Source organism: Sceloporus occidentalis, unplaced genomic scaffold, assembly GCF_023333645.1.
Source record: "Sceloporus occidentalis isolate IW3139 unplaced genomic scaffold, rSceOcc1.0.p SCAF_70, whole genome shotgun sequence".
NCBI lineage: Eukaryota > Metazoa > Chordata > Lepidosauria > Squamata > Phrynosomatidae > Sceloporus > Sceloporus occidentalis.
This window is the reverse complement of record NW_028317050.1, coordinates 120627-183464: the sequence shown is the minus strand read 5'-3', so window position 1 is coordinate 183464 and position 62838 is coordinate 120627. Positions and strand designations below refer to the sequence as shown.

Below are 62838 nucleotides of genomic sequence, written 5' to 3'. Positions count from 1 at the left end.
GGGTAATAGACAATTCAGGCACAGAAACAGGAAAATGATAATAACAATACAGAAAACAATAACAGATAATAAAGGAGATCTCTTGGTCCACTCTGTATACCTTGTAGCAAAGTATGCAGGTTTGCTTGGGCTTCAGTTGATTGTGGGGAACATGAAGGTGGGTATTGCAGGTTGTGAGGGCTTGTAGCAAAGTATGCAGGTTTCCAATGTAGATTGGCAAATGCTAGGCGATACATTATTTACTATATAGGACACAGTACAATGGCAGTGCCCCCTACGATCTCACTACCCCAGGCAGCCCCCCAGGTTATAAATGTATATAGTAGGGAAAGCCTGCCTCTGAGCTTGGCACATGTAAATTTGCAACTTTGTCAAACAAGAACAGAGATTCAAATGATAAAGGAATATTAATAGAAATTAAACAAATGAAAGATATTTTATTTATAGGTGCGCTCAAAGGATAAATCTTTCTTTCTTTCTTTCTACCTTTCTACAAAGGAGGGATGTCTAACATATCTTAACAGTAGCAGGTGTTTTGGCCTTTCTGAACCATTCCTAGGAATACCTGGTTTGACCCAGAGCCTCTCAGTAACGCTGTGCTTCCCCCTGGTTCTCTGGGTCATTTTCTTCTTTCATGGTAGCCTACCCTGGGAAGTATGGTCATTAGGAGTCAATGTGGCAGAGATGTAATTGGCAGGTGAAGATGTAATGTCATATCAGGCTCTACTCACACCATAAAGCAGCTCTGCAACTTGACTTCATGACCTACCCACAATCCACCCATGTACCCTGTTAGCCGTGAAAAAGGCCTGGCCTACACACAGCTGAAGGAATGTGAGTCCGTGGAACAGGCAGCCAGAAGAACATGAATACAGGTGACCACTTCTACACCCAGTCAATGCACAGATACAGTCAGATCACAATGGCAATGCTTATAATCCCTGCCCTTGTCTCTGTTCTCTGCCTCTCTCCTCATTAAGATCATGAGCTGGGAAGAGACAGAGAACAGTAAGAAACCAAGTTTCCTGGGCTCCATGACTCGGGTGTAAAAGAGAGTATGTATTTTTAATTTTGTGATGTAGTTTAAGTTTACAAAAAAGCCCTGGTCATTTAAGAGTTAATTTGTTGGCCGTGTATACGTAAATAGTAAAAATAATTCACGTTTCCTACCATTTTCTGACATTATTGCACCAATTAGAATAAAGTTAACACCTTCATTGGACTGTTCCATTAAAGGAAACTAAACTGTTCTATTCCATGTCACATCAGAGATAAAAACAAATCTATGCCCATGCCCGGGTATTCTACACCCACCTCCTGCCTATTGCCCGCCCTGTTCCCTCCCACCAAAAAACAACTATTGTGTTAGCCCCACCCCTTCGCATGGTGATCCTGCCCCTATGTGAAGCCGCTCCCCCAGAAGGAGAGCTTCAGATGGCCTACCCTGGGAAGGTCCCAGGTATGTCTGTCATTTGTATAAATGTGCTTTTGTTATAAATATTTGAATTTTACATCACAAAATCGCATTTGCCTCCACCAATGGCATCGCTACTTCAGCGTGCCCGATCCAACAGTATTGGTAAGTGTGCGGCCCTACCAGACCCACCAGGTAGGAAGCTGTATGCTCTCGAGACCCCAGCGGCAAATCCGACTGCTCATATACGTATTCTCATGAATATGTTAAAGGTAGTAATTGGAAGAATGTGGCATACAGCAGCCACAAGACAACCCCAGATCTGATACCCTCTTGAGGATTACGTTGTGCAAAGCTGCCCACTCAATAAAGATCACAAAATATATCCAAAACAATTAAACAGTCAAAAAAGTTAATAAATACATTAATCTAGCTTAATATTTGTCTTTAAAGATTTGGAAAGAATCCTTCCCCTTTACGTGAGAGTGGAGTGGAAATTGATACATTTTATTGGGCCAACATACAAAAAAAATGAACATTTCATATGCTCTCTTAACCTCAGAGGTCTTTAAGAAGAGAAAACCACATAAAAGAAACATTGCACATAGAAACATAGAACTTCCTGGCAGATAAGAACCATTCGGCCCGTCTAGTCGGCCCATTTTTCCTGCTGTAAACACTCAGACCTTAATCAGTCCTCAGTCTCATCTTAGATTCAGGAGAGCTAAACAATATACGGCCATCTAGTGTGATGGAATCCCCAATATTTATGCCCCGGGTGCTTTTTAAATAGTACTTTTTGGGGGCGTGCAGATCTTTTGCTTTGTTCGGGATAGCTTAATGCTTATCCCATGCCTGTTTCCATTCCCTTACAGTATTAAACTCTACCACCTCTGCTGGTCGGCTAGTTCACTTACCTACTACCGTCTCGGTAAAGTAAACCTCTGACCTCCCTAGTGTTATGAACTCTTCTAACACTTGTCCTCCTTTGAAAAAGTTTTCTGTACTTTGTTAAAGCATTTAAACATTTCTATCACATCTCCTCTCTCTCTTCTCTCCTCCTAACTATACATTTTATGATCATTTACCTGTCTTCACTAAAATAGGAGCAGAGAAAGACCATTCTTATCCATCTAGTCATCTGTCCTACTGCAAAAACCCCATATCTTATATTCAGGATAGCCCTGTACCTGCCCCATGCATGTTAAAATTCCCTCACTGTATTAACCTCTACCACTTCTGCTGGGAGACTGTCCCACCTATCTACCACCCGCTCAGTAAAGGACATGGTTCTAAGAATTACGATCGGCGGCATCTGGAATCTGACAGTGGCTTACGCTAAAGAGTAACCAAAGGAAAGCACGCAAGCCCAACCGAGTAACCATGTTTACCAGGACTCAAACAAACACGCATGCTGAGCGAAACTCCAACGGCTTCTCCGCAGCCCATTGCCCCCCCGCTGCCAAATTATGCTAAATTCATCAACTGCGTTATCTCAACCGGCAAGACAAATGGATTACCCAGACCATTCTTCCAAGGCTTATCGCACAAGAACCAATTGTATTGTAATGACTGATGATCGCTCGCACAGTAACAGTTTAATTTGACACATTTTTTATTTATTTTAAAAAAACAATATTCTATTTATTTAAAAAATAAAACAAGATCAATGAAAACCGTTTGTAAGCACAACAGTCTTTCTACTAATTACTTAAATGTCTTTAAATGGATGATTCCTTGGTATTTCTGCAAGGTGGGCTTCTAATACATTTTACAAATGTTTTTTTTTTTATTGTATTATTTAATAATTTTTTCTTTCATTTTAATTTGTAAAAATAATTTCTATTTATTTATTAAGCTGAACTAAAAAGCACTATCCCGGAAAGTTATAATATGAGATGTCATTTACTGGAACCTGTTTTATTGAGGTGTAGTGAGAATGCTGTCCGACTGTCTGCAAATATCTACAGTCTTATTGAGAGCGGGAAATCCAAAAACGAGCAAATGTGGACACTTTTATTTGCTGTCCATGCTGCTTCTTCGAGAAAAAAAGATCTTTTAGTCTTTTTTTCCTATTCACTAAATAAAAGAGATATAAAATAAACGATATATTTAATCAAAAGTCAAAATAGAAACTTAGAATCACCGTGGAAACCAATAGACGGTTCCTGATTATCAGTCCACTTTTTTTGCCGTTTTGCATCTGAATTGTTCTTTATAGGTAAACCTCAAAAGAAAAATTAGTTGCCACTGGGAGTTGAATCTTGTCTTGGATTCAGGATACCATAGCTTTATGGCTATCCCATGCATGTTTAAATTCCATCGCTGTATTAGCCTCTACCACGTCTACTGGGAGGCTGTTCCACTTATCTACCGTGTTTCAGCGGGAACGCCCACCGACGTCAGCGGGACTGCCGCAGACGTGAGTGGGCAGTCCTGGCCGCGTCCCGCAAGGGAAGGCTCCGGGTAGCCCTAGCCCAGAAGTTCCCAGATATGATTCTTACTCTATATAACTTACTGACCCAAATAATAATATACTGTCCGACCCATCAGCATTAGACGATCTCTGCGTACTACAATCCCTATCATGTTTAGGTAGAGTTGAGTTGGCTAAGTATGGTTGGAGTTGGAGTCTGCAGTGGGTTCTCACTGTTGGCAATGTCTATCGAGGTGCTTTAAGTGTAAAAAGAATAATAGAAGAATAATAATAAAAACTCCGGTGCCTGCTGGGAACTGTAGAAATGAAGAGATGCCATCCTCAACTAGGCTAAATCCTGCGCCACCTTTTATCTATAAAACTAATGAAAGAGCTGTTAATACCTTCTGTGCCTCTGAGGCCTGCGGCTAATTACTCTATTTAGCGGTGTTGGCTTTTCTGGCATCGAATGAATAAAACTACATTATAAATGCAGCCGCGAACAACTGAAGCCTCCCATAGTACACGCTAAGAATTACCAGTTACATAACGATGAAGTAGAGCTATCATGTTGGGGATCATCATACCTAGAAACATTTTGAATTTGCTCAATCATACCTCCCAACCCAATTTTCAGGGTACAGTCCCTCTGACCAGCCTACTGGGCTGTGAAATCTATTGGAAGTCAATGCTTTTGCAATACAGACCTCATCACCTCTGTCATGGCCACCTTATGATAATTGTCCAGCCTTTTCCTCGGTGTGACACACAGTGGTAAGTACACGGCCCTGGCCCGTCCCATCTCTTAGCATGTCCCAAACAACTTGTCCTGCGTTGGGCACCTGAAAAACTCTGGGTATCACAGCTGATTACAGGGCCTCTTGGCTGGTCCTGTTTTACTTTCAACTGAGGGCCAACCTTGGCCCTGTGAGCAGATAGCACTACCTCTTCTAAAACATATGCAGCAGGAATGGAAACCCAGTGTATTTTATAATTTGAAACATAGCCTGCTTCTAGCTGCAATATAGGGGGTGAGACACTTGTCGATGCCCATTGCAGGGCAGCCACTATGTCTTCACTATAAAGAGAGGAGAACCAGTGTGGACTCGAGCCGACCTCTGTCTCGTCAGAGGGGAAGAGGCATAAGCCCAAAAGTATAAGCAGTTAAAGCATTTCCATAATTGAGTCCTTGTTTAAATCCAGAAGTACAAGGACCTATGTATTTAAAGGGCAGTTGGTTAGGATTGTGTGCAGAACCCGGCCACCATGTGAGCAGAACCTGGCCACCATGTCAGCTCATCTACCTACACCCAGCTATATTTTTTTCTTAACCATCACTCCAATATAGCTAGGTACCTGAAGCCTGTAATATAGATTCAGAATCCACAGCGTGTTAATGATATCATGCAAACTTTTTTCCTAGAAAATCCTTGACTCATCTGATGCTCTTCACCTGCCATCTATTCTAATCTCTACCGCTCATTCTCGTACACCGGCCTTCGCAAGGGCTGCCCTCCTCCTGACTTATGTGACCCTTTCTGTTCACTCCTCGTCTCGTGCCACCTTTTGTATAATATACCTCACCTCCTTCTAGATTGTAAGCTCATTGGAGCAGGCCCCTCCTCACCTTTTGTTTCAGAAAGTCCAAATGGTTGTGTGATGTACTACTTGTTAGGTCGTGTTTACTCACCCCACAGCACTGTGTAATATGGTGCTAAATAAAACAATAAATAATCATAATTGGTGGCTGGAATGTATGAAAGCAATGGTTTGCATGAATGGCGACTTGCTTCATGGGCCACCACTTGAAATAGTTAGACTCTATTCCGATGTACAAAACATCTCATTGGCAACAGCTACACTGTCACAACAAACCATCTCTCATGCCTCTCACCACAGTTCCAGCTTTAAAGGCCAACCAACCAACCTTGACAATGCATTTTGCTGTGTAGCCCCCTTACCCTTTTCAGTAGACCTTTACCCCTCCCCAGGAACAGTACTCGAGCGTCATAAATAACCAGATCTGGTCCTTTTGTTTTGAACCAGCCAAGCCTTTTGAAACAATTAAGAAGATAAACCATCTAGCCAAACGGCTGATCCTAAATCAAACATACGTTATTTGAAGTTATTTTAGTTCTGCTTCTCCGTAGGTTTCCATATAATCAGCCATACCTACATTTAATCAATAAATTTGTTCTTTTAATTAATAAAAGAACATCTATCAACGTGCCGTCAAAGCAGAAACCCCTTCTGTTGTTGAAGCCAGATGTCACTATTTATTTACTTATTAGTCTGTTATTGATGTGATATCACATGTGCCAGGTACAGAAATCCAAGTCTTTATTTCAGCTCAGCCGTCACATGATCATTTTGGTTAATCTCGCTTTCCTGCACCAGTGATTCAATCTGCGTCACATTCCATTGTTTCCTCTGTCTTTATCATCGAGACCAGTTTAACTTTACCCTTCTGGTATCATTGACATAACACATGAATGTTATTTTTTCCTTGCTTGTTTTTTTTTTCTCTAGGAATATGCAAGTATTTGATTAACTAAGCACATAAAAATGAGCCGAGAGGTTTTCAACCATTTATTTTTAAAAGGTTATAAGAATCCTTGAACCTCTAGCGTCTTGCAAGAACATAAAAGAACTGCAGACTTCCCAAGTCATAAATCACGACTTAGTTGGAATCCTTAGATGTTCCAATAAAGCATCTTAGAGTCGGTACTCCCACTTAGCAAATATTCTGCAGAAAGCGTAAAACTGAGAATAAATGGGAAATGTTGGGATGTTTCTATTACCGCGGAAGGGTCAACCCGGAAAAAATGTGTCCAAAGCCAAGCCAGACATCCACCCTGTCCATGGAGGTGGCATGTAAGCACGACGACACCCAAGGGTTCTGGATCGTACTTCACCCCTACCAGTCATACTTATCCATTAACAGTACTCCACAAAAAGGTAGATAAAGTCTGTAAAATAAGCAAAATCTTAATATTTCATAATAAACAAATGTTTTATGAAAATACTCAAAAAAAGTTGAGGCTTCCTTTATGGATTAGACAAAGTCTCAAGGTTTAAAACCTAGGGGGTTGGATCCAAAACTGATTCAATTTCCCATCAAAGTATTACTCAACTTTTCTCCTACACGTTTCACTTGCTGATCATGCAGGTTTTGGTCATATAGTTGGGGAGCGTAGCCTAGCACTGGAGCGTACAAGCTCTTATCAAAGACTGATAATACACATTAAATTTCATCATTTGCTGTTAGAACATATTTTAAGCTAATCATTATAATAATAACCCTTTCTACCCACACAATGGCATCATGGATTTATTGCTACCTGAAATCTAATTAATCATGATTTATTACTTGAAGAACGCCCTCCATCATAGACCAAGACACCTGTATTCTCCATCTCCCACCAGTTCCGCGGCTTTGTCAAATACCCTGAGGATGTTTATCCACAAGGCACCTGTCCTTTTTTCACTACATTGCGATTTTCCATCGCTCTATCGAGAATTAGTGGTCAGAAGGACAGGAGCGACCTCACCCATAATAAGAACGCATTGGGAAAGAGCATTCTCTTGGAACAAGTCACCTCTTGGTGAATCAGAAGCTTGAGCAGAGATTGTGTCATATGAGAAAAGGTCTCCCACTTTCCCAGAAGATGCCTTAGTAAATCCTGCCCCTTTCAGAGGAACGGGATCTCGTGCCACATGGATGAGCAATGCACATTCCACAGGCACTGAATGGGTTAAAAAGCCTCGCAAGGAACAATCCACAACATCTCTCGCTGCTTTGTTAATATTGATCGTGAATCCTCGTCATAAAAACAAATGGTTCTACAACATGATGGCATGATTTGCCATCATGCTGTGAAAAGCTGGGTAGTTGGTGCATGAAACTGTCATCCAACAGAGGTGGTACAGACAAACATACTTTTATAGGATACATGGAATGAAAAGATGAAAACTAAGAGTTTTTCTAATTTTGCTTCATATGAACTTTGCAACCTGATAATCCAACTTTAGTTAATCGCTTTTGTAAACAGGACATTTTTAAATGATATTTTATTATATATATATAAATAATTTTACCCCAAACATTTCAAAGAAGCATAAAAAATGAAAAATTACATCACATCACAATTATTATTTTTTTCTGTTTATGTTTTAAATACCCAAAATATATCTGTTGTCTCAGGTTTTCGGGTAGAAGCGGAATGAGCTTACTACAAGAACTTTACTGCAGTGCTCCAATCAACTACTTTTTACCCCTGTTATTGTTTGGCGAGGCATGGGTTAAAAATGTAGCGATAATACAGATTCTCAGACATCAGTGGCAGTAGTTCCCCTATTACGCAATGCGCTTTATAAACCGTGGAATATTTTATCGGAGTAACAAAGACCTTATTTAGAGACCATCAAGAAATCAAAACGTAGAATTAAATATTGTGATTATATTTGTTTTAAAACCACACAATAAAGAAGTCAGAACACAAAGAGGAATCTAAATAAGGATTAGACATGATGTATCCGTAGTAATACCGGCCATATGGTACCCTAACACACACTTCCCATGGGCATGTATCACTTTCAGATGTTCTAGATCTTCGTCCCAAGAACGTCGACTGCCTAGAGAACCCGTAACATTGTTACAAATACTACTTACTGCCCCGCCGGTTTGTGTTCTCACCCTATGGTCTGGAAGTCGGATATCAAGGGTTTGGATGAAGAACAGACAAAAGTATCTGGAGTCCCCCCTCCCCTTCATACCTCTGAGACCAAGCCCCCAGCAAGTGGATGGAGGGAGAGCAAGAACCTCCTACACAAAGAGAGAAGGAGCTGGCTGGGAAGGGGCTGATAGGTGGAATTTTTTTTACATTCGTTTTAATAGCAGTACCTAGGCTGGCAGCCTCTCATTTAACTTTAACTGGATTACAACTCCCATAACCCTCTGCCAAGATATCCATTACACATTTCGTAAACGATCAACGCTCTAACTTGTCTGAGTCTTGTGTGCCTGATCGGTTAAATCAGTGGCTTTTTTCTCCAAGCAAAGCCAAGATCAGAGTGATGTTTGCTGTTCCCTCGCTTTTATTTTAACAGGTTCTGTCCCTTTATATATTTGTACTCTCATTTATTTATTCAGGTATCTTTATATATATGGTTTTTTAATTGTGTACCCCTCGTGACTATGGCTGTTCTGCAGCATTTGTGTTTAGCATTAATTTTGTTCTCATTTACTGAACCCACAAAAATTATATATTGTTATTTTTCAGGACAAGAAGGGCTTTTTTTAAGTATATATTTTTTTAAATTTTTATCTAATTTACTGTATAAAAAGATAACAAAATAAAGGTGAACTATAAAAAAAACACCTTTCCTGACTTTTATTTGAACCAAAAATGTGTTACTCATCTACAAAAGCTAATGAAAAAAATGCTAAATAGAGTTTAGAATTACCCAATGTTTTTATGGGGTTTTTTTTTTAAAGTTATAGGGAAATAAGTACAAGTAGCGAATTGCTATTTCCAAACATTTTTTTTCACATCATCCTACGTCCATGTCCTTCCAATATCTGTTCAGCAACATCACCTGAGCGATACCACCCATGCATAGATTTTTCGGGTTGTCTGGGGGCTAAATGGGAGGTGCACATTTCAGTTTTTCAACTTGGAATTTAGAAAAACCCTGGGGTGTCTTGTTGTCAAAAATACATGGTTCGATGGGGTAAATTGAATGGGCTTGTTTCAAAGATGTCCACAATAAGACAAGGTAGCAGGATGACCAGATGCCAAAATTCCTGGTTGGTGTTGCTGAACATATATTAGGGTGTTTGACAGTGACATATACCAAGAGCTATAAATTCATACCTGAAGTACAATGTGTGTGAAAAGACACAAACAAAGTTATTGCCTTACATTTAAAATGGACACAGGCATATATTGAATTGTTGGTGCAAAATCTGAATTTCCCCATGTGATGGTCATACCTACGCTTGCCATAGTGTATCCTGTCCTAGAGCACTTATTACTATTTGTCCTGTGTTTGACCTGGTTTGACCTTGACTATTCTGCTTTCTGGCTCCCTGATCTCTCCTCTCATATATTGATAAATCTGACAATGGCTTGTCTTGACTATCCTGCTCCTGCACTCTTAGAGTTTGTTCCAGGTTCTTGAGGATCATTAGAAACTCCTAAGGCCGCTCAAGCCCAAAAGGCTCAGTCCGAGGGGGAACTGGTTGGATAGCGAAGAACTCTACTGAGACTGGCTTTCTCTTGGGGTCTCATCTGGTACGCTGAGCATGACACTGGCTGACCGAAGCAAAGGGATAATTGATCGCTTCCTATGGTCTTTGCAGCAGCAGCGCAACGCCATATTTGAAAGACATGCCGCCTTTCAATAGGACAAATGTAATTTAATTGCTCCAGGGAGTGATTACACGGCACCCCTACATATTTTTTGTTGTTGCTGCAATGCCTCAATCATTGATCGCTTTCTAAGCTCATTTAACCCCATGATGTGCCAGACACGTCAGTTATCACTAACTGACTGTTTTTCCATGACGTGCTTGGCACGTCAATTGTCATTATGGGGTTTACACACATTTTGCTATAAAGAAAAAACGATTATGGTAATATGAGTTTATGAGTAACCTCTTTTACACCTGTATAGGCCTCCCTTCATACTATAAGAGCCCCATTATATTAATGGTATATATTTATATCAGTCTATGAGTCTGTGCACAGATACCAGGTTTCCACATAAACTACACACGTCCCATTTTTTGGAGGACAGTCTCAATTTTCTTGTAGTGTTACAAGTAGCTGCCCCACTGTGCTGCTTTTGCTGGGGATTGGGGATCCTCTGATCTCCCTTTGACTGACTTATTGACTCCCAGTGGACATCTAATGATACTCTGTAGCTGAGAAAAGCAAAGGTGGATTTTCAGGTATGGTGGGTGGACCCACCTCTGACCTTCACCACACCCCATCCCAGGTCTGGCCATGTCCCTCTTGGCTTCTCTCCCTTCTCTTGTGGATTTCATGAAACCTTGTTATATCGACCATGCATTATACAGGGCCAAGCATGCTCTAATCGCAGCAGAAACTCGCTGGGGCTGGCCTTCCATAATACATAAATTCAGAATTTTGGCTTTAGTGAATAAAACCTAGAGGGGACTTTCCTGTTCCAGATTTTTATGATAATTGACCTGTTACTTAAGATGTCCGTCTTCAACAAAGGGCATCAAAACCTACAAACGCATCTGGAATCCAACAGTGGAGAAATACATTTGTCAAACACTATGCTTTCTGTGTTCTCAGCAAGATAATGCTGTGTTTTATTTATACAACACCAACTGAGTATGCAGAACTTTACAAGATTATAGCACAATTAAGATAAAGTAGGATGATTTACAGTCACAAGTATGTACGTGATCCAGTACTGAATGCGCAAGGGATATTATACTGCATGGAGGAATGTGTCTCCCGTGCACGTGCACACGACAAGAGAGGGGCAAAAAGTATTTTTTCATTTACTTTTGTGACCTTTCAGCATTGCTATCATGATTATTATATTTTATTTAAACATATACTGAAATTGAAGGAGAAATACTCTTAGAAGCTGTTAAGAAGTTGAAAGAGCATACAAAGGTGAGCGACAAGCAAAGAACAGCGGGTTAATGGGGGGGCAAATGTCTGTTGGATTGGTTCCCAATGGAGCCACTCACCTTTATCGCCACTCGTGCTGTAGATCCAGTCCTTCAAAGGTGCGACTGATAGCTGATGGTGTGTGGCCCTTGTGGCACACATAATTACTTGGCCACTAGCCCTGGGTTTAAGCATGAAATTAGTTGGTTTGGGAATCAATCACAGGTGCAATAAGGATGTAAGTAGCAAAGAACATGGTGAAAGCATGAAACGAGGGGTTCAAGACAGGATCACAGTGACGATACCTGGGAAGAGGGAGACATGATAAGAAATCGCCAGGCGATGTGTTTATCAAACTGGCATAAAAGCATGATAACTAGGAATGGATGTCTTGATAATTAATTCTAGAAAAGTCCAGTATAATTCCATCTGTTTGCTTATGATAAGTTCACTTTGGATAAGGGAACTTTCTTGTGGAAACACAGAAGCCTACTGGAGTGAGAAAGCTCCAAACATCTGCTTGCTAATGTCACGACGCACAAGATAACTATTATTTCCTGAATCCTGGTGTTCGTCCTGATAAATATTCTATCCTGTGACTCAAAGGCCTAACTAGCCATAGAAACTCTGGGGAGAAGCACAGTTTGTTCTTGGAAAGTGACATTTTCCAGAATTTAGAATATGGGCAAACGTTTCCACCCATAGCCACAGAGGACACAACTGGAGGGATGTTACTCCTCTCTCATGTGGCCTTCATATGAGCAGAGGTTTCAGAGCCATCACATTCAAGGTTATCCATAATTATTACACCTATGTACAACAGATTGATTATGGCTATTTTTTGCATATAAGGGCTACATGAAATCCAGAGTTAGGGATTAAACTATGTTAAAGACTAGGACAATAGGACTGCAGTCACAAAGTCATCAGTCAAATAGAAGAACATTCTCATCAAAACTGTTGACTCAAAAGCATATATCATGTCTCTATATTAGAGGATCATATGCTTAGATGTAACGTAAAGAGGATTTACTTTACTAAGAGGCTGGTAGATCAGCTTCTCAGCAGAAGTGGTAGATGTTAATACACTGAGGGAACTTAAACATGCATGGAATAAGCACAAAGCTATTCGAATCTAAGATGCGACCAAGGACCGAAAGGTCTGAGTCTTTATACCAAGAAAAATTGGCCGAATAGACAGCCAAATGGGTTTTATCCGCCGTCAAATTCTGTGCCAAGATTTTGATGAAATATGCGGGGTGTGAATAGGTTATCAGACAGAGAAACCAAAATATCACCCATTTTTGTTTCTTCAAGATAGATGGTTCTGTTATCCTTTTAATTTGATTAATTGCGGTTTTCCATGAGTCAACGCAACAAACAATCAATTGATATGTAAATATTAAACAGCTTGTATAACCATTCATTACATCACTTTATTTCCCTGCCTGCTCACACCTATCTAGTTAATTAAGGCATCACCATAATTCCTGAATTCCATAACAGTCAAGACTTCAATTTGCATATAAAACATATTTTGCTGTTGTTTTCCTTTTGAACGTATTATGACTGCCAGTCATTTAAACATATGGTTTTTCACTATACAGTAGCTGCCATATGATGTCATACATATTGTTGTTTTTTTTAAATGTTGTGATCTGAGAGAATATATGATTAAAGAAATGCTGAGCAAATTCACACATACATACTGTCAACTGACACGATTTGATTAATTTAGCATCAGTTCTGTCTATAAAATTGCAACATACAACATATTGCATTTAACCCTTTCTTGTGACCACACTGGCTCTTTATTATTTCACTGTTTTTACAAATCCTACCAAGTTGTTATTCTTGATTGCTAACTCACAGAAATTAAATATAGTGTATCTAACTAAAAAAATTAATTTTTGAGCAAAAACAAAATATTTCTTTTCACGGGAATTCCAGGGGAAATATCCAAATTCTGATGGATTTTAATTGTGTAAAACAATCAGAAAAAAAAATAAGAGCTAAAAAAAGAATGCCAATCAGATAAATACTATTCTGGGGCAGCTTTTATATTTTTTATGTTGTCCTACTTTAATAAAAAACTAAACAAAAAAAGAATGCTGTCTCCAAGCAGTCAAAACAATCAACGGGGCAGAGTTTTTTTGTTTGTTTTTTTATATTTTCAGGTGGAATTTCTTTCCACAATGATTCCTAGAAATCCCTACTAACTGGGAACTGGTTGGTTATGTAGAAGGCACTGTGGGGTTTAGCTACTAAAGTCTGATTGATCAGTGGAGTTGAAGACGTAACTCTCGTAAACTTAAAAACAACTTGATCAGCTACTCATTTAATGATGAAAAGTGAGGTTCAGTCAAATGCAATCAAGGTAGACATTGCAAGCCTTCTCTAGAGTTCCCATAGAGTGGCACTGAATATCTGCGAAGCTTAGCTCAACGCCTGTTGAGTAGGTTGTAAAGTCGGCTGAGTTGGTCACGTAAGTCTTTCAATTAAGTCAGAGGTAAAGTTAGTGGTCAAGTCCTTCAGTACTATTCCGTTTAATGGAGTTTATCAGCTCACCTCCTTCTGGAGAAATAAGTTAAAAATACTTAAGTTGATCTAACATTTCTGCATGTAACCAGACTTAACTCAGCTGTACCGCAATATGATTTCCTTTGTAGCTCGACTGCCGAGTTGTCAGAATTCCAAGAAATTTACTTGGTCCCAACTTAACCGAGAAGACAGAGTTCTGTGGGAAATATTTCGAACTGTTCCAAACTGGATCTAGATCAATATAATCATGAATATCTTGGAAAGATTGACATGGATGGAGTTTTTCAAACTTACTAAGTTATTGAGTTTGTGACCATGACTCAAGAAGACCTAAAAACAACATTCAGTTTTCCTCCGAGGTTGTAAGGGAACCTTATAAACTGAACCTCTCAACCATCACCTTGGCTGAAGTAGAATCCTTGAACCATAAGAACCATTTGGCCATCTAGTCTGCCTGTTTTTTTCCTGATGTAAGCCACATCAAAGGATACAAGGTCCCCAGTCCCTGTAAATGGGTCAGGCAATGACCTTCCTTGATCTAATATACTTTTTGCAATGATAGGAGTAGATGTTTGTATTGTCTTCTTCAACAACTTTAGTTATTATTATTTATTCATTTTTCACATAATTCTGTATTTAGCATCATAAATTATGAAAAGCCTTTATTGAAACCCTCCCAGGTCCCTTGTGCCTTTCATACCCTATTCCTTTTACTGCGGTGGCACATTAGCCTTCCAAGTAGGTACAGAGGGGTAATGACTGGGTTTTGTTCTGAATCAAGGAGGGATTTCTTTGGGGGCATGTCAATATGTGCCCCGATCCCTGTAGCTGATTGAAAAGGTGCCCAACATTTCTAGGGAAGCACCGCGTTAATGATTTAGTGGAAAGACAGGAATCAGTCTTTGTTATGCCACTTATCCCTGAACTCTTACATACATTAACCTTGTTTGGTTTTTTCATTCATGCTATGATAACATTTTCGTGTGAAATGAAACCAAACTGGTAAAGGCGAGGTAAGTCACTTCTGGGGTTAACTATTTATAGATCCAGAAATGTGTGTCTGCTTTTGAATGTGTTTGAATGATGTGTTTGGTCTTTAAAAAGTAAAATAGTCCACATAGTGTTCAGCCTTAAACAAATAAGTATGAGAATATGAAAAAAATAGCCACTAATAATGTTGTTTTATATCGTAAAATTTTGCTGATTATCCAAATCCCTTCTGATGTCTTTCTAATTAACTAGTAAATCCCTTCTGAGGTCTCTCTGATTTGTAATCTCTAGTAGTCTTTACAGAGCTATTCGAATGGCCTATTTTGTTGAAAATAAAAAACTCCCCAAACCTTTTTTTGTGTAATTGCTATAACTTTGGAAAATTCCTGCAAATCTTTTCCGGTCGAGTCTCCAAGGGTTATATTTGGGGTAGGCACTCAGAGGCGCCATATGAAATTTGATGGAACATAAAAGACGAGTTAAAGCAGTAGGCAGCCAAGTGGCAGATGAGTTTTAATGTTAACAAATGCAGAGTTATGCATTTTGGGAAAAGAAATAAGTATGGGAATTATACCTTAAATGTTTTTTTGGGGGGGAAATCAATAAACGAGAAGGACTTGGGAATAATTGTAGACAATACATTTAGCAACAGTCTTCAATGTCAAGCATTGCAGAAGTCAATGATAAGAACCCACCTTTACTATACAGCGCAGACTTACGCTTTAAAATGAGATTGTACAGAGTGGGGTTACAAAACTAATACAAGGGATGGAAAACCTTAGTTATGAAGAAAGGTTAGAGAAGTTAAATTTGTTTGCATAAGAAAAAAGATATCATTATACAAATACACATGGGGACAATACCAGCTGCTCTGTAATGACTTGCTCATTAATAGGAATATACAAAGAACAAACTTTCTATATTCAGACTTGAAAAAAGGCATTTCCCTCCAAACCATTGAAAAGATGTTGATGCCTTAAAATATGGGCTATACGGACAGAATTACCTATGACTCTTTGAGGCACAACTGGAAATCACTTTAATGTTGAACTTGAACACATCAATATTGAACACATCAAAGTTGAACTTGATGGACTTGTCCCCCCCCCACCTAAATCATTATGCAACAATGTTAAATATAAAATTAAAAAGTTATACATTGCAACACTTAAATGTAATTAATCACAATAACCATAATTTTATGAAATATGGTTGATATCATATGTGCTTATGAGACAACTAATGCAATACGTTTTATTATTAAATACTACACGTGCTGCTACAGTAAGTGTGTGTATGCATAAATGTACTTTTTTGACTGTATATAAATGTATATGTATGCACCTAAGGAAAATTTACTCCATTTTTTATTACTAGTATGAGATTAAAACAATAATGAGCTATTTTCTGTTGTAGAACAGTTCTATTTTTTGCTTAATATAACATTTTCAGACAGCTTCATATTAGCCATTTATGTATGTTCTAACCCTGTTATCTTTTCCCAAGCTACTAGACCAACAACTTCACTCTTTATCATACTACATGTGGTAGAATTGCTCAGTGTTAATCACCCAATCAGACACTGACTAATGAAAGCCGATGGAACAATAGACCTCATTAGCATTGCCATAAAGAATCAGCTCAGTGTGGTGATTGAGTAGGACAAAGTCACCCGAAATGTACTCTTACTGATGAACCTTGAAGGTGACATGAAATCTGTAAATGTAAGTTCTCTTTGTTCCCATAACGTTCCCATAACATGGCAAATTGTGGGCCGCATTCGTTTAATTAGTGCAGACCGAGGAGCTGAGCGGGTTAAGTATATCCCTGGAGTTGCATTGTTCCTTCCTACGAGTCCAGTAAGCGTTTTTCTCAAGATTTACCATTTTCAAGGTGGGACATTTTGGAATAGTGAAGCATTCATCAGCATTAGCTCCCAGCACATGCCAATCCAAATAATGACAGTAATAAAAACTAAAAGATTTTTTCGGAAAAGCCCCAACCCCTATCAGTAAATGTATGATGTATATATCATTGCTCGGATGTAAGCAGGTATCGAGCCGTGGTTCCTGCATGCTGACAAGGTGATCTGGCAATGTACTGCCAGCATGCAGGGGCCGTTACAATTTCATTCTATTTTTGTTACCATGGAAACTGGCAGGTACCGTAAGCTTCCAGTCCCATGCCTTGACCCTGCTCAAAGGCTGCGATGGGATAATTTATTTTGCTATTTCAGAGAGATGTGGCCAACTTAAAAGGTGCACTTCAACCCTCTAATGCACTTTAAAGCATATGAATGAGGAGCTAATTCATGCCCTTTTATACTTCAAGCAGCTAAATCCAGCGGTGATCATGTAGGGCAGAGGTAGTGTTAGAGCTGGGCATTTTCACGACAACAAAATGTAAACCCGAGTAAAAATACATATTAAAGTACTCACTAAGTGTCTTAACATGTATGGTGACACTGCCTGGGGCAGTAGACCGTACCTTTAACCAACCATAAGTCCTATATGTGGGTTTCATGTCTAACAAAGGGATGAAGATAGGGGAGTGGGATCAGGAACTAAGGGATGGCGCTCTACCTGCAGAAGAATGACACCTGGGAGATACAAATTAGGATTTAATCACATATTCGATAATAACGGAACATGATTCCAATAACATGTTAACGCGGACATCTTTCTTAGTCCCTTAGGTGTTGTCAGAGTCTATGCTTTAAATGATGCGCGCGCCTTCCTACGTGAGAAATCGTCCGCACTGTCTACAAAAGCTATTTTAAAAATTAAACAACTGAGACTTGGCATTGACTCAAACATTTCTAGATGCATATACTCCTATTTCCTTAAGGACCTGTTACATCTTATCCAAAAGATTATCAACCTTATTTAAAAAAAAAATAGTTGCGGATCACATTGTGGCTATTAAGCTGGTCCAGAGCAAATAAAGACATGAACTTTGGGGGTATTAGTATTGGTATTAGCGAATAGTTAACTCTTAAACTGCCTTGTGAACAGATGAGTTCCAGGCTAATGGTCAACGTTTGGCGAATTCCCTATAGAAAAATAGAAGACAGGACCAATTATATAAAAACGAAATATTAAATTGTGTCACAACGATCTGTCCATATGAATCAATGTAAACTGTGTTTGTAGATAAGCCTAATATCATCAAAATGTGCTGATTTCTTTTTATCTAACTACTATGAATATCACATTTTATTCTTAAGGTTAACATAACATCCGAATAACTGCGATCTGAATATCCGCGTCTCATTAGAATTCTGCGTTTACATTAATGTTCATTTTATTCACAGTTTCTCTGTTAACCATTTGGGTGCCTGAGGCAATCAATATATGCATCAATGAATTGTCCACTCCTGCTCTCCAAAGCTTGGGGGGGATGGGGGGCATCTGATCAGCGCTTTGCACTATTCAGCTGTGTAGGGTTTCTGAATAATCCAAGGATTCTGGATCAGCGAGCGATATCGATGCTGATATTGTCTTGATTTTCTGATCACTCCCAGGTTTAGCTACGTTGGCCATCGTTAAACATTGCTGATGGGTGATAATACATGGGCATCTAAAGAGCCAGTCTCATTAAATACATATTGTTTCTTCTGGTGTAGGGACTTGGAGTGATGTGTAGGGTCTGATGAATCATCCGTGCCCCCCCAGCCCTTTCTAAAGCCATTCTCAGCCATCCCCACAATGGTGGTTAATTCAGCTCTGCCTTTCCACTAGATTAGCCTGAACCCTCGTCCTGCAGTTTCTCTGTCAGCGATGCTGCTGCTGCTGAAGCTGCTGCCACTGAGGTATCCATGACGACAGCCATTACCCTCCCCTTTACAGCATCTCTTTTTCCGAGGACCTTAAAAAGACAAGTCAATCAGCCAATCACATTTTCTAGATCTTAAAGGCAGGTGGGCGGGATGATAGGAGGGTCTTCTATCCATCACATAGAAGGGGGGGCCCTTGCAACATACAGAGAAGAAAAAAAAATATCAATCTCACCTTCATTACATTTAATGTATATTTTTGCATCATTTTCTTTTGTAACAAAAATACACATGTATGTATATGTATATGCCTATATATACACGCATATCTGGACATACATGTGTTTGCGTGGATTTTGTGTTTCATTCAGCAGCAGGCAGGAATCGTATCACTGATTTGCAGGACTCTCTCCTATTTTCTCTGTCTGCTTCCAGGAAAACCAGCAAGGCATCCGTGTGCACGTCTTTGTAAGCGTGTGCGTCTATTCTTCCATTCCACGTTTTCGTTTTGTTTTTAATTCTTTGGAGGGGAACGTGATATTTTTTTTTTTATTATTTTTTTTTTTTTTTTTTACAAAACATGAGATCCAAAGCACTGCATTCTGCAATGCCATCATATCAATGGAGATACAGGTAAGCGAGGAGGGCATAGAAAGGCCCCTATACTTGCTATATTGGTTTGCAATGATGATCTCGGGCAGTCACAATAGGACCAAATGAGATCATTTATAGAAGAGATAAATTGTTATCTCCTAGTTTTAACCTATTCATATGCCAGGAATCCCGTTAGATGTTCCTTGTGCTACTAATGCTATATATACAGTATAACATATATATATATATATATATATATATATATATATATATATTGTGATTTTAGTTGCATTATTAGGATGTTCTTGATTTCATGATCTTAATATCTGTCCGTATTCATGGTGCACACTGCCTTGTGTTTGTCCCCCCCCCCCCAACAACATCATTCCCCGGCTCGTGCCATAGCAGAGACTGATCTCTTCAGGGCCATAGAGAGATTGTCCCCCTAAGATGCCGAGACTGGACGCCCTGTTCATCCTGGTGGTTTCCATGTCGTATTTCAACCCCGAAAAGGCCTTGGCAGCCCCAGCAGAAAATGGTAAGCCATCCCTCGTCCTTTTAATGGGTTTTTTAATTCTACTCTATTTAGTTTCACCCACATTGAATAGGTTCTGGTCTTACCTGCTTTCGTAGTGAGGACCCATGAATGGGCACAATGGTTTTCTACAATTGTGATTTAATTCCATTCTAATCTCTCTGAGATATTGTCCTAGTTATCACAAATCAATTTCCATTGCCTTATTAATTGTACTCCTGTAACTAAGAAACCCTTTATCTGTTTTTTTTTAAGCTTATTAAGCTTGATGAGATCATAACTTTCATGTGTATTGGCACAAGTTGCAATCAGAGATGTGGATCAAATTGTATTCTTATTAGTGTCCATGTTTAAGTATAAATCAGTGCGATAACGTGTTATGATGTTATCTGCAATGCTCACTTAATAGAACTTCGCAGTCATGGTTTTGAATGTTTATCGCACACACAGAGCTGATTTGCCTTCCATATAACCGTACTCAGAGCACCAAAATTAGGGCACCCTTGTCCTAGCACCAGTACATGTTATTGATAGCGTAGGGGGATCACTATGAGTATCCATACCCCTTAATGTTTCAGGTGTCCAAATCAGGGTACCTTCGAGAGTCTATCCATCTACCTTACCTGTCCGGCATGCCTGGAAATTCTCGGGGTCACTTCTGCGATCATATCTCCGATTCCCAGATAGTGCTTTTGCCAGTCGTATGTTGTGGTTGAAATCCCTGCTTGAACGCAGGTGACTCTGTTAAGTGTTTTAATGACAAGTCAAGGTTAACACATTTGGGGAGTCATTACATAGAATCTCCACAATGTGCTATTAAATGGTTAATATTGTCAGCTCATTTAGAAAGTTCCTACACCTCATAGTACTAAGCTTAGGTGGCTCCCAAGGGGGCCATGTGGGAGATGTCACAGCAATAGCAGAGACCTTTATTGAATTCTCAGCTTGCTGGACCAATCAGGGGACATAAGAGGATCTATTCAACTGGCTTGTGATCCCCCCTGACCTCAAAAGCGGGACTGTAGGGCACAAGACAGTTGGGAGGTATGAGTATGTCAGGCTTGGGAGGTATGAGTACTGACACGTGAAGCCTACGCTAGTGTCCCTCATTGTCATATAGGTCATCTTCTGGTTAACCCCCATGTGCCCTGTGCCTATTTTACTTAAGACAGATAATCTTGGGTCGTAATGACAAAGAACTACATGATCAGAATATTAAGCCAAGAGGGGAAAATATCTCATTTTATCTTAGAATTGTGCTTTCTTTTTTTTTTTTTAAAAAAGGCTTTTCCGTTGCAGTATAAATTGTGTTTTGTTCTTTTCTGGGATAAATCCCATTGGAGATGCTGAATGTTTTCATCAAATGCTGTCCTTTGTAACATAAGAGTGTGATGATCAGCAGATACTAATAGTGCTTTTTTGGAACTCCTTGCTACTCCAGGCTTGTGGGACTGCAACTCCCAGTTTCCAATTCAATTACAGGAATGCCATGCATTTCTTTTGGCTGTTAGGTCACATTGTGAATGAATGAAATGTTTTGGTAGTAATGAAGTCTGCATTGTATTCACCATTGCACCTGTACCCAATGGGTAGCCACACACTACAGTGTTTGCTGGGCTGCACTTGGGAGACACAAAGCGCATTTGCCCTGATGACCAGTCTGGACCATTACTCCCAATCTGACAGTTCCAGCCATGACAGTTCCAGTCATGGTGTGAATCTTATTTTGGCCCTTGATCTTGTCTTAGATTCCGTAGCCATATGCATATCCTATACATGTTTACATTCCCTATCCGTAAAATATAACTTCATTACATCTAAGCCCCTGACCCTGTATATTTTGGTTATGACCTTTTGTTCTAGCATTTCACTTTCCTCTGTCCCTCAAGCTATACATACACACACAGAATAACTGTGGTATTTGTGATTGTCGTAAAAGTTTGTATACCGTGTATATAACCCACTCCAAAAACACCAAAAAAATAAGTTAAAAAAAGGCTAATTTACTAAAAACACAACATATGTTCTTCAAATATCCAAATATATTTGCAGTAAATATGACATTACATTTAGTTATATAGCATATGAATGAGGCAGTAAGAGAGGATCGCTTGGATAAGGATGAGTTGATTGAAGTAGGTGTCGATCCTGTTGATCTTGCAGGTGGGCATGGCAGGTGGCTTCTCTTCAGGATATTATGAGAAAAGATTGTCCATCGATACATTACAGAAGTTGCAAGTGACTTTTACCATTGATACTTTGTGTTCCCAAAATGTATTTTAGGATTAATATTTAACATACGGCAGGGTAAAACCTTTCGAATGACACAGATGTATTGCAGTGTTTTTCCTATTTCAGCATTATTATTATTTTTTTTATCAAAAACCAAAATGCTTGGTACTTTATGAAGTTTAACATGTATAATTACGTTCATCATTTAAGATGGTCTTCATAAATTGTAGTGTGTAGGGGAGCTGAACCCCCTGAAACTGTCCCCTTTGCGTATTCAGAACATTAGGTGAAACCTAACAAGGGAAACACAGCTGTCATGGATTATCATTACCCGGCACCGGAGTGAAGTTTATAAACACTGGAATGACAAATTAGGACATGGAGAAGGTTTTTCTTACAAACGTCTTGATGACCTCCTTAGTGAATTTATCTCGTTGAGCTGATATTATGTTTCCGCTGCTGCTCTACATCTGCCATTATCCTGTGATATATACATAGTTACACACCTCTGTTGGTCCTTAGGACTTTGTGATACATTATAGCGGGATAACTAATTTGTAGAACAAGCTGTAGATTCACGTCTTTGAAGACCTTGTTGATTCCTTTCCATTGGAGGAGACCATTCATTGTGTTCTGTGATAAGCAGGCTGTCTTCTTTGGGACCAATATGGCAGCATCCAATATTAGCTAGAAATCAACTATTTATAAACTTTATAAAGTTGTCCTGAAAAAATACGAAGATACTGTTTACTATGTTGCTTTCATGATATCTACTCATCTGCTCATACCTTCTTGCAGGGGAAGCTCACTGAGGTTGGCCTTTCATAGTATATGATGAAGCAGTTTAATGTTTGTAATTGAAACTTTTATCAAATACATCTCAGTGAGTTTCTTCTGCAAAGTTGACTACCTCGATATGCTGACCCAGAATGTTTGGATAGGAATATTCACTGTATATAATTATGAGGTTCCCTGAATAGAATGCATTGGCCACAGGGCTGCATTTCTTTTTAGTTATACTCATTGATAATAGCCACAATATTTGAATAAAAAAGATGGTAGCCAAATGCTAGCACAGTCTGTTAAATTAAGATTACTGCCCAATAAATATTTATAGACAGCCTATTCCATTGGGGACATTAAAATTGACAATATGCAATTCGACAATAAGATACTGTACACAAACAAAAGACCGAGAAGAGCGCAATGTTCTTGTGATTTAACAATATATTAATTATAGGGTATAATCCATTAATTCTCATATAAATACTATATATAGTATATATATCTATATATATATATATATGACAGAGGCTGGCTGGGCAGTGGAACAGCTGGTGCAAGTTGGACCGGCCCTTTGTAAACAATTTTGGACTGGCCAGAGGAGGCAGGAATGCAGCGGGTTTATATAACACCAGGTTACGTGGTAAAAGGGGGGTTGCTTGCACAGAGTGTAAGAGTCAGAATGTAAACTGCGGGTGAGGTAAGGGGATGATAGTGAGAGTGAGTATTTATTAATAACTGAAGGTATGTACTGTATGTTAAAATAAGAGTGTTTGTTATCATTAATGTGTAAGTGTTTATGTGAGCATGAATGTGTGTGTGTGAGCATGTATGTGTGAATGAGCATGAATGTGTGTGTGTGTGTGAGCATGTATGTGTGAATGAGCATGAATGTGTATGTGTGTGTGAGCATGAATGTGGATATGTAAGTTTGTGTTAGGGAATGTAAGGTTTGTTAGGTATGAGTATATGTATCCTATTGTAAGTTTGTATTAGTGTAAGTTTGTACCTTACAGTGCCAGCCTGTATCTTGAGGCAGGGGAGCAAAGGGCCGATGGACTTTACACCCCCTCCTAGGGCCTAAAGATGCCAGCTCTCCCCTGGGATATGAGTCTGAGATAAACTCTTATTGAAGTCAAACACATCTAAATTTTAGAGAAATTAGGGTATACAAAAATGGTTGGTGACAAATGAATTCACCAAGCGGTTTCAGTAGGACAGCAGGAGTCATCTACAGCATAGATGTAAGCTTTCTAAACCCAGCCTGGGTTACACTTGTTGCTTGATAAGTGCATAAACCCTTTAGTGAAAGGTGATGCCTAGTACTTTACGTATGAAACTAAATTCCATGCTCGTGTTTATCAGCCACCATAAATGTGATTTGAAGATCCTTTCATCTTAGAGCCAGCATTTTTTTTATCAAATAGGCATCTTTTGTTCTTTTTTTTTTTGCTCCACCCTGAAACCATGATATTATAATACAGCTAGAACAATGACTTGGATCGTATCATGCCTGTGATTAACACTTGCAATTGTTATTGCAAACTTGTATTTATTAGAGGGACAGTCTGATATGCCACACAGCCCCATTCACAAAAAATGCATGTTAAAGTACTTTAATATGGATTAATTCCCTGCATCCTTCCAAAAACATAGACCCGTCTGATAAAAACGCTGCTGTTTTAGAGCGACATTCCCATTCTGCGTGCACACTGCTTCGCAGGAGATGACATGAATCCATGTTTAAGTATACTGGCTGTATTTCAGCCAGCCAAACTCATTACGGTGCTCACTCCATATTGTTTTAGTTAAGCAAAGTCTGGACCCAGGCCCAAAACCTACTGTAGCTCTCACAGGTAGACAGAATATCTTCGGCTGACATAGGTGTCTGGGACAGAGTTTGTGAGAGTCATTGGTGCTTGTGAGGCATTTACAGAAATGTCCTCCATAACGGTTGCTCTGGAACCATGTAAGCACTCTTCTTCCACTTCTAGATGTGCACGAGAGTCTGTGACTGAAGGGGTAATTTAACTTGGCTCCACGCACCATGTCCTCTAGCTTGGTCTGTGTAGACCTGTTCTGTGGTATGGCCACCTGGACTACCCCGTATGTAGTGCATTCCTTCTCAATTCTGTGCCGTATCTTCTTTCTGTAATCATCTCTCTGAGGGACCTTCAGATCTGGAGCCCGTGAACCACAGCAGTAGTGTTATATGATCTGCTTCCGTGTTAGGTTTCCACATAATTTTCCTCATTGTACCAACATTTCCAATACGTTTAATAGCACGTCTAAGATGATTTTATCATTTGAATGTCCTCCAAAATCCCCAGAATAATATCATGCACTAACAGTCTCACCATCCCTCTCTATGTGGGACCTGAAAAGGAGGTGCGCAGTGGACAGAATCAGGGAAAAAGTGCTCAACGTTTAATATATCTGCCCCATCTGGAGATCACAAGAACTCTTTTGAAGACCAGTCATTCAGCTGCAGTAATAAAAGCCCCAGGTGTAAATTCCAGCTTATGTCTGTGAGTAGAAGAAAGTCACAAAAAACGTGGTATTTAACCTGATAGAACCTTCATGGCGTGTTGTCATGAAAAAAGTGGCCCAAGAACCTATCATGGAATGTCATAAAGAAAGTAGCAGTGTGTGCTTCCGTGCACAGTAGGATCCATTCATCCTCCCGCGAGGATCCATTCATGAGTAGTGAGTCAGAGACCGATCAGCAGAATCTGCGAAGTTAAAAAATGTTTTAAAAAATCCTAAAAATAAAAAGAAGAAAATATAACGCAACCCGTGACAGGCTGGATCGCTGTGAACGGCCATTAACCCTCCCAGTGCCGGAAGCCTTGCGCGATCATCCAAGACTCTCCTTATGAATGGATGCATTGCCTTCTCAATGAATGCGATGCTCCATTCATGGAAAGCGGGTGCTGCTGATCAGTCAGAGAATGATCAGGAGCCTTGAAAAAGTAAATTAATTAATAAATTAAAAAAATTAAGAAAAGTGTCCAACTGTTGATCCCTGCTGTCATGCAGAGGATCAGACACTACCCCCTACCCCACCTGCAAATAAAATTACTAATCATTTAACCCTTTATTTTTGTGTGCCCTATTCTGCATGCGGTTGCCTGTGCCATGGATATTTAAATAAATATACAAAACTCTAGAGATGCTGCTGAATACAGTTTGATCGGTTTCTCTGCAGTTGCATGTAATCGGTGCAAACAATCCCAAGCAGATATCGAAAGTTTGGTGAAAAAACGAAACTAAAATTAATGTTACGGTTCCCTTTGCCAGAGATTATGGTGACCAAATAACCATGGTACATGTCCAAATGCCTCTAGTAAAATACCCTGGCTCGTCTTCTCTCTGAGAATATGTACTTTGGTGAGGGTATTTTCGTGCTGGTGGGCTGCTAAACAGTCCCAAATGAGACATAGGCTTCACAAAATAAAATTTGAAATTTTCAGTTTTGCAAAACTGTGCCCCGTGACGTCCAAAAAAAAAACTTAAGACAACATATGCATGCTGGGTTTTTTTTCCAATTCAGGACACTTGCATTAATCTAGTTTGTGGTATTTTGGTCAAAAGTGGATTTTTTTTTCCAAAATGTTCATTATTTTAATGTGTTATTCATATTAGGTGTTAGACCATACATCAATAGAAAGCTCTATGTGTCCTTAAAGAAACAATATATAGTTTGTGCGGGTGTATGAAAAAGGAGAATCGTGGTTAAGGAAACATAGTGTACACATTCTGAAAGGGTCACAACTCCCTCAGTAAAGAAGGGGTTAATATGTTGCACGGAATGCTATGGTTTAGACCATGTTTGAATGTAGTAACTTTATAACAACCTTTCCAATGGTTTCCGTAACAAGCGACGTTACGTGAACATTAACCACGACCCACAACCTAAACAGAGATCCGGGTACATTTAACTGTTCATCTTCAGAACACCTTTAATTGGTTAATGCATTATTAATTAGATCAATCTAAGTTCCCATTTTAATTTGTTACATATACCAATTACATGATAAGAAGCATGTCTAGCATCATTTAAGCTCCTAATAAGTTGGTTCAATTAGGGGATCTGTTTTTCAGGCCTGTTTAATTTGTACTGTTTAATTTTGCATTAATAAAATATAGTTACGAGAAACATAATATGAGCGCTATATCTACATGTTAAAAAAAATAAAAAAAAAATATTACAAAATATCACTGTATAGAATAAAGGTACGTGAATATATTAGATAGGTAGATAGATAGATAATAGATGATCGCTACGTGATAGACAGATAATAGGTTATAGATAATTAAGATAGGTGATCGATATATAATATATTATATATAGATCACGATGGATAATAGGTAGACAGATAGGTAGAGCGATATATAGATGAATTAAATATAGGTAATAGATAGACAGATAACAGATAGATAGATAATGGATAATTAGATAATATACAGATGATAGATCATAGATAATATATACAATGGATAGATAGATGATTGATACGTGATAGACAAATAATAGGTAGAGAGATAATAAATAGATAGGTAATAGATAATTAATATAGATAGATGATAGATATATAATATATATAGATGATCGATGGATAATAGATGGTAGATAGATAGGTGATAGATATATGATAGATGATATATAGATGATCGATGGATAATAGGTAGAGAGATATATAGATAGATGATAGATAGCTAATAGATAGATAATAAATAGATAGATGTTAGATAACAGATAGATACAAAGATAGATAATGGATAATTAGATAATAGATAGAAAGATAGATCATATATAATACATAATGGATAGATAGATAAATGATCGATATGTGATAGACAGATAATAGAAAGGTAGAGAGATAATAAATAGGTAATGATGATTAAGATAGGTAATAGATATATGATAGATGGATAATAGATAGGTAGAGAGATATATAGATAGATGATAGATCATAGATAATACATAATGGATAGATAGATAGGACACATGTTTGTGTATTACTTGAAAGTGTTGTGTACACATTTTGCAACTTAATAGAATTATAATATCGTCTTGTGACTGTGTGATAGGCTAACCTGAGTTTATTGGCCTCTAATCTTGTTAGCTGTATTAGGAGAGGACAGTCGCTATATCATGCATGTTATTGGAAAGATGCGATCTCTTATAAAAACCAGCCACCTGTCTCAGTTCCACACTGATTACATTCTATTAAATCTCTTGTCAGACGGTTCTTCACAAGGACGGGCTCCTCTCGCCCCACCGTATGCAGTGGTCCTTATCTCCTGCTCAGGGCTATTAGCCTTCATCTTTCTGCTCCTCACCTGTCTCTGTTGCAAGAGGGGAGATGTTGGATTCAAGGTGAGAATGATAGCTACTTCTAAATTAACGGGTATAATAGGCATGAATACATTGGGAAAGCAGGTCCTTGTCCTGAAGGATTTACAGTTTAAGTAACATTGTTCACCATCAAGCGACAAAGACATCCAGCCCTGATAGATGTGTAGTAACATTTGGACCCAACTATCAGAAGCTCATTAATTACCACCAAGTAATGCATGACCCACCATTAGCTGCCAGGACAACACCATACGTTGAGATGCGTGCACGCTAATAGTGGGTGTATTCACAATTTACATTTATAAATACAATTTGCTCATGAAATTTTCTACATTTCTTATTGTCTCCTCTTTTTTATAGGAGTTTGAGAATCCTGATGGGGAAGAGTTTTCGGGGGAATACACCCCGCCTGCCGAGGAGACCTCCTCCTCTCAGTCCGTTCCTGATGTATATATTTTGCCTCTTTCAGAGGTGTCTTTACCTGTCCCCAGCACACAAGCTCCTAAAACAGGTACCCTTCATGCCACTGACCTCCTTTTACATGCTTCTGGCTCATACTCATTCCATCGATTAAAAAGTAGAATATTAGCAAAAGGAGAACCAGCTTTTTCTTTCTTTGGCATTGCCAAGGTTTCTATAGTCTGCATTAAATATGAAACCTCCTTGATAGTAGTTGGGAAAAAATGATTCCGATCATATTATATGTATTTTCATTTAGAAAATAACTTCCATGCAGTGAGTCATCACTTATAGTTATATGCAGTGTACTAAAAATAATTGATGGAGAAACAAGAACGAGCAACCGCATTAGAGGAAAGACGTCTAGGACAATCAATAAATTAGGGTGTTATTCTAAAGAGGGGTGTCCACACCGAGGCTGCTCGATGTCTGGGTTTGAAACATAAAATAGTTTGACATCTATAATTTAGATGACATAATCGATTAATCAGAGTTCTGAACAACCAGAGAGTGCAGTTCTCAATTATAATTGTTCAAATATGTCAGAATATAATTTGCATTCATTTCCAGCAGAGTCAACACAAAGTGATTTATAAGATTAAAGCAAAAGAGATATTAAGTAGCCGCAGATTCTTCCCAACAGTTTGGGCTGCATTTGGCTTGTTAACAGGCCCAGGCTGGGAATGACGAGGCACCCCTGGCACCTTAACGCCAGCAGCCACCAAATGAGATAAGTCCAGCTGACGGCTGGATATGAGAGACCGCGCGCTCCATTTTTATGCTCACGCGGCAGGTCGCCAGGTTTGGAGCTCTGTTGGCCAGCAGCCCACAGAGAATTAGTGTCAGATGGCCCGTCCGTGCCTGCTTGTTAATGCCACTAGAGTACTCACCTCATTGAATGGTAGAGGAAAGCAACCGTATTAAAATCCAGTGTTGGCCATCAATGATATTATACAAATAGCCACATTATGTACAATGCAGTGTGTGGTTTGCAACCAGGACTAATTTTGTAAAACAAAAGTTACAAGGTCAAATTATTTTTGGTAAGCGTATGTTCCCCCGTTTCTCATGGAAAGTAAGGTCTGGTACATGCCATTGAGCTTACATGAATCTCTAGCTGGGTCAGAAACATGGAATTTGAAGGCCAGTCTAGTCTTCCCGTTGTGTTCCTGCTGTAAAGAATCAGACCTTAATCAATCCTTGGCCACGTCTTAGATTCAGGAGCCATATTAACCTCACTTCTGCTGGGAGACGGGTCTACTCCTACCACCACCTCAGTAAAGTAAAGCACACCAGTGAAGGAAAGCAGAACCAATGTCCTTCAACTACGGAATACGGAGTTAGATGTATTCTGTGGTAGAATGAAACAAATGCACGTATGTGTCTTTAATGTTGAATTACAGTAAAAATGTTTATTCTTTATTTACAATCCAGTAAAGCAAACAGGCTTTAGTCGGCAGGATCTAAGCTATCTCCAGGAGATTGGGAACGGATGGTTTGGAAAGGTGAGAATGAATTTCTGGGCTAACATTTTTGCTTTCTATGGCATATTATTGTGGGAGTGGATCTGGTTCCAAACTGTTGTAGCATATTTCTCATGCAGCTTCTTGGATACTGCTTAGAATTATGGAGAAACGTCATAAAACAGTTGTTCTTTCAGGCTACTCGGGTCTTATTTGGGAAACTGTAACAGGCCTATCATGTGTATAATCATTTTTTTAAGTAAACTGATATGTTTTGGTGGCATAAAACAAAAATTAGAATGGAATATGCATTACTCGGGAGAACCTTCATTTAGTGTTCTTCATTTAATTATCAACTTTCTTCTCCATAAAGGTGATCCTGGGTGAGATTTTCTCAGACTATACTCCAGCCCAAGTGGTTGTTAAGGAGTTACGAGTCAACGCCAGCCCATTAGAACAAAGAAAGTTCCTGTCGGAAGCACAGCCTTATAGGTAGGTGTACCCGTTAATGTTATGGGTTCTTAGAGGCATAAGCTTTGGCGCTGGTTGAGTTGGTTCCAGATGACACCTCTGGCCCATCATGCAGAATCCCATCTGAGCCAAATCCAATTTGCCTCCTGAATATAGATGGACCTAAAGGTGGAAGGGGAGGAGGTGTTTTATACTCCATGCCCTCCACCTGTCATGTGAACTGGGCCAAGGTACATGTTGGATTTAAGCTCACACAGGCTATAATTCATGGCCAACTTGGTCCTTCTTGCAGAAGAAACTTTGCAGGATTAGCCATAATGCATAGTATGTGATATATTTCGCAATTTCATTAGTAACCAATACTGAACGTCGATTAAGCATACATCGAATGTTATTGGGTCCTGAACCGTGGATATCTTCATTTCCGATGGGTATTGAGAATTATTTATTGTTACGCAGGTCTTGATCTCTACTAGTTATCGATGTGTTTGTCTGCGAAATAAATGCCTGGGAATGGTGCTCTGGTATATTGGAAGTAACTACACTGAATTATTTTAATTCCAAATATTTCCGAGGCCCATTTGGCAAGTCACAGATGGCTAATAATTGACAATCAGGGCCACCTCAATGGGCTGCTCTGATTTGTAGAAATCAGAAAGGAAGCAATGTTTTTTATTTGTTTTAGAATTTATAAGACGTTAGTAAGAAACATATGACGTGGAATAATTACTTTCAACATTGGTTCCCTCTGTAGACCTTCTGTAAAGCCCAACTTCATTGAGGTACATGTTGGATAGTTCTGGCCAACATGGATTAAACCCTATATGAAGTGCAACAGATGTGGTTTACGGGAAGCTATAGTATTGGATCATTTCATGCTTCTTGTCACCAAGGTTTTGCAGGACAAGTATCGGTTTGCCAAGGAATAGATTATCTTTGCCTTTCTATATGTGTCTAGTAGAGCAGTTCCATGCTGGCATTAACAGCCATAAAGCTCCTAGTTGCCACCGTGAATTCAAATGCTGTCATATAAAATAGCCATTTCCATTTATCAACATAAACATAATAGTAGCTATAAAAACAATTCTTGGCAAATCTAGTAATAGTCTGCTATCTCCCTCATTCCTCTGTCTGTCTTGTCTGTTATTCAGGACAAGGTGTTATGGGGACAATGTTAGGGTTTTTAAACACCGCTGGAGGCATTCCTGCAGTATAATGTACTATGTTTCTTTGCGGTGGAAAGTAAATGTAACTAGAAATGGCTTATCGGCAAAACCTTCATCATGTTTATAAACTACATCTGCCCTTGTGCTTGTGCGCTTTCTACATCTGGAATCTATGCTAACTATTTAAATAGGTTTTTATACAAGATCCACGTCGGCCCTACGCAAGTCCTACATTTGGAGATGAATTCACTTTGGTGACTGAATTCTAGATCGCTGGGGATTATCTGATGTGGAATTTACACAGATCAGCCTGTTATCTGAAATTAGTTTGTAGGACCCAGTGGCGTCGGCAGGGGGGGGCCAGAGGGGGCCATGGCCCCCCCTACATCATGCTGTGCCCCCCGGTGTGCCCCCCCAATTGAAACGCCGTCTTTTTTTTTTTTTTTTTTTAATAGACCCGGAGGAGAGAGTGAGAGGCGCCGAGCGGTTGCTGAGGAATAAGTTCTCAGCAACCGTTCGGCGCCTCTCACTCTTCTCCGCGACCGCGAGGCCTCTTCCTGGTTCGCAGTGCCGGCATTTCAAGCCGAGCGCCGGTATATGTCGTCATATCCGGCGCCCAGCAGTGAAGCCGGCAGAACCAGGGATACAGAGACCTCGCGATCTCACCGCTGGACAAGCCCAAGGTAAGTGAACTTCAAAGGGGGGGTTAGAAAGTTAGGAGGGGGTTAGAGAGTCAGAAGAGGTAGATAGGAAGTGAGAAGGGGTAGATAAGGATAGATTGGGAGGGAGGAGGGGGTAGATAAGGATAGATTGGGAGGGAGGAGGGGGTAGATAAGGATAGATTGGGAGGGAGGAGGGGGTAGATAAGGATAGATTGGGAGGGAGGAGGGGGTAGATAGGATAGATTGGGAGGGAGATGGGGGTGGATGGGATACATTGGGAGGGAGAGGGGATAGTTAGGATTGATTGGGAGGGAGAGGGGGTAGATAGGATAGATTGGGAGGGAGAGGGGGGTACATAGGATAGATTGGGAGGCAGATGTGGTAGATAGAGAGGCAGATGTGGTAGATAGGGAGGGAGAGGGGGTAGATAGGATAGATTGGGAGGGAGAGGGGGTAGATAGGATAGATTGGGAGGGAGAGGTCTTTATGGGACAAAAACGGCGTACGTTCAGCTGTTTGGGGACAAAGTTGACATAATGTGTAACTTAGGTGCTGGTCAGGTTCTATGTGGGCAGTATGGACACCAGCGTTGGCTTTGGGGTGTGTGACCAGTGATCTATGCCTGTAATTTAAGGGGTTTTATCTATACCTTTAATGCAGAGTTTATATGTAATTTCCAATTGATTTATATCTGCAAAGCTGGGTTTTGTGTCATTCTGTTGATCTGTATCGGCTATATTTCCATACATTATTAATGTTTACCTGCAAATATAGGATTTGCATGTCTTATTCAGTTGATCAATACCTGGAGTGCTGTTGATTATTTGATCTAAACCTTCAGTGCTGAGTGTACATGTGATTTCCAGTTGATATATACCTGCAATGCTGGGTTTGTGTGTTCTGTTGGTTTATACCTGCAGTGCTTTGTTTCCATACATTATTTATGTATACCTGCAAATACAAGTTTTTTTTTAATCTTATTCAGTTGCATGTGCTGTTTCCATGTGTTGTTTATTTGATCTATACCTGAACTACAGGGTGTAGTAAAAGAGCGCTATGGTTTAGTGAATGAGGGGACAAAGGAACTCTGGGGATGATTACAGGGGAGAGGACTTCTCAATGTCACGGTGCAGTCAGAAGGAGGGAACACTGCACTGACTCTCACTGTCTTCCCCTGATCTGCAGTCAGTGTGGCAAATATATTGGCAGCAGGGTCTAATATTAATATATATTGGCTGCAGGGGCTAATATTAATATATATCGGAAGCTGGGACTAATGTTTATATATATCGGCAGCAGGGGCTAATATTAATATATATTGGCTGCAGGGCCTATTATCAATAAATATTGGCTGCAGGGGCTAATATTTATATATATTGGCTGCAGGGACTAATACTATATATCGGCAGTAGGGGCTAATATTAATATATGTTGGCAGCAGGGTATAATTTCTATGTATATCGGCAGCAGGGTATAATATAAGTATGTATCCGCAGCAGGGGCTAATATTAATATATATCCGCAGCAGGGGTTAATATTAATATATATCGGAAGCAGGGTGTAATATTTCTATATATCTGCAGCAGGGTCTAATATTTATATATATTGTCAGCAGGGGCTAATATTAAAGAATGAAAAATAACTGTCACTTTAGCTGTTATTTTGAAATCACAGTCTTTACTTCAAAGAGATAAGTGCATATTATGTAGTTAAAAATGCACGTCTAACGTGTGTGTATATATATATATATATATATATATATATATATATATAGTGTATATGTACCGTTTTATAATTGGCCCCCCTACTTTGGTCCCTGGCCCCCCATGTGCCCCCCCTAAATATGAAACCTGGAGACGCCACTGGTAGGACCCGACGATTGTAGGCTTAGATAGAGAAGTGTGGAATTTAAACACAAACATTTAGAAAACAAATGTAATATTAGGTACCTCAATGCCGATTCTGCTGCAGATATGATATATAAATGGGCTATAATATCTAATTTCCTCTTTGCTCTACGGTTATCGGTTACTCTCGTGTTTCAACACTTGTGTCTCGGATCAGGAGGCAGAGGCATTATTAAACACCCATCCACATCCACCATGCAAGGCAGAAGACCTGCTTATCCACAGAAACCTTGTAGTGCTGCCACCACTGCAGGGGATTCTGTGTAGGTATATGTAAATAAGGCCAACAATGACCACTTTTTTTGTCAGTTGTGGATTCCAGAATGAATCCCTTATCTACTTCCAAGCTGGGTGCCCTGTTTGAGGGCTTCCAAGCCGGGTGCCCTGTCTGAGGGCTTCCAAGCTGGGTGCCCTGTCTGAGGGCTTCCAAGCTGGGTGCCCTGTCTGAGGGCTTCCAAGCCGGGTGCTTTGCTCCTGCCGTGTGCCCTGCCAGAGGGCTTCCAAGCTGTGCTCCTGCCGTGTGCCCTGCCAGAGGGCTTCCAAGCCGTGCTCCTGCCGTGTGCCCTGCCAGAGGGCTTCCAAGCCGTGCTCCTGCCGTGTTCCCTGCCAGAGGGCTTCCAAGCCGTGCTCCTGTCATGTGCCCTGCCAGAGAGCTTCCAGCTGAGCTCCTAGCTTTGCCTTGCCGGTGCGCTTCCAGTTTCCTACCTGTACTGAGCTTGTCACCCAAAGTTATATCTTGCTTGTGCTCACAACATCTATAGATGGCGCCCAAGAGAAAGACTAAGGCTAAAGTGGAGCGCAGCCCTGAATTGGATACATCAGCCTGCCTACAACCATGCTCTGAACCCAAACCTGCCCCTGCATTGAGACTTCTGCCTGATCCGGCACGCAGTGCTTTTACAGTATTAATGTGTCATATTGGTCTACAGCCCAAAAAGCCACAGATAACACAGAGCAAATCAGAACATTAGTATAAACACTCAATAATTGTGTTATTCATTACGCTATCGAAAATGTAGAAAATGTGGGGGTTGGTACAGTATTGTGGCCTGGGGTTCCATTTGGTCTGCGACTACGACTCAGCTGAGATCAGTGCTGCTATTGGCCCAGAGACTGGGCAGACCAGCAACAGCCCACTACTTCTTTGCCTTGGCTGCTCCATTGTATGTATGGTTCCGGCCAACACAATGCATTTGTCTGTCTTTAGTGCTGCCTCTCTCCTCTATCAGTGAGTGAGTGAAAGAGCTGGAGTTTACGTGAGTTGACATGAATCTCTAGCTGGGTCAAAAACATAGAATTTGATGGCCCATCTAGTCTGCCCATTGTGTTCCTGCTGTAAAGTATCAAGCCTTAATCAATCCTTGGCCTCTTCTTAGATTCCGGAGCCATATGCCTGTCCCATGCATGATTAAATGTATTTGTCAGTTTTTAGCACTGCCTCTCTCCTCCATCAGTGAGGGAGTGAAAGAGCTAGAGTTTATAGGGTCGTGTGCTCCAGAGGTATGAACACACCTGGAAACATCCAGGCTCCAGCCACTTGGAGCCCACCCTCCTCGGCTATCTGGAGGGGGATCTATTTACATCAGTGGGCAGTCCACTGATGCCATTGGGCGGTCTTGCTAACGTTGGTGGGCTATCCTGTTGAGATGTGTGGGCAATCCATTGATGTTGGCGGTCTTGCTAACGTTGGCGGGCGATCCCACCGATATCGGTAGGCGTTCCTGCTGACATTGGTTGGGGGTCTGCTGACCTTGTGTGGTACGTGCTTCCATACCGCTCCCCAGACCTGGAGATTCTCAGCGGAGACCTGGAGAAGCGACGCTTCATCCAGAGTCCCCCGGGGACAATATATATGAGGAGATTCTGCAGATAATTTCTAGAGATCACTCAGCAATCATATGCATTAAAGTGCGTATGATCTCTGGAGTGTTCCTTTAATACAGGTGTGATGCAGGAGCAATGCAACCTCTCCGATTAGGAGAAACATGCCAGAGATGGCCCTGAATAATACACAATGTGTCATGGAAACTCTGAGCTTTGCTAATAGTATACTAAAAATCTAGACTAGAAAATGCAGATGGTTGTTCTTTTAATAGGCTGCTCAGAAGAATTCTGCGTTGCTTATGATCTCGCTAAAAGTTCTAAAGCAACATAAGCAGGTCACTTGTGAAAAGACAGGCACACATAATCATAGAACATCCTACAAGTAATTTCAGGATTATGAATCTGTGTCACCGCATATTTAACTGTAAGTGGGCTAAGAGTACACTCATAATGTTCTGTCTCAGTAAATTATTTGAAACAAGGATATAATGGCTTATCTGTTCCTGCATGGTTTTTTTTTTTAGTTGTTTTTGTCTCTTTCATTTCTTAAGTACATGCTGCCGTCTATCGTTTGGCTTAGTGAAGAGCACCCTACAGCTTACGGGTAACAGAGACTCGGAATAGCGACTTAAACACAAAGCAAACTATCCTATTGCTTAGATTAGTTGGAAACATGCAACCAATACTTTATTGTGAATATACAGTGCATTAATTATACAGGTACAAGGGTAGAGGACCTATATTGCTCATATTTTGCTATAGGCATCACGGTCTACGACATTATCACGTATTATCACGTCCAATTGTGTCCACCACTGATGCATTTAACACATGATTGATATATTGTATGTAGGTATAAGAGTTAAGGTTGAGAATAATGTGAAATGGGACAATTCCCCATTTAATTACTGGTACTGGTAACAAGTAACTACAGTAAACATGTTCTTCTCTTGTCTTGAAGGAGCCTTCAGCATCCTAACATTCTCCAATGCCTGGGTCTGTCCACAGAGACGATTCCCTTCCTGCTGATCATGGAATTCTGTCAGCTGGTGAGTTCAAAGAAAACATTACATGCATCTCCGGTAGATGAATCTCTCGCATGCCAGGGGTTCTCAGGATGAAGGCGATGCCAATTTGATTGAAATTCAAAGTATACTCTTAGCTTTAAAGAAGAGCGCTGCATTTCATCATTGCTCATCTCCACTGAATACTGAAATGCTCGTAAATTCATGCCCTACGCGTCTTGTTTCTTTCGAGAATGTCAGATCACATCACATTATCATGTTCTAATAGTTATAAAGTATAAAAGGAATAATGACTATAGCCATATTAGCCCAAGAGAAATCGGAGTCTTTAATTGAAGATGTAAAGTTACATCTCAGAGGCCTCTTTAGATGGAATATAGATCGGCCCAATAAAAGGTACCAACGTCAACTAAACACTCCAAAGTACGGAAAAAACTATTCCCAAACTACGTGAAGCAATAAAGAAGTGAAGTCGTTCTTCATTGGAATAGATAAAGTTCCCATTGCAAACAAGGGCATCCCTTCCAGGGCCTGATGCGTTCTGCCTTTCCTCAAGTTTAGTCGTAACATAAAGGCACATCCATTTGGATGTTTTCATTGTGTTTGCTACAACTAAGAGTCATTTTTATATATCTTTTTTTAGGGAGACTTGAAAAGATATCTAAGAGCCCAGCGGAAGGCGGATGGCATGACTCCCGACCTCCTTACGTGTGACCTCACAACATTGCAGAGAATGGCGTATGAGATAGCGCTGGGACTCATGCACCTGCATAAAAACAATTACATACACAGGTATAGAAAAGAGCGAGGTTTATTTGTATGGCTTGGTATTTGCATTTCCCTGGCACTGCTAAGTTAAACAGAGAAAATCCATGTTGGGGAACTAGGTATTTTTATTACTGGTCTCAGATTGAAAACAAAATTTCAGAAATATTGCTCTGCTTTATTTATTTTTTTAACAGTTTTAGTTTTTTCTTAATATAATGTTTTCAGGCAGCTGCATATTAGCCGTTTGTATTAGTTCTCTTATTCCAATCTACTAGACAAACCCCCCGACTCCTTATCATACTATGTTTAGTAAACAATAGAATGCTTAGTTTTAATCACCCGGCTGTACATTCTGACTAATGAAAACCTGCGGAGGAAAATACTTTATCAGCGTTGTCATAAAGCATCAGCTCAGTGTGGTTATTGAGCAGGAAGGCCACCCAAAATATCACATGACTGACAATGGCGGCCTCCTGGTCTGCAGAGGAAGGCAGTTTATTGGAACAAAGAGAGATCCAGGTCAAAGAGAAATATATTTTTCCCATGAGACTTCTTCTTAAACTTCATTATTTTTTTAAATACCAATGGGTAGTAATAACTACTGAGTAAAATGGTGCTAGTTTAAGCGACAGGAAGAAATGTGACATTTTTAATGCATTTTGTAATTTGTACCATCCCCCTACTGTAATAGCGCTACGTGATCTGCTTAGACTACCTAAATTCCAGCATTACTTAAAACAGGATATCAAAACTCAAACTGTGTCTTGGGGTATGCCAGTCCAGAGGGAAATTGAAGGGGATGGTTTATGATAAAAGAAGACATGGAAAGTATGAATAGAGAGGTAGGATGGTAACCAAGAAAGAGATCAAGACTTTGAAGGTTTTGAAGATGAGCAGGGTGGTCAACTGTCTCAAGAGTGACAAAAAGGTCCAGAAGGATTAGCGACGAGTTGTGGCCCTTGGATTAACCAGTGAGTGGTTAGTTTAGTTAAAGTCTTAGAGTATCGAGAGAGGAATCCAGATTAAAGTGTGTCAAGTAAAGAGTTGGAATCAAGAAAGTTTTGAGGGTAGAAGATATAAAGTAGAGAGATGAGAAGGTAGTTTGAGAGATTGGTGGGGTCCAGGGAGTTATAATGGCATGGCTCAAAGAGGACTGGAAAGACACAGTGAAGAAAGAGAGCTTAAAAATGTCATGGTAGGGGCAAGCATGGACAAGAGAGACTGTGTAAGATGAAAAGGGACAGAATCAAGGTGATGGTTGAGTGAGAGGAGAGAAAAAGGGGTAAAAAAAATAATCATAGATGAAGAAAATTAGGGAAGATTAGATCTCATGTCTTATTTTGTAAATTATTATTTTATAAAGTAATTTGCAAAGTCAGGGGCTGTAATTCTAATGTGAAAGAGAGGCCATGACTGTGTCTAGGAACAAATTGAAAGCACAGAAGAAGATCCATTAATGGTTGAGAGTCAGTGCGGAGAAAAGAAGTATGAGGTGTGTTTGCTTTGCAATGGAAAGGACCGAGTAATAGGAATGTAGTATGAAGTTATGGTACTAAGCATTTTAAAAATGTCTTTGATCACTTGAGATGATTGACCTTTTGCCTGTGTTGGAGCTACACATCTATCACATGTATCAATATTGTTCAAATCAGATCAAATATCAGTCAGGAACAGTTACTTCTGGTTGTTTAACCAAGCTGGTGGCCACTCGCACCCAGTTGACAAACAGATTCTATATATTGCTTCTGTCCTTGTAGTTGTAGGCTGTAGGCACGGTCGTAACTAGAAACCACCGGGCCCTGATGCAAAAATTCACCCTGGGCTCCCCAACTTCAACAGCTAGTCTGTGTCTTCTTTGCACCTTGCCCCCCTCCTTCCAACATAAAACATATGTAAACATACAAATTACACACACTTATACTCACTAACACACACTCTATCTCACCTCACTTATACATCCATGCTCACACACACAGGTACACACCCATGCTAACAAACACACACAAGTACACATCCACTCTCATACACACAAGTGCACATCCATGCTTACACATGCAAAAGTACACATTCATGCTCACACACATACACACAATAACACATCCATGCTCACATCCATGTTCACACACACACACTAACACAAGTACACATCCATGCTTACACACACAAGTACACATCCATGCTTACACACACAAGTACACATCCATGCTCACACACACAAGTACACATCTATGCTCACACACACAAGAGTACACACAGTGAGAGCAGCCTCGGTTTCACCGCAGGGTCATGTGACCCAGATACTCTCGTGTATTCCCGTGCCTGTTCAAAATAGTTTAGAAAGGGCCCTTCCAACCTGGAGCGGTTGCGGTCCAAGTCAGAAGGGCCCTTTTTAAAAAATGTAAACATTATGAGGCGACAGGAAGAAGGGGTCGCAGGGGTTGCACCGGGCCCCCTAGATGCACAGGCCTGGTTACAAGTGCGACCCCTGCAACCCCTGTAGTTACACCAGTGGTTGTAGATTATCATTTTTTTAGATGGTCTACATTGAAGATTATTTAGCCTGCAGCTTTGTGTATATATATATATATATATATATATATATATACACTTTATCATACTTCATAATATATTTCTATAAAAGTCTAAGAATCCATAACTGACCCACTGGAGTATTGCGAGTGTCAACAATATGTGTTGTTTTGAAAATAGCTTTGCCCTGTTGGAAGAAATCGCTTTGGTTTGCTGGTGTGAACTAAATCAGATCAGATGCTATAAATGTAAAGTGATCCAATTAGCACAGTAGATGTGACATCATTTGGACGCGCTCTTGTAGCGTTACTTAATGCCAAGCCGTTGCGGTTCTGTGCCTGGCTACGTTTGTTTAGTCAATCAGAAAGAAATGCAGATGGGTTCTTTCCGTTCGCCATGCAATGCAGGTTATTAGAGTTTGCTCCAACCGTAAAGCACGGGATCTGCTGCATTGAAAGCACCTTTTGGGCATGAGATAACGGCGGCTCTCCTCTATGTTTATGTATGTACTGGGAGCAGCGGAGGCACACAGGTGTTAATTATTTCTTTTATGACCTAATATTGCTTTTTGCTCTGAGCTGCATACTAATAATTGCGGCATTTTCTTTATGTACGCTGCCGCTGCCGCATATGCTGCAGGGAGTCGGAAGTCAAAGCTGCAGCTCTGTATGTAACAAATGCCCGGCACATACGGGGGAGGCAGAAGGTGGACAGAGCCAACTCTCTGAATGTTAATGTTAAATCTGAATGTATTTCCCAAAAAACAGAGAACATGCAAAACGGTGTACCACCTCCTCACCCATGTGATTTATTCATTCATTAATCCATTAATTTGTTCGTTCATTCATTAATCCATTCATTCATTTGTTCACTCATTCATAGAGAATTCCAGATCCTGCTATTCCTTTGCAGAAGGCACCATATGGTGGATGAAAAGAAGGTCGCCTAAGACTCTGGAGTCCACTTGATCTGAAAATTAAAGATATCTAAAAGTTAATATTGTGTATCATCTCGTTAAAACATATACTGGGAGCCAAAGTGACAATTTAGAAACATCCAATGCTATGTTGGGCATTTGGAATGCAAATGCTGATATGCGTCTTTTTAATATTAGTTGCTTTAAAAAAAAAATTGGCCAAATAGAATACATTTCAGTGTCTTTCTCCTGTCATCTCCTGTAAATATATTGCTAATCAAAGAGGTTCTGTATTGAATAAGCACTATTATTGTTATTTATTATCATTATTATTATTATTACTATCCCGCTATTTCAAAAGTTACTTATGTAATCATTTGCATTGGTCTTATAAAGTCTCTGATATCTGTGTCCTTTAATTGTCCTGTCGGTTATCACCATAGAAAGATAGAATTTAACGGCAGATAACCGTTCAGCCCCATCTAGTCTGCCTCATTTAATCAGTAGTTGGCCTTGTCTTATATTCAGGAGCCATATGCCTGTCCCGTGCATGTTTAAATTCCACTGTATTACCCTCTGTTGGGAGGCTGCTCCATTTATGTAGCACTCTCTCAGAAAAGTGAACCTGTTTACTTATTAGAGACAAACTCGTCATAATTGAATAGCACTAAAGTTAGATGCCCTATGCTGTTCAAACGTAGAACTAATAACCTTACATTATTTCATTAATATATTAAATTATAAAATATCCCTTTTGCCAATAATCACTATTATTTTTTTTATACAGTGACTTGGCGCTAAGAAATTGCCTTCTCACCTCTGATCTTACTGTTCGCATAGGAGATTATGGAATTTCTCACAACAATTACAAGGTACATGGCATGCATAAGGTCGCAATATACGGTAAAATAAAATTATAATATCCGGTAAAATAAAATTGTAATATACGGTAAAATAAAATTGTAATATGCAGTAAAATAAAATTGTGATGTATGGTAGATAGAGCTGGATTTCCTATCACGTATAGTAGAATGCTAACCCAGGGAGCTGCGTTCCTACTTTGGGAAGAACAAATTATGTTCACATTGTATCAAACTTCATTGATCAGCAAAATTATGTTCAATTGTTGTGTTAAAATAAAATTATAAATCAAAAATGTTTTTTTAAACTTTACTACTGCATTTTTGGGAGAAAACAGGTAAACGTGAATGAATGAATGATCTGAGTATATGTTCTTTATGCTTGCGTCCAGGAGGATTACTATATCACTCCTGATCGACTCTGGATCCCATTGCGCTGGGTTGCACCGGAATTACTGGATGAGGTTCACGGCAACTTAGTTGTGGTCGACCAAAGCAAAGAAAGCAATATCTGGTGGGTCACCTACTTTATTTTTGTTACATTTACTCTATATACACAATTGTGAATAAATCTGTTTAAAGGGATGTATCATTCAAACCTATCATTGTTTTACTTTTAGAATATATGCAACGAGTTTTCTTAATTTTCAGCCAAATACCAGAACCTGTGCATTTAGCAACTTTGTAACCATTTGCAGGTCCCTTGGAGTAACAATTTGGGAACTCTTTGAATTTGGGAGCCAACCATATCGCCACCTGTCAGATGAAGAGGTGTTGACCTTTGTAATCAAAGAACAGCAAATGAAATTGGCAAAGCCCCGACTTAAACTGCCCCATTCAGATTACTGGTGAGTATATTGCCAAGATCGTTGAATTTAAAAAAAACATAAACACATATGAGAACCCCCAGGGTGGGCTACTCGTAACTTCTTCCTCTTCATGCATAAGTCCGGGTCCCAGACAGTCTTGAGTAGGCATGACCAAACGGCACGTCTCTGACCAGAGAAAGAAGAAACGGATCTGGAGACCTGTGGAAGTACCCAGAGATCTCCCAGATACATTGGTAGTTACCAGGAAAATTTACGCTTAAATAGGCTTTAATGGGTATGATGGCAGAGTGTTACTTTAGAATTATCTTTTTTTTAATGAATCCCTTTATGTAATTGGGTTATTCAATGCATCTCCTGCTCAGCAGTGAGCAACCATGAGATACTCACCTCCACCCAGCTCCAGTGCTGTTTCGTGTGAGATCTCCAGGTCTAATGAGATCCCCTACACATGCATTTCTTGCTGCCATTGATCCTGACAGTAATTTATCTGTATGGAATACTTTTAACTATGCTTTAATGTGTGATGAGGCTGTTACGGGCAGTAGACTGTCCCTTCAAGTTACTCTTCCATTTTTATGGAAGCTGCTTGGTTCCTGACATCCTTTGTAAACTTTTGCCATCTTCAGTGTGATACATTTTATTTGATCTAAGAGTGACCATAAGGATGGCAATGGTTAATAAACAGCCTGTTTAATTTTAAACAATAAAACCACTCTTAGACACTGAATGTGCACAGTTTAGATTATTTTCATCCTCTCCTATGTATCATACCACTATTTAAATTTAATGATAATGTATTGATTTATGGTCATCGTAAGTCTGGACGATTCATTAAAAAGAAATCAGCATCACTTCCACCTTTCTTAATGTATTGAGACATTAGAATGAGGCGACATCACAGTTATTAGTGTAATTCTTAACAACTAATACTGGGTTGACCTAATTTATTCATACTCTGATTAGGTTCCTACATTTTCAGCTATGGAATTTAGCATTAAGTGGAATATTTTTCCTTCAATTTTCTGATTCATTTTAAATAAAAAATATATATATATTCAGATATTAAAAGGTTCAGTATCTTTAGAGTATAATAGCTAAATGGCTGATTGTTCAATACACAATCCACATGTGTTGATGCCCAAGTAAAGTAAAAAACATTTTAATACTCGTCCTTCAAAATATGTCTGTCTCCTCACTTTTTAAGGTATGAAGTTATGCAGTCCTGCTGGTTATCTGTTGAACAGAGGCCCACAGTAGAAGAACTTCACCTACAGCTCACATATCTATTAAATGAATGCTCCAACCAGACAGAAGAAAGCTTCGAGTGGCGTTGGAATGCTCTGAAACCAAGCAAATCATCAGGTGGTCCATTGCGCCACTCAGAAGAGATTTCAGCATTTCCTCTGCTTGACAATTTTAGTAGTGGAGATGGATTCCATGCTGACATGGATGACATCTTGACGGTAACAGAGAGCAGCCGTGGGCTCAATTTTGAGTATATGTGGGAGAAAGCAAGACTCGGGCGCTGGAAGGCATCTTCACAATGCCAAGACTACCCACCAAACAGTGGCGGTCTAACTGTGCCTGCTAATCCATTTTATGATTCCAGCCACCAACATTCACGCCAGAGTTTGGAAACCCCTAGTGTGGTCCCAGTTATCAGTGCTCGCAGTCCTTCAGTAAGTAGTGAATACTATATTCGCTTAGAGGAGCACACAGACAGGGGTAACACTGTTGACTGTAACGTCTGTGCACCCAGTCCAGTTTATGAAAGAAAATATGACTTACAAGATAAGAGAACACTTCACCAGCGTATGTCTCTAGGGAGCCCGTCCTCTCCTCTAGAACCTCTTTTTCCTTCAGACTGGGACCCACTAGAGAGTGGTAGAACCAGTCCTGATGAACTGGTTTTGCACGAAGTTCCTAAACTTATAGACAGGTGGACACCAAGTAACAGCAATCCTTTTATTACAATAGGGCGAGAACTTCCTCGTTATGTAAACCCTTTCTGTGGAGCAATGGACAGAGATTTATCAAGGCAAGTACAAGAGACATCGCTAATGGATCCCATGTCAGATGTCTTTTCATCAGATTCTATCTTAAATGTTTATCGAGACATTGAAGATCACAGGAGGAGCTGGGACTCTGATACACTTGAAGAAAGAGGGGCTGGAGAAACATTAGCCGGAGATCCTGAATCTCTTGCTGAGTTCTTGGATGATCGTGCCTCACCGTGGGATTGCGAGGCTTCTTTAATGGAAGACCAAAGCACAGAAAGCAGTAGCAGCAGTACAGACAATAGTAATCACCGTAACATGCCTTCATGTCCTTTGTGTAGCAGAGGGGTGTTGGGAAGCCTTCAGAGATGCTCTTGTGCTATGTTACGTGGGGATGTTGTAATTGACTGGACCACTCATGTTGCCATGCATCAGGACCATTATGGCTTGGACGATGATTCATCTTTGAAAGTTGAACAAGGTTCTTTATCAGAGTGCTCTATGCAAGCAAGAACATTTGGCGAAGGTGATCTATATTCTGGACCTTTTGGGGAGAGCCTTTGTGCATCAGAACACCAGGAATTTTATGACCCCCTCATGGGCGCAGCTGTAAAAAGTTATGATATTCAAGATTATCGTAATCGTACTCAAATGAAGGCTTATGAATCGCTTCAAAAGACTGTATCCAATCATCCACCTTCTCCTTTTATTGGAATTTCTAACTCCATGGCTAACTGCAGTGTGATTGTGCCTATTGAAATCCCACCTCTGTCCACTTTAGCGGAAACCATAGAAGAGGAAACTATAGAGATTGCTCCAGATGTGATAAAAAGGTTCCCAGTCAGTCGTAATTTGCTTGCAGAAAAAACACAGCATGGCCCTAGGGTAGCACTAGACTCTGTCGATTCTTTGGACATTCCATCAAACACTAGCTCGTCAGATGCATGTAGTCCATCTTCTCACTTTTCTTCACCTGGGCAGATGTTTGGAGACAGTGGCTATGAAACAGAAAATACATTCTCTCCTGAGTTTACCTTTAAAGAAATTACAGACGATGACGTAGGGCCTAAAGATTTAAAGTTGACTTTAACACCAATATCAGAGTCAACCAGTGACTTGACATTGACTGAGGAGTTCTCAGAAGCACCAGCTACCCCTATGGAGGAGGGGTCGCTTCGAACACTGGATCTCGGAACCCCACACAGAGATTCTGCTTATTTTTCTGATTTTGACAATGAACCAGAGAAACATTGTCGCTCTACTAGACAAAGGCTTGAAGGTGAAAATCATAATGGGTTTTGTAAGGAGGAAGACATCACATTTACAATACCAGCAGAAGAAAGTGATCATAACGAGAGCGATGAACAAGCAGCTGAAGAAATCAATGCCAGTGAAAGGGCTAACGATGAGACACCTAAAGATTTAACTGTCACAGCAATGGATAACAAACACAGCCATGCAACAGATGATGTTAATGATGTCAGGGAAGGAAATGTCAACTGCAACGGTGGGTTAAAACCAAAGGAAAATGAATTAAGTCATCTGCTTTCTGAAAAGAAAGCAACAGAGCAAGAAGGTTCTGAAAAGGTACGCTTTGGAATTGATCAGAAAAATGGAAATGAAAATGTACTAAAAAAACATTCCGAAAGTGGTTTTGTAGTTCAGGTTTGCAAGGAACAACTTCTGGTCTCATTGAGAGAAAATGTAACTAGAAATGTATTGTCCACCTTTGAATCATCCGGGACTGTGAACTCTTGTGTCTTAAAAGATACGGCCGTACTGAAGTTTTGGTCCTTGGAGCCAGAAGTTACAAAAGCTGAAGCCACATTAAACAGCGAGCTTCTGGACAGTGATTCACCTGAAAGCTCCAAACATCAAAACCCAGAATACAGTAATTCACCAACTTGTGACAATACCAGGGACACTAATTCGACTCATGATTGCTGTACAATGGAGTCGGAGGGGATCCAAGAATACAGCAAAACTAATGGGGAGGAAGCACCCGAAGAAGAAAGTTTGGTAGAGGTAGAGAAAAATGCCTGTAAGCAGGAAAGCTTTGAAGAAACTAAGGTCATATCATCTGAAAAACCCACTGACAACTGCCTAGAGAGCCGAGACGAAAATTCAGCAGATTATAGTGAGGAGGAGGAGGAGGAGGAACGATCAAACCTTTCCGTGGACATCAGGTCTCCAGCAAATCCTGGAAACGAGGCCATAAAAGGTAGGGATGAAATATTGTGTTCTGATAACAGGATAACAAACTAGTTGATTGGGTGTTCCTTGCTTATTTATTAGTTGCATCATAAAATTGTTATAGTTATTTACACTGAGCTGCAATGACATTGAGATATGTTGGGAGTTCTGCATATCTCTGACCAGCTCATCACAGTGAAAACATTTTATTTTCATTGTAACGCCCCCCCCAAATAAAAATATTTATAAAGTACTGTATTGGTCCGATTATAGGCCGCACCTGATTATAAGCAGCACTCTTAAAGTTTGGTGCATACTGTATCTTAAAGGAGCACAAGACCTTTTAATAAAACCTATGGGTCTGTGCTGAGCCTCCATAGCATAAATAGACCGAGATCGAAGGTTTCCCTTGTACCTGGCCCTTTGTGTGATCTACCCCTCAGTTTTGTACCAAGGGGACTGCCGCCCCCTTGAACCCTAGGCCTGGGTCTGGTTGACATAGGCCGGGAAATGTCGCTGTTTGGAGACCACCACTGAGAAACTTTGTTCTAACGTACACAGATCACTGGACTATGTGTTGACATTTCTGTACGTTTGTTATCTTAAATGTTTTTTGTTCTTCTCATAAGGAAAACATTAGGGGTGGAAAGAACGTAAGTAAGTGGATAGGATATGGTTGTTTAAGTAAAGAAAGGCACCAGAATGCTGTGGGAGAGTCTGGTGCCGTAAGGCAGGACAATCGATAAACTAGATGTAATTCCAGAGAGGTCTTGAATAGATATAGGATAGTAAATGGATATAGGTTGCACAGGATAGCTCCCTAAAATAGCTATAAAATTGGTATTTATTTTAAACAGTGAAGGAAATCTCCCCACCTTGATACATCCTAAAATACAGTTGAAACCAACATCAAGATTCCTTTTTTTTGTACTCTGAATTGTCCTAGTTTTGGCTTGGTTTCAAACTGGCCAAGTTATTAGGGTTTGGGTTGCAATTGTGTTTTTCCTTAACTTATTTCTAATTGATATTATTTATTGAAACTATACAATAATATATTTAAAAGGTTATTTAAAATGTCTTTCCTTTCAGCAAAAGTGGCAAGGCTCTCTTTGTCCCTTCCACCGCTAAATCTTCAGGCCTTCCAAAGTCCCACTGTGCGCAAGTCATTTTGGGACAGCGCTGAAGAAAACACAAGAGCACTACAGTACAACAAGGATGACGAGGAGGAAGATGATGGGTTTGGATTACCAGAGCCGCAGCGAACAGGCTCAGAGTTTGAAGGAGAGCTGTCAGGGGTCCCAATTGTTGTGACTGAGATGGATGATGGACGCAACCTACGTAGTCTCCTGAAATCTCCGAAGTCTGCCGATGAAGTGGATGATGATCTTGATCGAAAGAGGAAGATGGTGTCCTTTTTCGATGATGTCACTGTTTATCTGTTTGACCAGGTGAGAAAAATACTTCGAGAGAGAGGGATATATAAATATATTGTATTTCCAATTTTTTATTAGATGCACCTAGGTCCATCTTTAATGCAGGTTGTTATTTCTTGTACAAAACAAGACTTAGCTCCCTAGTGTGTGTAACTTATATCTATTGAATTCCAGACTGCAGTACAGCCAATGTTTTAGGTTCTTTTTGTTCCTTTTTTAATATTTGCATAGGAGACGCCAACAAATGAACTGAGTAATCAAAACACAACAGAAAATGATCAGATGCAAAATCCTTCGTTGGATGCAAACATTGACGGTTTCTCATCACCTGACGGCTTTGGTAAGATGGATTTTCCTTTATTGTCTGCATAATTACTAGATCTAAGTATTATGACCAGCTCAGTACCAGAGCATTTCTTCTCGCTTAAGCTGAGAAAGGTATGTAGAATGCTGCCAACTTAACAAATTAAGCAAACTAAAGCAAACTTTTAAAGGACAACTGTCATCAGTATTGTGGCTATTATTTGCGATGCCTAACTTCACATGGTATCTTGTGGTTCCATCCCAAGGCTAGTTACCAATGACTCTGTCCATCCTAAAGAATGAATGGGGTTTGTATTAATACGACAGTTTCACTGTCCAACTTTATCTGTCTCAAGTCTTATTTTCATTGAAGGAACACTTGTTTTTATTTCTACTATGGTACCTAGTTACTTTTTATCTTTGACAAAAATACTTCATCAGAGATTCTGGTTTAAGTGAATGAATAATGTAAAGTAAACACCTTACATTATTCATCTTTAATGTTAAAAAAAATAATACACACATTACTGATTGAGCCAAATATAGGATACAGGCCACTCAAATCATTGCTTTTTTCCCCCACAGGCGGTAGCTTTGAGTGGGATGACGATTTCCCACTCATGACACAAAACTCCTCGTACATTGCCATGGCATCAGAAGGAGCTGCTCTGAAATCACAGATAAGCCCCACCACACCAGCACCCCCTTCCTCACTTCAAGGGAAGCGGGTGGAAACTAACCTGATGGACACACTCAGGTTTACCCGCTTCACGGTATCTCCTGCTGTGGATCCTCATCTCCCAGTTTGTGACTCGGAAGTAGCACTGCCTGCAGGTAACTTCTCATAAGACACTATAAGCACGTGCTTTTAGGGAGTGTAGCTAGACTACCATCTAAAGACATATCTAAGTGTGAAATATACCATAATATTATTTTCTAGGAATATCCTACCTGTAAAAACTTCCATCTTCCATGGAGATGAGTTGTAGGAAACATCCAATGTATTGTTTGACTTCCCAACCCAGGCCATACATCAGTACAAAGCCATGTACAGATGTATGGCTATGTAACATCTATAGGTACCAACACATTATCCTAATATGAGCTTAAAAGAATGCAAGGCTTTACTGTCCCCATGAGGGGGTGCATGGAGATTAGCCGCAAGATCTAAAAGGTCACATGGATCACTGGACCAAATATATAAAGGTCAACAAAAGTTTGGCTCAAAGACTGTATACTGTCCAATTATATGGAACGCATTGACATTAGTGGAAAAGCAGGTTAGTTATTGAATCATAAGTCAATAGCGGTAAAGGGATAAAGACAAAATTAAATCATGGCTTATGCATTGTCGTCTAGTCTGCCCCTCCTGATGCTAGTCTCCGTCAGCGGATGATTCTGTTTCGTATTCTCATGTGAATTTGGTTGTTTCTATTTAGTGTTTCACTGTGTTGTCTGTCTTCTATCGTTTTAAAATATCAATTCCTGTTTAACCAAAATACTAAATGTTATGGAATATATTTTATACGCCCAGCACCAAGCTTGCACGATAACAGATGATTATTATTTGTATTCAGTGGCAATCTATACCGATGTTCACATATCCTTTGAATTATTTCATTGCTAAGTATCATATAAGAGGGATTGCTGCCAGACTAATAGGCATCGTACATGGGAACATTTGTAAAGGTCATGTATATATCAAGTTTCCACATTTACACAGCACTGTCCTTTACAATTTCTTATTTCATTCATTCTCATTGTGTTAAATGGTAATGTTTACTAACCATTAACAAAAGGAAAGAATGTTGCATAGACTTCCTTGAATACAAAGAAGATGCTAAAATATGAATAATTTATGTTAGTACAACTGAAATCCCCCCAAATAGTTCTCTCATTCTTGTTATCTTAAAATGATGCCAAATCCTACAGATTTATAATTCTGTTCACTAAACCTACATAACGGTGCTTACAGATCAAAATAAGAAATATGAAAATATGTAATTATTATTCCTTATTTTTCCCCATTAAGTTACCTCTTGCCTGTTGAGATGATCATTGTTGATCATTGGGTCAGACAGCCTTTGTACGGGTGGGTATCTATTATATCTATCTATTATCTATTATAAATTAACACTTTCCAATCTTTTTTCACAGATTGACAAACTAAAAATCCCAAGCTATAGGTAGTTCTGCTGGGAGGTTGTTCCACTTGTCTACAACCCTCTTAGTAAACTAAAACTTCCGTACATTGCACCTAAGACTCTGCCCCCCCCCACTTAATTCTTGTAAGGAGAAATATTTAGGTATAAGATCATGTTTCTATTTCATTTTGTGACTGTGATAGATTTCTCTAATTAGGAATGCTTCCTGGGAGTTGTATTGCTGTAGCACACTAGGTGCATCTGCCCCTAAAATGAACAATGTGTTAAAGTTTTGTGCGAAGGAATGAGAACCCAGGTTTCCCGAGTACTGTAAATGAGAAGAACGTGCCATATATTGTGATAGTGTTTTCATCTACTTCTTCCTATTTTACAAAAATACATTTTCCATATAGCTTCCCGACATGTTTTGTTAATCAAAGAGCTATCTAGAGGATGCCGATTGTACCAAGAGTCACACGTGCCAATGACTTGTGTTTGAACATCAAATATTCCATTAGATTGTTGACATAGTGCTAATATACCGCAACCACGAGCACAATATCGGGATTATTCAGAACCTTAGCTAGGTGCTAAGTAAACATTTCGTCTGTCTCACGTTACATTCATGAATTCCCCTTACAGCATCATTGCTATTTAATTTTAAGCTTAATGTGTAGATAAAACTCTAAGAACATCAGTTTATCCTAATGTCAAACCAATAAATGATGGTGTCTCACCTTTACACGCTATTAAATTATCTACATCATAAAACTCTTGAGAGTGGAACACTTTGCTAACCTACACTCGGATTACGCATTTATGCAGAAAACAAACCATCACCTTATCTGCCACCACTTTCCACACACAGATACGATGGGGCCAGCAACACCAGTGGGCATCAAAACTCCTTTAATAATTAGGTACACCTCTGCCTTCAACTGTGTTAGTCTGAATAGAAGTATACACACTTTGCATCATATGATCATACAGACTCGAGGGAGGAAATAGGGCCGAAGGTAGGCATTCCTATCCGTAAAGCCATACAGTAGGCATTCCTGGCTACTCGGAGACCTCCCTCGTTTTAGGGAATGGCTTTCGTGAGAGGCAAGAATAACCATGCACAAGGGTGGGCCTAGCCAATCAAGGGCCATGGTTAGCCATAGGAGTGGCGTGGCTAGCCATCGACAATGGCAAGGCTAACGCTTAGTGCCATTAACTGGGTTGGGAGGAGAATTGGGGGTTGGTGAGTACTGCTAATCACCGCTCCCCTGCCCTGGGGACCGAGGAGAGTGTCTGAAGAACTGGGGAAGCAGTGCTTCACCTTGAGACTCCGGGACAACCTTGGAGAGTTCCCAGTTGGGGCTGTAGGTCAAAAAACAAAAGCTATGGATGTCTGTAAACAATTACTAAAATAATTTGAAACAGTATTTAATTTTCAACAAAATCTAATAGCTGTATCTTTCATCCAGGTGCTATCGAGAACTGAAGATGTTGTCCCTCTTGTTGGACAGACCCCGTGGTGGGCATGAGCCAGCGTGAACCATCTCTTCATACTCCCCAGTGTCCCTTATTTGCCTGGTCAGTTTCAGGCTACAGCATATATCTGTGAAAAAGGTAGACTTCTACCTGGAAAAGACTTATGGAACAAGTGAGACATTTAATTGCCAAATGAATGATCAATTTAAGGATTAGTACCAGCGCAGGAACTCCTCATCAAATATCCTGGATAAACAGTCTCGCCCTACTGGTTTTCTATAGGATGTTTTTCATATTCTCCATGTGCCAAATTTATTCCATTTTATTTGATGCCCAGTTCCAGCAATGGGTCTTGATTTACATGTCGGTGTTGTTTGTTCTCATTGACTAATACTGTAGCTATCAGAACCTCAACCATCCGCAATAATAATGTTTATTTTCTAATCATGAGCCGTGAATATAACAAATATCACAAAAAAAACTGAATACATGCACTAACAAAATGTTGGTGATTGTGCCACATACAGTAGTTAATACAGTTACTTGCCATCTTTATATATACCCCCCCCCCCCTGTGTTTTGGCCCAGAGGAATAAGCGGTGGGTTTTCTGAGCCATGCGTGATAAAGTTATGCTACGTTTTAAGGATAACTTGGTCATGTCATCCTACACCATGAGATCCTTAATTTGTCTAGTAATAAATCTCTTGCTTCGGTCATTACCTTTGTTAACGAGCCCCCTAAATCAAATTACTAAACTACTAAAAATTTACTTTTTCTCCCTTGCCTGCCGAAATACTTTCTAACATTTTTTACCCGAGTTCTTTGAAATGTTCTAAAGATGAAAAGGTTAATATTTAGCAGCGGTAAAATAAAATGAATCAATAAGAATAAAGATTAAAAAAAACATGTTGGGTAATATTTCACAATGAAGTTTCTACCTCTCTCCAGACTTGGTTTTTAACTCTTTACGAGTTGCCCTATTAACATACCACGGGTTAAGGGATGGTACATACATTAAAGGCAATGCTGAATGGTCTTGTACAGTACAACTAAACAGTAATCGATGGTGAATTACAATTAAAGTAAGACCGCTACAGACTAGGACAGGTGTTTAATTTAGAATGGCTAGGTGCATAACTCTAAAGGCTTACAGCCAAGGCCACCATCAGGAATCTTGGGGCCCAGTACAGACCTAAAGCCTCTGCCCCATGTCCATCCCATTGTCATGCCTATTGTTTTACCCATGTTCCACCCTCCTTATGAACCGTCCATATGCTCATACCTGGGAACTGTCCAGCTACCGGAAGCCCCCCCCTTGCGCCCAGGACTACCTGCTGACATCTGTGAGTGGTCCCGTGAGTTAGACACCCCCTTATAAGAGGGAAAATGGGCGGGAAGTGGGGCGTGTCAGGACCCTGCTCCCACGGACCAGAGGATTCAGGTTGTCGAACCGTAGAAGCTGTGCTTCTCCCGGAGTCTGCTGGCGAAACTCGGAGAATTCCCAGATGGGCTTCTGTTGGCCATGCTCCTCCAATTATCCTGCTTTACGCTCCTCCTACTGTCCAAGCCAATTAGTTGCCCCCTGCTTGGCCATGCCCAGTATTTACCCCCTGATGGCGGCTTTGCTGACAGCATTGCCTAATGATACATATCCCCAGGGATGGATGTAATCGGGGAAGGTGATTTCATAAGCAACAGCTTTGGTATGTATTAGTAGTATACATTATATTTCCTGCGCCTTAAAATGGCTTTCTTCCTGTGAAGGGTAACTCATATCTGGCCAAATGCTGTGTAAATGATTCATATGGAAGATCACTTTGCCAGAGCTCTCCTTCCTTACAATCTATAAGTGGCTGTATATGATTGTGTGTGCGCTACCCCTATGCGGTCTCAAAGATTCATCAGATTCATGTTCCCTGCCTAATCCCTTCAGGATGTGAACCTGTTGCTGGCGGTTTGCTGGTTTAGGTATAGTGCCAAATTAACCCAATGGGAGCCTTACTGGTTGGCGCAATGACTTTGGTATTTCGAACCAATGTGAATGCAGATGTTATAACGAACTGGCGTCCATTACCGCTACCGGTGTTTGCACTGGGTATACCGGAGATATACCCACAGTAGACATACAATATCTGATTTTTTCTTTCGGAATTTTACTGTGAAAAAAGAAATCGTTTATATCAAGTATCCTGCGAGTCACTCAGAGACATCACTAAAGACTGGGTGCTAATCGGTTTTCTGCTATATATGGGATCAGTGCTTTTTCAAGATTTACAATCAGAGAGCATATATATCACATTTATAATAGGAGGTGATTACTGGACGCTGGCAGAGATCTCATGACATACCTACTTGGCCTAATGGAGATGAAAAATGAAGAGAAAAAAAGCGGAGGTCTATTTTATTTTTTATTTTTTTTGCTTGAACAGAGGACAATGACATTTTCTGCTTCAACTAAATCCCGGGGTCAGTTGCTTCGTCAAAACGTTCACGATGTGCTTGAAAACAAGAGCTAATGGAGAACTCAAAACCAGAAGACGCCATTGTTGGACTTATTATATGGCAAACACAAGCGAAGTTTGGATTCTTCTAAAATCCCGTTGAACATTGTTTAATGACTCCAATGTGTCTTTTTTTCCACTTATATCAGCTATTGATCAACATCCAGCTTTTTCTGGGTTCTACGAGCAGAATGACAAATGCTGAGCATCTCATCCTGGTGGCCCACAAAGGTTCAGAGACTTCAATGCATCATCAGAATCTTGGCTTCATGAATGTGTGTTTGTACGTTTAGTAATATTTTTTATTTATTAGCATCCTGATTTGATTTTATTTACCATTAACCAAGGGCCCGGGAAATGTAAGCAGAATGCTTTCTCTTCTATCTCTTGTGTAAAAGAAGCAGTACTAGATTGTCTAAATAAACAAGAAGCCGGGAGATTTATCAATGCGACTCTAGCTGCCAAACCAGTGGTATTATGCAAAAACAATAAACATTTTACTACAGTTTCTATTTTTCTTATAATTCTCTTAGAATCTGAAGTGCTCGGTGCTCATGCTGGAAGTTATAAAAGCGATCCACGTTTTAGACACCAATAGTGAGAAGGCGGCCCAGGAAACGATTTGTTCAGTAAATCACGATGTGCTAATAATGTCTCTACCCATAGATGAAAAATAGAAGCAAATTAAACATAAAATAAATAAATTCCAAGATATTAGCGTCTCTATTTCTATGATTTCATGACCAGCACCACATTGATCAATCACTCCCCTAAACTTCTTCTAAAGTAGAGCAACACGCAAAGCATCTACCCCCGTAGCCCTGGGAGGTTTAAAGGCACTATATGCCCTAAAATCATTTTTGGGTTGGTTTATAAATAAATAAATGTACATAGATCTTATTCCGACAAAGATGTGGAGATTACAACACTAGGTAATCTACCATCCACAGTGTAAAAGATGGAAACTCCATTGAATGAGTCCTCTCTACGTAGAGTAGGGACTTATTCAATGGTCCAGCTTATTTTATTAGACTCTAGCTTATATTTCCAACCAATTGTGTCATCGTCAGTAGTCCTCTGAAAAATATAGTGTCATTGTAAACGAAGTGATGTCACATATGACATCATGCAGCAACTACTCCCTGCTCTTTAGAATTAGCTCCATTACCTAAAAACAGCTTGATAACCGCACCAGCGTACTTTAACATGCCATGCCACAGTTGCTAAGACATATTTATTGTAAAGAATTTCCACTGCCTCTTCCCTTCATACTCCCTTCATTGGTGTTGAGAAAAGGACACAGAAGTCTCCAACCGTCAGGCTGACATTTATTATCAGAAATGTTTTTCAGAGCATGCTACATGGCACTTTAACGTCCAACACAAACGCAGTTTTTTATGCCTTTTTTTCTCTTAACAGCTATGTTTTTGTTTAGGTAAAAAACCCCATTTAACATAAAAGACATACAAATAGTCATTACAAGTAAACAAGTAAAAACTGTCGGGAAAAGAAACTAAGAAGCATTGTGAGCTTTGTGTGTTCAACTGTCTGGAATGACAATTTGGGGTGGTTGATCTACTCAGGTGGGAGAAGACACAAACGTGGTCTTCATAATTACATCTCGCTCTCACTTTTAAGCTGTATATGCTCTAATGTTTGATTGCCTTTATATATGCACCATATAGGTCTGTCTGTCTGTCTGTCTATCTATCGGTCATGTTCTCTTCCTGCTGTCATGCTTAATACCGGATCTTACCCATGCCCATGATCCTAAGCATATACGTCTAACATGAAACGGCAGTTGAAGGATTTCGCCTATGCTTAGAATTACATTTTTTTGACATCCCTGCTGATATGTCAATGTAGCAGATTTATTTCTTAATATGAAATTAATTGTTTATATGACATCTTTGAAATTATTACTATTATCTTTTATTTATATAGCACCAACAACTTATACAAATATCCTAGAGGTCTTTCAAAACTAGAATATACAGATTAATATAAGGCGATAGGTAAAGAGGGCTCTGCTCGGGAACTTTTGATAATTTGATAATTCTCATGACAAATATGCGCCTTATGAATTTCAAACAACGCCATTTGTACACTATGTATATACACTGTGTATATATGTATGGCTGTGTGTCTTTCAATACAAGCATATATAATATATATGCATATTTCAAGTTAAAATTAACACACATATGTTAATTGGATGTGCCAATTCTGTCTCAATATCTCGTACTGCTTCTTAAAGGTATTGTAATGATAAACGTCAGACTGCGCCGGAAAGCTCTTGGTTACTTGGTACAATGTAAAGAATTGTAGGAAACATATCTTGGGAACAGAAACCTTCATAAAAAATGGGAAATGTTCTAATGTACAATGGGCAGCGTTTTAAAAAGACCAACATCTATGCTAAAGTTCTTAATATGGAGGATTCCCCATCGTTATAAAGCATTATTATTCAGCATATATCACTTTGCACCAAAGTGGCTTTTTTTATAAACATGGTTTAATGTTCTGTATCACCCCGTGAAGGTGGAGTTGACAGGAGAGCGGTTCCAGCGACTCGGCTTCACTATACATTATGAAGACCCAACCCTGGTGACCTTCTGCTGCATGATGAGCTTGGCTGGCCCTGTATAATGTATAGTTAAATCGATGACATTTCTTTACCTCACCCTTAAATTATCCATCATCCAAGGCCAGCATAGCCCTTCCTGTTGGAGAAACCTGCTAGTGTTGACCCTTCATAATGAGAAGTGCAATAAGGCAGTTGGAATCACAACTCTTCTGCCAACTCACCCTTAAGTGAATAAACCCCATGGCACCTATCCCTTATGTCAAATACCCTCTTCAGGTTGTGTAGCCGGTTTTCACATTAAAAAAGAAAGCTATTGTCACTTCTATTATTTTCTCGCTGTTCTCAGTGGACAACCCAACTTGACAATGTCCCAAAACACCTCAGAAATTGGCTAGTTCTTTTCTAAATACCACAAGTCAACAAGGCCCCAAATCCCCCCCAGATCCTTCAAGGTTCGATGAACAAGAGAATGCTATTGAATTCAATCTCAACATAATTTTATTTTGAGTTTCTTTAACAATTATGGAGAAATCTTTGCTGAAGTCAATAGGATCCTGATAGTAATTGAGCTGAATGTATTTCTTACATACACTGGGAAGTGACTTTGCATAGCGGCGGGGCTAGCCCCAAAAAGCCTATAGTAGGGGGGGGACTGGGTGGGTAGTAGTGGGAGGGAACTGGGTGGGTAGCAGTGGGAGTCCATGAAATGTGGGTGGTGAGGGGGCATGCCTACGTCGCTCCCCTGCCCAGAGAACGAGAAAACTAACCCGGAGACCCAGGGAAGCAGGACTTCGTCCAGAGACTCCTGGTACACACATGGAACGTTGGCATTCCAAAGGCTGACTTTTATCACCGCATTGCTTTTTTTCCCCCATGAAACTGACGATTGAATTTTAATATATGATACCATGAAATATGAATAAAGGGGAGTTCTAAAAAAAGCATTTCTGCCGTGTAAAATATTAAGTGAAAACAAAAGCTAAACACATGATGTATGTATAAATAAATCATAAAAAAACGCAGTATTATCTCTCAGAAACTCATGTTATTTTTACATGGTTCAAATGTGATGTGCTTTGACAATTTGTATGTACATAGATGCATTTGCTGTTCTTACGTGCAAATTGAAGACAATTTTTTCATTCAAAATGGTATTTGTTCGCCAAAAACAAAAAAAATAAACATTAAAACGAGCTCTTATACTGACTAATGGGTAAGTGGTGGAATTAATTTTATGTTCTGTATAGTAACGCTATGTCAAGAGTGTACAGGAGAATTATTTGACACGTACGGGCCTTGTCATTAAGGGGTTAAATATTTATTATTTAGTAATAATATTTTTTTATTTTTTTTTTTGAATGAAGTTACTCATTAACAATAGCCTCCAAAACCTTAATTTGGATGGTGGGATCTTAAATCTCTTTTTTTAAATTATTTTTAAATTGCTTTTTGGTTTGTTTTTTTAGGTCACAATAAAATAAACACAAAAAAACCACAAGAAATTCCTTTACAATGAATGTATTACCAATATTAAAAAAAATAAAAATGAATTTGATTAAAGCAATTTCTATTTTTCGGTTAGTTACACATATCAGCAAGATAGCATAATGTATGTTACAATTATGTTACAAAAAATGACAAAATTAAATGCAGATGTTAGAAAATGTTCACCTAAAATATACACATTTTATAAAGTACTTATATAAAAACTCACAGCCACGTGAACACAAGTTTTCCACGAGAACACGGAGAACACTGCATGATCTCTGCTCTCATATTTTTCTCCAACTGGATTTTTAAGTAATCCTCATCTATTTTTATCAAAATATTATTTACTGAACTAAATGGCTTTACAAGAAATTAATGCTATTTCAACTTAATACAATGAGTGGTACAGCGTCCCAAAGGAAATGTGCGTTAAAACTTAAGATATTTTTTCAATTAGCACTTGGCATATACATACTACAATAGAACTGTCTAATATTTAAAGAAATATTCATGTTGAAAAAATAAACTGCTTTTTCTAGCTACTAGGAATTTGTGTTAGAACATCTAGAAGGACCAAAGTGAGAAGATCCAATGTTCGATTCCTCTTGTAGTGTAGAGAAGGCCTACAGTCTATAGAGTCATCTCCTTTTGGGACCATGACCATGAATCATCAACAGGAGCTACAAGTTGAAAAATCCGTTCTAGAGAAGTTGGTCATTTTCAATTATTTATCGCTTCTAGACCAAGGGGACTCAAACGTAGACTTCAATGGCCATAGAATGGGACAAATAATTGTCTCATCAAACTTTTTTAATATGAAATGTTAAAGTTGTGCCAGGAATATGAAGGGGGGATCAAGGATCACTGTCCTTCACCAAGCCAAAGGCAGCAAAAGAAACCACATAACTGGAATACAGCTTTCAATAACTCTGTCGCATACTTGGTCATCTCCAACATTTGGATTTAAGAAGCATGTTTTTAATAAACAGTTTTCATTTTCAAACATTGATATCTCTTTAGTGAAGTGATATTTCATGGATTTGCACAATCAGAGACACATACATTTTGCTCTCTCTTATCAAGGACGTGGTTATTGAGTCCCTTCACACAGAGATCGCAGCCTTAAGCATATAATGGAGTGCTTAACATCTTATAAGAAACACATATCACGTATATCACAAGAATCTAACAGCTCAATGATCAGCAGTAGGTCTGTAGGGAACGTTGGTGTTAATGATTATTTTATGACGTAGGGGTGACTGCTTTTTGGTGGGACACTGCGCCTGGTTAAGCTTCGCTGAGGGTTGTTACTGGGGGGGAATTCATGGAAGCCAAATACTAGTTTTTTGGACCGGGCCTGAAGCAAATGAATGAACAGCCAGTACCGCTTATCTAAATTCCATGCACCCATCAATAAACTTTTCTTGACATTACTTAAGCTCTCACATGGGGAACGTCCAAACCAACCATCTTTATAGAATATGTAGTACCACATCATAGAAGATGACTACTATAAAGTGAAAATTTGTAAAAATAAACCAATTGCTATTTTACAACAGCAAATCATTTCAATGCAAATGAATGCATTGTTTATAATCCGAAATCATGCAGGTGGATATGATTCTGGAGTTTTGAAGGTGTCACCGACAACCACAAGTTTTGTTTAAAAGAAGACTTGCCAGCTCCTGAGGTTATAGCGACATTAAATGCGTTTGTTTAAACTATCCATGGATTTTGTTCGATTTTCTTTTGCTTGAGAAATTTTGGGTACATTAAGAACTTTTCTGTGTCAACAGAACTAAATTTAGTGGAATCTGTGATAAATCTTTGGTTACTAAGACTAGTTCTAAATATGATCCTATATCCCTTCTTATTGCACCTTTAAAATTGTTATTCTCAATGAGAATTAAAGGGATAATATGTTTTCCTAATGCATATTTTTATTTTAATCTAGAAACGCCATTACAATTTATCGAATATGACTATGAACTCTGTCAGAGAGCGGCAAGTCAACTTAACAATCAATGCGTTATGATGTGGAACATTTCACGTTACGATACAATTCTGTCCCCATTCGTTAACATGACAAATCTTTCATCAATCCATCCTTAACTTGCTTATTCTTTCTATATATATTATACATCCTCAGATATCACTTACTTTTTAGCTTACAAAGGAATTGTTTGCACACTTCAGATTCGGTTTACCCGTTATCCATCAGAAATGGTGATTTAGTGAAATCCCATTAAATTTGAGTAGGCTTATAGGCCTAGTTAGGTTCCTTAACTCTGACTGTGGCAGACCCACACATATCAATGCTGAGGACAGCTATGATAAGCTACGAAAATAACCTTGTCAATGTTATAGACGTTTTTGGTGCTGCCCTAGTGTCTTGTAAAGGTGCGGTTCCACTGCCTGTGATTAAGCCAATACTCAAAAATTAAATAAGAGAATTAGAAAAATATTGAATGCCTAAACCATTTCTCGAAAAATGGAAAATGTTATCCTATGCATATTATTTAACCCCTTAAGGACCATGGGTTCTCCTTAAAACCATTAAAAACAATGCATTGTGAGCCCGGTTTTGTCATGAAGGGGTTAAGGAATGCCTAAATGTCCCTTGACGCAAAAACAAACACTGATAGGCAATGTTCCATCTAATTTTTCTTAGTTGGCGTGCACAGAAAATTTCTCTTGTGCAAAAATGTTCAAAGAGCAAAAATTTTGTGCGCACAATATCCGCGCCGCATAAAGTTTCAAAAAAACTATAATTTTTTTCTTTTTTGGGGAAAAACTGTTGTGCGCACAATTTTTGGACGTGTGCGCTCTCTAAAAAAGCTATGTGCGAGCGCACAAGCGCACAGCTTAGAGGGAACACTGCTGATAGGTTGTTGCCATTGACACAGAAAAGGATTCTTAAAAGTTTCTGTGTTGATTTCATGCATTTCACTGTTCAGGGGAAAGAATACAATGACAGAGCTGCTAATATTCATTTACTTAACATACTAGAGAGCTCAATATTTAACCTAAGTGGAACAGCACCTTTAACACTTATGGTATGCCACCTACTGGGATTCCCAAACCATTTAAAGCATTAAACAAGATTGTATGGAACCCAATATAGCCCAGCCCTAAATGTATATCACTTTTAGAAGAAAAAACATCTAAAATGTAATACAGCCATCTGAGTGCTCAGTAACAGGTTGAATGCTTATTATAATTTTGTGCTTATGATTTAATTACTAATATCTACGTTATTCCATGTATCCAAAATACGGACTGCTGTGTGAAATTGTATATGCCATATTTTACGTACATTCATTATTTTTACGGTTACATTTTGAATTCAATTATTTTTTGTAAGAAGAGCCAATGCCATACCACGTACATCTAGAAACACTTTTACAATCTGTTTTCTTATTAATTGTAAAAGCAAAAATGTAAGACTTAGATTATCCCCAGTGTGTTTACATAAAATAAACCATTAGCGTGTTGCCCAGTCTCGTCATTAGAGCGAGCTAGAAGACAAAAATTTACG

At 39.4% G+C, this 62838-nt stretch overlaps 1 protein-coding gene across 1 annotated transcript; it reads left to right on the top strand.

Annotated features, from left to right (window-relative positions):
• Positions 1-19835: 19835 nt before the first annotated feature.
• LOC149286302 (serine/threonine-protein kinase LMTK1-like) lies at positions 19836-51265 on the top strand. Its single transcript, XM_089494220.1, has 15 exons — positions 19836-19923; positions 28185-28318; positions 28658-28808; positions 30191-30261; positions 30593-30711; positions 37211-37298; positions 37918-38066; positions 42275-42359; positions 42740-42861; positions 43046-43195; positions 44382-47395; positions 48457-48815; positions 49032-49140; positions 49689-49937; positions 51261-51265. The coding sequence occupies exons 1-15, from the start codon at positions 19836-19838 to the stop codon at positions 51263-51265; spliced, it is 4893 nt and encodes a 1630-aa protein (XP_089350346.1).
• Positions 51266-62838: the final 11573 nt, after the last annotated feature.

Bases quoted from the DNA above. Each gene is read 5' to 3' on its own strand.
- LOC149286302 (XM_089494220.1), top strand. From the start codon at position 19,836: ATGCCGAGACTGGACGCCCTGTTCATCCTGGTGGTTTCCATGTCGTAT. The intron at 30,262-30,592 runs GTGAGAATGAAT...TTCTCCATAAAG, and splicing joins GGAACGGATGGTTTGGAAAG to GTGATCCTGGGTGAGATTTT. The intron at 42,862-43,045 runs GTGGGTCACCTA...AACCATTTGCAG, and splicing joins AGCAAAGAAAGCAATATCTG to GTCCCTTGGAGTAACAATTT.